The 56,230-nt window shown below is 45.0% G+C and overlaps 1 protein-coding gene across 1 annotated transcript; it reads right to left on the reverse strand.

Annotated features, from left to right (window-relative positions):
* Positions 1-2,525: 2,525 nt before the first annotated feature.
* LOC101608360 (multidrug and toxin extrusion protein 2-like) lies at positions 2,526-49,947 on the reverse strand. Its single transcript, XM_045130583.1, has 17 exons — positions 49,795-49,947; positions 49,588-49,689; positions 42,187-42,255; positions 41,423-41,571; positions 40,450-40,492; positions 29,603-29,647; positions 28,567-28,664; positions 24,538-24,635; positions 16,027-16,140; positions 14,924-14,991; positions 11,755-11,863; positions 10,231-10,306; positions 9,093-9,162; positions 7,582-7,714; positions 6,395-6,489; positions 3,894-3,948; positions 2,526-3,034 (listed from the first exon to the last, which is right to left on the reverse strand). The coding sequence occupies exons 1-17, from the start codon at positions 49,945-49,947 to the stop codon at positions 2,796-2,798; spliced, it is 1,716 nt and encodes a 571-aa protein (XP_044986518.1). The 3' UTR covers positions 2,526-2,795.
* Between the last annotated feature and the right edge of the window lie 6,283 nt (positions 49,948-56,230).

Consider the following 56,230-nt stretch of genomic DNA (forward strand, 5'->3'; position numbering starts at 1 on the left):
GGTTCAGTGGGTAAAAGTGTTTACTTGCAAGCTGGGCGTGGTGGTGCACGCCTTTAATCCTAGCACTTGGGAGGCAGAGGTAGGAGGATCACTGAGAGTTCAAGGCCACCCTGAGACTACAGAGTGAATTCCAGGTCAACCTGAGCTAGAGTGAGACCCTACCTCGAAAAACCAAAACATAAATAAGTAAAATAAAAGTGCTTGCTTGCAAAGCCTGACAGTCTGGGTTCTATTCTCCAGTACCCATGTAAAGCCAGATGCACAAAGTGGCATGTGCACCTGGAGTCGTTTGCTGTGGTTGAAAGCCCTGACATGCCTATTCTCATTTTCTCACTCTCTCTGCAAATAAAAAATTTTAAAAATGACCCACTCTGGTGGATATGTAGTGATTTCTCATTGTGATTTTAACTTGCATTTTCCTAATGACAAATGAGAGTGGCCAGTTTTCATGTTTATTGACATTTTTGCATGTATTTCCATGGCTAGTTTGGTCACAGATTTTGTGAAAGGTGTCGTGAGTTCACAGACCAGAATTGAAACCTCAGATTGTCGCAGATAACTCTCCTAACACCGCATTATTCATTAACAGATGATAGTTATTTGTGTCCTCAGTCTAGCAATAGCCAAAAAAGAACACACACACACACACAGACACACACAATGTTGTACAAAAGAAGGAGAGCAAGAGTGAGAGAGAGCGAATTGGCACCCCAGGGCCTCTAGCCACTGCAACCGAACTCCAGGTGCATGCGCCATATTGTGTCTATGTGCAACCTTGTATCACCTTGTGTATCTGGCTTACATGGGATCTGGAAAGTCAAACACGGGTCCTTAGGCTTCACAGGTAAATGCCATAAGCACTCAGACATCTCTCCAGTCCATAAACATGCATTTCAAATACTAAGCATTTGTTTTATAAAAACTTGTGTGGTGGTTTGATTCCCCCATAAACTTAGGCATTCTGAATGCTAGGTTCCCAGCTGGTGGAGATTTGGGAACTAACGCCTCTTGGAGGGAGTGTATTGTTGGGGGCGGGCTCGTGGGTGTTATAGCCAGTTTCTCTTGCCAGTGTTTGGCACACTCTACTGTCGCTTTTGTCCACCCTCTGCTCATGCTGTCATTTCCCCCTGCCATCATGGAGCTTCCCCTCAAGTCTGTAAGCCAAAATATACCTTTTTTTTTCCCCCATAAGTTGCTCTTGGTTGGTGATTTCTGCCAGCAATGTGAACCTAACTGCAATAACTCACGTGACAATACCTGAGATGAATCAGAACAGGTATTTTATATTCACTCCATGTCAAGATGAAGTACAGTAGCCAAGAGATACAACACACGAGGGGGCTGAGGGTACGGCTCCGCGGGGGAAGCACTTGCTTCACAATGCAAGGACCTAGTTCAGATCGCCAGAGCCCACTTGAAGCTCTTTCAGGAAGGGGATGCGTATCGTACGATGCATTATTGCTGATCTCACTTGTTTCATTTCTCTTTCATTGATATTGTGGGTGGGTGCGTATGCGCATGGGTGTTCGTGCGTGTCACCATGGGCTGGACGGACACTGTAGAGGGTCTCTGTAATCCCAGTACACCCACAGCATGAAGGAAGGCAGAAACAGAATTCCTAGAGGCCTGGAGGCCAGTTTGCATGGTGAACATAGCAGGGGTGAATGAGAGATTTTGTCTCAAGTGAGGTAGAAGGGAACCACTGATCCCCACACACATGCCATGGTGGGTACACGCCCATGCTGACACGTGAATACCCATGCACACACATATACACATGGCATGGTAGGCACATGCCCATGCTGACACGCATGAACACCCATGCGCATACGCACCCACCCACAATATCAATGAAAGAGAAATAAAACAAATGAGATCAGCAATAATGCATCATATGATATGCACCCCTTTCCTGAGAGAGCGATATTCAATGTAAGACTACATAGGAAATTCCAGGTCAGCCTGAGCTAGAGTGAGACCCTACCTCAGAAAAAAAAAAAAGCTGTTTTAATATTTTTTCCAAAATTTATTTTTACTTATTTGAGACATTAAGAGGGGCGGGAGGGAGAGAGAGAAAGAGAGAATGGGCATACCAGGGCTTCTAGCCACTGTAAACGAACTCCTGATGCATGCGCCACCATGTGCATCTGGCTTATGTGGGACCACCTGGAGAATCAGACGTGGGTCTTTAGGCTTTGTAGGCAAGTGCCTTAACCACTAAGCAATCTCTCCAGGCCTGTTTTCATATTTTTTTAAAAGCTGTTTTAATATTTAAAAAACAACTATAGCTCCAGCACTCAGGAGGCAGAGGTAGGAGGATTGCCATAAGTTTGAGGCCATCCTGAGACTCCATAGTGAATACTGGGTCAACCTGGACTAGAGGGAAACCCTACCTCAAAAAAAAAAAAAAAAAAAAACAAAAAACAAAAAAAAACCAACCAAACAAACAAATCTGGGGTGGGTCCCATTGTAGAGCACTTGCCAAGCTCGGTTGAGGAGCTGGTTCCATTTCCAGCATCCCCCACAACTTGATATCCTTTCTTGCTTTCGTTTGCTTGTTTGCTAGCTCTTTCTCCCCTCCCCGCCAATGTTCCAGAGTCGAACATGCCTTGCACATAATAGGCAATAATGCTCCTTGCTTGATCTCCAATACTATGGTGTAGTTTCTCTGGATGACCAAGGACAGACACATCACCTACCATCGAGAGTGAAACCACCGTTCAGTAAGCTCACCTTCCAGGTTCAACACGTCAGATAGCTAGCATCACTGGTTTATAGACTGGTGATAATTCTACCTAGCCACGGTCACTGAAAACTCTTACTAAAATTCCTGCTACAAACACAGCAACGGCAATAGTTAAAGCCATTCCACGATAGAAAACCAGCTGTCTTCCTGTCAAGACCTCTCCAACGGTGGGCACTGCACACTGGCTGTTGCCTTCTAGTGCTATCAATTGGGCAGTCTGGTTCTCTGGTCTGATGAGATCAGGCAAAATCACTCCATCGATCTCTTCTCTTTCCAAGACAGGCAGATCTGTTTGCAGCAAACAACAGAACGGTTACTTGTACATGGAGTCAAGGGGAGCGATATTGTTGTTTACATGAGGATACCTCATTTAATAATTATTTTTAAATTTTTATTTATTTGAGAGAGACAGAAGGAGAGAATGGGCGTGCAAGGGCCTTTAGCCACTGCAAACGAACTCCAGATGCACGTGCCACTTTTGTGCATCTGGCTTACATGGGTCCTGGGGAATTGGACCTGTGTCCTTTGGCTTTGCAGCCCCATACCTTATTTAAAGACGTCCAGCGATCATTGAGTAGTATATAAGAAATGACATTAAAAACATTCATAGGGGCTGAAGAGATGGTTTAGCAGTTATGGTGCTTGCCTGCAAAGCCTAAGACCTCCTGTCCAAATCTCCAGGTCTCACATAAGCCAGATGCACAGTGACACCAGCACACAATGTTGCCCATGTGCACAAGGGGGCGCACACATCTGGAGTTCATTCACAGTGGCTGAAGGCCCTGGTGCACCCACTCTCTCTCTCTCAAAATCAATAAATAAAAATCAAAATATACATACATGCCAGGCATGGTGGCACATGCCTTTAATCTCAGCACTTGGGAGGCAGAGGTAGGAAGATCACCATGAGTTCGAGGCCACCCTGAGACTACAGAGTGCATTCCAGGTCAGCCTGGGCTACAGTGAAGCCCTACCTTGAAAAACCAAAAAAAAAAAAAAAATACATACATACATGAACGTTCATAGGAGAGCGAATTATGTTGTCTGACATGAGAGCAGCAGCTCATAAAGTACACAGCTCTGGCCACGTTCAGTTTCAGACTTCAGGGGGCAGAAATAGGATATAAAAAGAGAATGTCTCCGTTACCTGTCGGGGTAGGTGTGGTCTCTTCGTTGTCTTTTAGCCCAGCTCGAACTTGTGCCTAAAAACAAGGTTACATGAGTCAATGAAGCACAAATCATGTCAAGCTGATGGCTGCTTTTTTTTTTTTTTTTTCTTCGATGTAGGGTATCACTCCTGTCCAGGCTGACCTGGAATTCACTATGTAGTGTCGGGTGGCCTCGAACTCACAGTGATCCTCCTACCTCTGCCTCCCGAGTGCTGGGATGAAAGGCGTGCATCATCACACCCGGATCAAGTTGGTGGCTTTTTATTAAAACTTTAAGTTATAGCTAATTTATACAGAAAAGGTATAATGTCCAGCACAGCCTTCTTGCTCCTAAACATGTCACATGCCAAGAGATGATGATACCAGAAAGCCACTGGCCTTGCCCTCAGTGTTCAAATCACAGCAACAGTGGAAATGCTACTGTGCCTGTCACTGCAGATTTGACACACTTGTCCTTGTGCCATTAGTGTTCCTAAGTATGAACGAAGGGAACAAAGCTTAAAGGTAAATGCTGTCACTATCTACAGTTTCTTTCTTTCTTTCTTCTTTGTTGTTATTTTTTTCGAGGCAGGGTCTCTAGCTCAGGTTGACCTGGAATTCACTATGTAGTCTCAGGGTGGCCTTGAATTCCTGATGATCCTCCTACCTCTGCCTCCCAAGTGCTGGGATTAAAGGCCTACACCACCATGCCTGACTTACAGTTTCATTTAATCCAAGTCAATATTCTATTTTGTTTTTCAATTTTTTTAATGAAAGAGAGAGAGAGAGAGAGAGAATTAGCACACCAGGGCCTCTAGCCACTGAAATCATACTCCAGATGTGTGTACCACCTTGTGCACATGCATGATTTTGTGTGCATGCATCACCTCGTGCATCTGACTTATGTGGGTTCTGGGGAGTCGAACCTGAGTCCTTGGGCTTCTCAGGCAAGCACCTTAACTGCTAAGCTATCTCTCCAACCCCATTTATATACAGTATTCCCTCAGCAAACCAATGTGACCTTAAGTAGGATATAGTGCATCACTATTGGACAAATTCAAAGGGATTCAAAACCTAAAAGATAGTAAGAACTTGAGGTGGCAGCTGGGACTCAAACTCATCCATCAGCTCCTTATTATGAGCCCCTCTTTGGGCTGGAGAGAGGGCTTAGCGGCCTCTTAAGGCCTGTGAAGTCTAAGGACTCATGTTTGACTCTCTACAACCCATGTAAGCCAGATGCACAGAAGTGAAGGAGGAGCAAGGTCGCACATGCCCACTAGGTGGCGCAAGCATCTGGAGTTTGATTTCAGTGGCTGAGGCCCTGGTATGCCAATCCTCTTTCTCTCTTTCTCATTCTCTCTAAAATAAAAATAAAGTTAAAAAAAATTAAAAAATGAGCCTCTCCTTGAAGCCACCTACCCGCTCATGCCAGTTAGTCCTCACCACAGGAAGAAGAGTTACGAGGCTGCACATGCGTACATGGGCCATGACCCTCCATCACAAGTAACCCCCTGCGAATCACAGCTACCAACACATTGCTTCACTACAAGAATGGACACATGCCCATGCTCACACACATGAATACCTATGCACATACTCAGGAGGCAGAGGTCAGAGGATCTTTGTGAGTTCAAGGCCACCCTGAGACTTACATAATGAATTCCAGGTCAGCCTAAGCAAGAATGAAACCCTACCTCAAAAAAAAAAAAAAAAAAAAAAGGACAAAAAGTTTTTTTAAATAAACCTAACAGGGTGTGGCCTTTAATTCCAGCACTTGGGAGGCAGAGGTAAGAGACCATGAGTTCCAGGCCAGCCTGAGACTACAGAGTGAATTCCAGGTCAGCCTGGGCTAGAGTGAGGCCCTACCTTGAAGAACAACAACAAAAATCCTAAAAAGTGCCAGTTGGCATAAATAGGAAGCTGTGTTTCTAACACTACTATGCAAACCCCCAAAATATATGGAAGCAGAAGCTAATTAATTCCTTTCATCTCAATTTTTTAAAAGACCATGTCCTTGGTTAGTAGATAGTAAATCAACTCTAGATTAGGAGAAAAATGTGCTAAACATCTTTTTATCCCCCTTCGGCTTTCCAATACATGTGATATAGTCCATGATTCACTATGACTTATGGTACCAGGGACATTTCATCATTTTCACTGTGAAAGCCTCCTTTACACAAGCCATGGGATCAAATGGAGACATGTGTGTTTTTTTTTTTTTAATTTTGCTTATTTTTATTTATTTACTCGAGAGTGACAGACAAAGAGAGAAAGAGGCAGAGAGAGAGAGAGAGAGAGAGAGAGAGAATGGGCGCTCCAGGGTTTCCAGCCACTGCAAACGAACTCCAGACCCATGTGCCCCTTTGTGCATCTGGCTAATGTGGGTTCTGGGGAAATCGAGCCTCGAACTGGGGTCCTGAGGCTTCACAGGCAAGCGCTTAACCGCTAAGCCACCTCTCGAGCCCGAGACATGTTTTCAACATAGAACACAGACCGTTACCTCCTCTGCAGCTCTACTCCAGTTCATCCGAAGGATGTACACTACGTAGAAGAGGGCTTGAAAGAAGACACACACGATCAGGCCAGACCAGAGGCCTGTGGGCATGAAATGAGTAGCAGAGCTTAGATTCCCTTCAGTTACACTCCCGTGAGCATTAAAGTTCTTCCCTAAAGACGCACGGTCCATGGAGCAACATTTCAATTAAATTAATTCCTCTAAAACTTTTGATTGAAAAAAAATGGGACAAGGCAGACGCAGGTCTACCACTGAGCTATTGCAGAACTGTCACAGCTACAGAAGGAAAGTGAGGGCAAGGTGGGGACCTCAATTTCTTCTAGAGGGAGGAGGGACACGTGATAAGGAAACAAACGTGGACTCACAGCATCCTGTTCTCTTTTCCAGTATTTAACCCAACAATAATTGAGCAGTTGTATGATTTATTATTTAACCTTGGTCTCATCATGAAGGCAGGAGCATGTTGATTTTGTTCAGTACACATTTCTGGTATACTTGTGCACAGAAGATAAGTGCAAATTGTAGGAGAAAATAGTTTTTCCTATGGGGTAACTTTTCAGTCAACTGTTTTATATCTTTTTTTTTTTTTGGTTTTTCGAGGCAGGGTCTCACTCTGGTCCAGGCTGACCTGGAATTAACTCTGTAGTCTCAGGGTGGCCTTGAACTCATGGCAATCCTCCTACCTCTGCCTCCCGAGTGCTGGGATTAAAGGCATGTGCCACCACGCCTGGCTCTGTTTTATATCTTAAATAGCTTATTTTGTTTTATCTTTATTTTTTTGTGTGTGTTTTTAAGGTAGGATTTCACACCAGCCCAGGCTGACCTGGAACTCACTATGTAGTCTCAGGGTGGCCTTGAACTCATAGAGACCCTCCTACCTCTGCCTCTGAGTGCTGGGATTAAAGGTGTGTGTTACTACACCTGGCTGTTTTATTTTATTTTTTATGTTATTTTATTTTATTTCATTTTCCTGAGGTAGGGTTTCACTCTAGCCCAGGCTGACCTGGAATTCACTATGTAGTCACAGGGTAGCCTTGAACTTACAGCGGTCCTTCAACTTCTGCCTCCCAAGTGCTGGGATTAAAGGCATGTGCCACCACGCATGGTTCAAATAGTTTATTTTAATATGACAGTGAGATTTAGGTTGAGTTTCTGAATAATCAAGCACATACCTATTATCCCAAGTTTAGCAGCAAACATCAGAGACACTCCAATGGGAAAACCCAACCCATAATAACCAATGGCATTCAAGATAGCACCAATCTTTTGTTTTCCTGTCCCTCTTAGGACTCCACCACAAGTGCCCTAAAGAGAAAAACAAAAACAAAACAAAAAAACAATAAACCATGCCAACTTTGTAGTTGTGTACCTCTCATCACATCAATTTCAAGTACAATGCTTATGCTTCCCAGATCTGGATGTGGTCAGACCACTTTGTCTCTAAATAGACATAGCACATTGCATTAGAGATGAAGAAAAACATTCTGTTTCTAAAATTATGTCAGCAACAAAAAAATGCATACCAGCTTTGTTAGAAAACTATTAGGGATCCAGGTGTGATGGCTCATGCCTTTAATCCCAGCACTCTGGAGGCAGAGGTAGGAGGATCATGAGTTTGAGGCCATCCTGAGACTACATAGTGCATTCCAGATCAGCCTGGGCTAGAGTGAGACCCTACCTTGAAAGAAAAAACAAAAAAATGAAAGAAAGAAAGAAAGAAAGAAAGACAGAAAGGAAAGAAAACTATTATATTAGGAAGTGAATTCCAGTTCAGCCTGGGCTAGAGAGAGACCCTACCTTGAACAATGACAGAAAGAAAGAAAGGAAGAAAGAAAGAGAGGAGGGAAGGAAGGAAGAAAGGGAACTGTTAGGTAACTTTATTTAAGTTTCTACTCATCTTGACTATTTACAATATTCTGTAAAGTCATATTTGAACAAAAAGATGAAAAGTTTTCAATAATGATATCTCAGCAGAAATGAGTATGAATCTGTGGCTGAAGCAACATTACACAATTCTAAGTTTCTCTTCCACACTATTCTCTCTGCTGCCCACATTCAATTATGGGCACCATGCCAGCAGAGTGAGTTTTAGAAAGTGGGTGAAAAAATCCATAGGAAGAAAAGCAAAATGGCCAATGAACCTAGAAATCACGTCATGAGGAATAATTGTTCAAACTGGGAATAAGCTCCCAGGGGAAGATTCTCTAGTGTAACCAAAGGGTCTTCAAACTCCCATAGGACCAAAGAAGACCAGCCTAAGAAAGGACCTTCTGGTGGTCCAAGTCAGCTCACAGGGGACCCTGGGAGGATGAAAACAGAGGTCGCCTGACTGTTTGGCCAGGACTTCACTCAGGGCATCAGGTACTAGATACAGTCAGAGGAGGTGGGGAGCCTCTAGAGACGACTATTTTCAGGACCTCACATGACAGGCTGCTAGAAGTCAGAGCTTGGTCCTTCTAAGAAAACTTGTTCAAATCAGCGACACAAGCATGCAATGTCAAACATGCGCACAAGGGGGCGCACGTGTCTGGAGTTTGCTCACAGTAGCTGAAAGGCCCTGACGCTCCCATTCTCTCTCTCTCTCCCTCTCTCTCAAAAATAAAAATATAATAAATAAAAATTTAAAAGCCAGAAACATTAAATCTATCCCAAGCATATTCAAGTAAAATCCCTGAATACTTACTGCAAGTGCATCGAACACATGAAAGGGAGTGAAAATAGGCATCACTTGGCTCACAAGGGAAACAATATCTCTATTAGAGGAAAAGAAAGTAGTGACTTCAAAATCACAGGCCTACAATTCAGTACAAACAGCACATATTTTTTGGCAAATTAAGCATATAATAAATTCATACAAATTTAAGTTTTATTGCTCTATAGAACTGCTGGCACTAAAGAGGGTTTTTGTTTGCCCTGGTGGTTTTTTTTTTTTTTTTTTTTTTTTTTTTTTAATAATACTAAGGGCCTTGTGCATGCTGGGCAACATTCTACCACTGAGCTATGTCCTCAGCTTCTCGTTTATGATTTTAAAAATTTTGAGACGGAGTCTCACTGAGTTGCCCAGGCTGGCCTCGAGCTCACTCAGCTTAAGCTGGTCTTGAACATGTGATCTTCCTGCTCAACTTCTTGAGTAACTGGAATTACAAGCTGTGCTATCACACCAGGCAGAGAATAATTTAATTTGATTCAAAAGACACCTTACTACGCCGAAGTAAATATGTTAATACATTGTAATAGATAATACAAGAAAAGTTAGTGTTAGATTGAGGTGGTAATTTTTCCAAATATGCCTCAAACAAAAATAGAGCTGCCATAGCTATCTTATCTTGGCCCGTGAGGTGTCTCTCTGGGGATGAGGATAATCCAATGCTTTCTCTGTATCTGTAAGCAAAACTCCACTAAAGAGCTGGAGAGATAGCTTGGCAGTTAAGACGCTTGCCTGTAAAGCCAAAGGACCCAGGTTCGATTCCCTAGGACCCATGTAAGCCAGACGCACAAGGTGACACATGTGTCTGGAGTCCATTTGCACTGGCTGGAGGCCCTGGTGCACCCATTCTATTTGCCTCTCTCTTTTTTAAAATAAATAAATAAATAAATAAATCCCCATTGAGGTCTGATAGAGTCAATGACCTGGAAACTAGGAGAGTGGAGATGTTTGTCCTGGGCTCTCTTCATTCAAACTCATTTCAGTTTACTATTGTGTTTCTCCTTTCTGGCTGCACTCAAGCTTTCCTGGGACATAGAACGCTGCACTCTTCTCACAACAAGAAGAATGTATGGCAGAAACATAAAAGTAAATGGTTTTCTTGGTGAGGACCTACTTGTCACTGGTGAATACATAGGCGACCACATCCTTCAGAGCTGCCAGCAAAACTCCTACCATGACTGCACAAACACCTGGAAAAGAGGAGCAACGGGAAATGACAGTTCTCCATGGTGACAGATCCCGAGGCTGACTTCTCCTGAAAGATTTGCATCAGTGATTCAAGAAACGTAATAATGTAGCTGGGCTCAGTGGCATGCACCTACGGTCCCGGCTACTCGGGAGGCTAGGACAGGAGGATTTCTCTCTCACTCTCTCTCTTTTAAATATTTATTTATTTATTTTACAGAGAAAGAGGGAGAGAGACAATGGGCATGCCAGGGCTTCCAGTCACTGCAAACAAACTCCAGATGCATGTGCCCCCTTGTACATCTGGCTAACGTGGGTCCTGGGGAATTGAACCTGGGTCCTTTGGCTTTGCAGGCAAACGCCTTAACCACTAAGCCATCCCTCCAGCCCCCAGGAAGATTTCTTTAACCCAGGAGTTCAAGGCCAGCAACATTTCTGAGAATAAATAAATAAATAATTAGTGTTTCTTTCTTTCTTTTCTTTCTTTTTTTTGAAAAGGCCAACTAAGATTTCATTGTTCTGTTTTGGTTTTGGTTTTTCGAAGTAGGGTCTCACTCTATCCCAGGCTGACCTGGAATTCACTATGTAGTCTCAGGGTGGCTTTGAAGTCACAGCGATCCTCCTACCTCTGCCTCCCAAGTGCTAGGATTAAAGGTGCATGCCACCATGCCTGGCTAGGATTTGAATGTTTGATTCCTGTTTCTTAACGAGTCTCAGGAAAAAAAAAAATCCTCAATAACATGTAAATTGCTGTTGTTTAATTCAGGTTAAAGTTTGATTTCTGGTGCAATAGTAACTCCCTGCGGGCAAGTGGATCAGCAGAGTTCTGCTGTCCTGAGTGGGGTTAGCTGCTCACATTAGAAGGGTTTGGCAGGGTGAGTCTGGCCCTCTTTTACCTTTCCTTCTCTTCCACACATGAGTTCACACTACTCCCTTCAAGAGGATGCAGCATCAAGTACATCTTGGAAGCAGGGAACAGCCTTCACCACACAGCCAAACCTGGTGTGCCTTCATCTTGGACTTGGTGAGTGTGAGAAATAACACTTTGTTCTTTATAAATTACCCATCTCAGGTATTGTGTTATAGTAGCACAAAGACATCAGTACATCTTAATCTTTCCTAACTGCTCAGATCTCAAAAGATCAGCACTGCTGAAGGAGACATGGAAAACTGGTCGCTCTCACCATGGTTATAAAGCAAGACTGCATATGATACTAAGTACCTTTGACAAATTATTTCAGGAGTACCAAATATAACACTCTATGGTATTTATCAAGAGGAAATTATAATTAGATTTATTAAATGCAGGAACCTTGAAAGAACATAAGGAATAAAGATTTTAGTAGAGTGCATGTGTGTATGTTTACGTATGACTCAATTTCTGGAGGAATTCCAGCACATCAGTGTTCAATAACCACACTCAATTCAGAAGGAGTGCAGGGAGACTGCTCACCAGCACACAGGAGAACGGTGGTACATGAGCATCGGGCCTGTTCGGCATCCCCTGCTCCAAGAGCGTTGCCCACCCGGACGCTGGCTGCCACGCCAAAGGCAAGGGGTACCTGGAAGTTAGCAATCATAAGTCACAATAAGGTCCAAGTACATGGAAACTTCAGACCCACTTAGATCCGTGTTCTGCAGCTGATCTCAACCACATCCTAGCTGTATTCTAGAACTGATCTAGAACTGATCTCGCTCTGCCCCAGAACTGAGGTTGACTGCGTCCTTGCTGTGTTCTACCACCGATTTCAGCTGCGTCTTAACTGTGTGGATGGAAGCAAATTGCTTGGCTGCCTTGAGACTTGGTTCCTTCACTGCTGAAGAGGAATGGCACAGCCCTGTGAAGCCCCACGTCATGTGTACTAGAGCGCGTTCCCTTTAAGAAGGTGGGTTTGGGCTGAGGGACCCACCCTTGTTGGTTGGACACATGATCGTGACTTAATTTAACCTAGTTACATTCCACAGGCAAGAGTTAAAATACTCAATTACTTATAAAAGTTGAAGGAAATTATAATTAGATTTATTAAATGCAGGAGCTTTGAAAGAACATAAGGAATAAAGATTTTTAGCAGAGTGCATATGTGTATGTTTATGTATGATTCAAGGAAGGAAGGACCTGTGTGAAAAAGCACAGAAAGCCTGACATCCTGTTCAAACTGTAAGGGTGGATGAAATGACTCCATAATTCTTTATTGACAGAATGTGCCTCTTAAGTATCAAATTTGATTTTAATCCTCGATCATGAGAACCTTAAGCCATGTTTCTTTGCTTAAAAAGACCATCAGTCCTGGGGGCTGAGGAGACGCTAAGTGGTTAAGGGCCAGCCAGAGTTTGATTCCCCAGTATATGTAAAGCCAGATGCACGTAGTGGCGCATGCGTCTGGGTTTTTCAGCAGCCCATTTACATATTCTCACCCTCAATCGGGGCTAAGGAGATTGCTCACTGCTAAGTGTTTGCTTTGCAAGCATGAGGGCCTGAGAGAACCTGAGATTGCCTTTCAATCCCTTGGCACCCACATAAACAGTGGACAAGGCCACACATATCTGAAACCCCAGTCAGGCAAGAGACAGAACTGGAGAAGCACTGTGGCTCATTGACTGAAAAACTGGTTAAAAAAAAGTGGCAGTTCTGGGTTGAATAAAAGACTGCATCTCAAGAAGACAGGTGAGGGCTGGGGGGATGGCTTAGCGGTTAAGGCATTTGCCTGCAAAGCCAAAGGACCCAGGTTTGACTCCCCAGGACCCATGTTAGCCAGATGCGCAAGGGGGCACACACATCTGGAGTTTGCAGTGGCTAGAGGCCCTGACGCACCCATTCTCTCTCTCTCTCTCTCTCTTTCTCTGTCAAATAAATAAATAAATAAAAATAAATATTAACAAAAAGAAGACAGGCGTATGAGCAAAGAGAACAATTGCCATTATCCTCTGGCCTTCCTGTGTGTGTGCATAGGGCACCTGTATCTGGACACACACATCACATCACATATTACACCACACATAACCTACAAACAGACACAAAGACCATTAGTCAACCTGCACAGGTATCTCTTGATCCTGGATTACACTGCAACAATGTGTCCTTGGGCTATTTGGGTACATGGGTTGTACAAACAGCTTTGGTTTGGGCTCTCGTGTCTGCTTTTCCATTTATACATTAGCTTTAACTCTTCTTCCTACTGGAAGTATCGTATTGCCAACAGCCTTCTAATATGTTAGCCTTTTTAAACATCAACCTAAGTTGAACTGATAAAACTATATTTTAGAGCTGGGGAAGTAGCTCAGGACTTAAAGGCACTTGCCTGACCTCCCCCCTCTGGCCCGTCCATCCCATGTCCATCCCCCACAACGCAAGGGAGAGCTTGGTTCCTGAATGTTTGGTTTGTTTGTTTTTCAAGGTAGGGTCTTGCTCTAGCCCAGGCTGACCTGGAACTCACTATGTATCTCAGGGTGGCCTTGAACTCACAGTGATTCTCCTACCTCTGCCTCCTGAGTGCTGGGATTAAAGGCGTGCGCCACCATGCCTGGCCCTGCATTATTTTACCTGAGCCCACAGGCCTTGATCCTTCAGCCTCCTACAGCCTCGGCTCAGGATCCATGGTTGGCTGCCGTCTGTGGGCTCTCCTCTCTGACTACTATCACCCCCAGCTTAAACTGCAGAATAGCAACTCCCCGCCCCCCACCCCCCGCCATCTAAGAATGTTCAATCTGGGGCTGGAGAGATAGCTCCAGTTAAGGCAATTGCCTGCAAAGCCAAAGGACCCAGGTTCGATTCCCCAGGATCCATGAAAGCCAGATGCACATGGTGGCAAACACATCTGGAGTTTGTTTGTAGTGTCTGGATGCCCTGGCATGCCCATTCTCTCCCTGTGTGTGTCTTCCTCTCTCTCCCTTTCTCTCTCTTTCTCCCATAATAGAAATAGTTTTAAAAGTTCAATCATGCATCTCAGACCCTCTTGTTTGTTCATATGCTTATCATACACATGAGATTCTCAAAGCTCTTACTCATTGGTTTTCTTTTTTTTATTATTTTTAAAAAAATTTTGTTTATTTTTATTTATTTATTTGAGAGTGACAGAGAGAGGAAGAGGCAGAGAGAGAGAGAATGGGTGCACCAGGGCCTGCTAATGAATTCCAGACGCTAATGAATTCCCCCCCCACCCCCGTGCATCTGGCCAACGTGTGTTCTGGGCTATTGAGCCTCGAACTGGGGTCTTTAGGCTTCACAGGCAAGCGCTTAACCACTAAGCCATTTCTCCAGTCCCTTACTGGTTTTCTTTATCTCTGTCTCCTGACCAGGTCACAGGAAGAAGACAGGAGCCATTCCCTCCCACTTGCCATCAGATCCCAGCACCAACTCCATATTGGTGAAATGAATGTGCCAGGCATCGTGCTACGGTTGGCATGCAGTATCCAATCTTTACGTGAAAAGTAGCCGTGCCCTTCTATTCGTATAGATGAAAAGCGAAGACCGAGAATATTAGATAAGAAACCCACATCACACAACTCCCATTTGCTCTCCCTCCTTCCCTTCCTTTCCCTCTGCTCCCCCCTCTATTGTTAATGCAGTGACAATAGCCCACAGGATTTACACAAGGAAGATAGCAAATTTACTCATTGCTTACCATGTAGGCCACAGAAGCCAGTTCGTAAATTATGGCCTGGGCTCCCAGTTCTGTCACATTAATGAGGCCTGAAATATCAAGTTATAAAGAGCACTCATCACAAAGTGGACTAAAATAAACATTTTCCTTATGAAACTAGAGCACATATGTAAACATGTGTGTGTGTGTGTGTGTGTTTTCAATGCTGGGGAGGGAATCCGGGGCCTCACGCATGCTAGGCAATCACTCTGCTAACTACGCTACATCCTCAGCCTCTGGTACATATTTTCATTGAAGAGAAGCCAAGAACGGCCCAGAAGCAAACTTTGATGGCAGCATTCACCAGGCAGTGAGAACCCCAGATGTCTTTTCCTGGCAAGTTGCTAAGATCTCGGCCGTGAAGGTGGTTAGGACTCGCTCCACACAGCCCAGAAATGGGGACCAGAACATCAGGCTTGAAGCAGAAGCAAGTGGCTCCTGGAGTTAAAGGTTGGTCCTGGTGGGAGGGGAGGCAGGAGGGCAGTAAGAAGTCAGTGTACAGTTACAGGGACAGTGTCCACCCTCTGTTACCCTTCCTGCTGTCTCTTCTCGCCATGCTCTCGCAGTACTAGGATTAAAATGGTCTAGGACTGAAATAATTTCAGCTTACATGGAAGCAGGCCACAGCTAAAACAGCCAAATCAACCTCTCTCCCCCTCCCTCCCTCCCCCCCTCCCCCTCCTCCTCCTCCTCCTCCTCCTCCTTCTTCTCCCTCTCTCTCTCTCTCTCTCTCTCTGTGTGTGTGTGTGTGTGTGTGTGTGTGTGTGTGTGTTATAGCCCCAACAATGAGCTGGAAGCCCAGCAGAGATCAACTGAAGCACCAGGTGGCTAGAGAGCCAGAACACCTAGGTTGGAGACCATTCTCCCACACCACCAGCCTGGGCAAATGCCTTCCCAGCAGCACCATCATTTACAAAATGCAGGAGGAGGCGGTAAAGCAGAAGCCATGACCCGCTGAGCGTATTTATGGTTCATGCCTACATTGCAGACCTCCACTGGACAGTGAGGCAAAACTTCAATTTCTGGGGAGCCTCTGAAAGTGACCGAATCAGCCTGTGCGAACGTTCCCTTGGGTGCCGACAAACCTGCAAGGAAGGTTCCGGTCTCGAAGGTCCACCACTCGATGCACACCATGAACATGCTGGGGATGGCCAGGTGGGTGTAGGAGCCCCATTCCTGGAAGCACTCCCTTGTCCAGCCTGGAGGACAGGTGAGAAAACACATGTGTACCTTGCAACACCTACCGATGCCAGTCACACCACGTCACACAGCCAGAGACAGGAGTGCTTTTCTACAGCAAGACATGCAGGTGTCAAAGTGATCACCACTTAAGAAGGCAGGCACCAAACCTGCTTATGCCATGAAACTGAAGTATACTGATGCTCTGTCACCCACACATGCGAACCCTGGGCAGAGAAACTTCCTTGGCACTCCATGAAAAACATGTAAGGTATTTACTGTAGCAGAAGGTGCTTGTGGGGTGGGGAAGACGTCAAGCAGACAATAAATAGGGAACTAGAGAAGTAAAATATAACAGGTGCATACCATGATGGAAAACAGATTGCTGGAGATATATATGGGTAAAAACATTGGATACAGGGCTGGAGAGATGGCTTAGTGGTTCAGGTGCTTGCCTGCGAAGCCTAAGAACTAGTGTTTGAGTCTCCGGGTCCCACATAGCCAGACGCACAATGAGGCAAGCATGCAATGTCACACATGAGCACAAGGGGGCGCACATGTCTGTAGTTCATTCACAGAGGCTGAAAGGCCCTGGCGTGCCCATTCTCTCTCTCTCAAAAAAATAAAACAATAAAAAACACTGAATACATATGTATATATCTAGGATATGTATGATACACATTCACACACACACACACATGCACGCACGCATGCATGCACACACATTCTTTTGTATTGGGTCCCACCATGTTGCTTGCTTGTGGTTGAACTCCTGGACTAAACTGATCCCCCTGCCTCATCATCTCCAGTAGCTAACAATGTAGTATCCCTGCTCACAGCTTTGGATAGACCTTAAAATACACTGTGTTTCCATGTGACCGAGGTAGAGTCACCATGGGCACAAGTCTCAGGTCACAAGGGATTGTCGAGATTGGATTGGTTGAGGTGGGCGGACCCATTCTAAGTGTGGGTAGAACCATGAAATGCCCTGGGTGCCTGGACTGTACAGAAGCGCTCAGCATTCATCTCTCTCTACGTTCCCCTCTCTGCTGGGGGTCTGCCCCTTCTGTGCTTTCTATACCGTGACAGACGTTACCCCTGCTGAAATAGACCCTTTCCTTCCTTAAGCTGTTGGTTGGGTATTTTGTCTCAGCAGTGAGAAACCAACTAATACCAGCCAGGCGTGGTAGCGCATGCCTTTAATCCCAGCACTGGGGAGGTAGAATAGGAGGATCACCGAGAGTTTGAGGCCACCCTGAGACGACATAGTGAATTCCAGGTCAGCCTGGGCTAGAGTGAGACCCTGCCTCGAAAAAACAAACAAACCAACAAGAAAGAAAGAAACAAATACACCAAGGAATGGGAGAAAATATTTGTAGATCATATATCAGACAAAGCTACCTGGATATCATAGTGCCTAAAATACACAAAATAATTTTTATGACAATGAAACAAACCTAATTTTCAAATGGGCAAATGATTTAGACAAACATTTCTCAAAAACAAACAAACAAACAAACAGGTACACAAATGGACAAGTATGTGAAAAGATGTTCAAGGGCTGGAGGGATGATTTAGCAGTGAAGGCACTTGCCTGCAAAGCCAAAGGACCCAGGTTTGATTCCCCAGGACCCATGCAAGCCAGATGCACAAGATGGCACATGTATCTGGAGTTCATTTGCAGCAGCTGAAGGCCCTGGCATGCCCATTCTCTCTGTATCTGATCCCCCCTCAAATAAACAAATTATAGACCTAGGTAGATAGACAGATAGATGTTCAACATCAATAATCATTAGGAAACCCAAATTAAAATCCCATGGAGAGTCCAGCGCAGTGGCACACACCTGCACTCCCAGCACTGAGGATGCCTCCACAGGAAAATCACAAGTTCAAGGTCAGTCTGGGCTACGTAGTAGGAACTGTCTCCAAAACTAAACATTTCAGCAAAATCCCACAGAGTTATCATCTTGTATCTGTTAGGACATCTATTACCAAACCAAACAAAAACAAAGCAAGGGGCAGGGGAGATGGCTCAGCAGTTAAAGGGTCTTGCTTGCAAAAAGCAAAGTTTTCAGGCTGGGGTTGGATTCCCCAGTACCCAAGGAAAGCCAGAAGCACAAAGTGGTGCATGCATGTGGAGTTTGCTTACAGTGGCTAGAGGCCTCATTTTCTCCCTCCCTCCCTCCCTCCCTCCCTCTCTCTCTTATTGCAAATTAATAATAAATAAAATATTTTTTAAAGTGGTTGAAGTTGTCAACTTGATGTGATGTGTGTTTTTACCACAGTTAAAAACAAAATAGAGCTAGAGATATGGCTTAGCAGTTAAGTTGCTTACCTGTGAAGCCTAAGGACCTAGGTTCGAATCCCCAGTACCCATGTAAGCCAGGTGCACAGGCACATGCATCTGGAGTTCATTTGCAGCCGCTAAAGGCCCTGGCATGCCTCTTATCTTTTTCTCACTCTCAAAAATAAAATAAAATAAGAATAAATAGTAAAAAAAATTTTTTTTTAATACATTTGGGTGTGGTGGGACACACCTTTAATCCTAGCACTTGGGAGGCAGAGGTAGGAGGATCGCTGTGAGTTCAAGGCCAGTCTGAGACTACATAGTGAATTCCAAGTCAGCCTGGACTAGATTGAGACCCTACCTCGAAAAAACAAAACAGCAACAACAACAAAAAGCAAACTTGGCCGGGTGTTGTGGCTCATATCTTTAATCCCAGCACTCAGGAGGCAGAGGTAGGAGGATCACCATGAGTTTGAGGCCACCCTGAGACTACATCATGAGTTTCAGGTCAGCGTGGACTAGAGTGAGACTCTACCTCGAAAACAACAACAACAAAGGAAGCAAAGCTGGCTAAATCAGAAAAGAACAAACTTTCTGTAAGGGTAAGGAACGCTATGAAGGGGAGGTACGATGTATAGGTAGCACATCAGTCACAACAGCTTGAGTCTGCTCTAGAATGGCCATCGCAGCCACAGGCAATGCAAAGTGACCAGAAGAAACTGAGTTCAAATAAAACTTAATTTACACAAATACACTGCCAGATTTGGTCATTGACTTGCCATCCTCTGTGCTAAGTAAAAAATAAGTGATATATATCGAAAAGAATGAAATCCAGCTGGGCGTGGTGGCGCATGCCTTTAATCCCAGGACTCGGAAGGCAGAGGTAGGAGGATCGCTGTGAGTTCGAGGCCACCCTGAGACTACAGAGTAAATTTCAGGTCAGCCTGAGCTAGTGTGAGACCCTAACTCGAAAAAGCAAAAAAAAAAACAAAAAGAAAGAAATCCACATTACAGAGGCTATGCATCGTGGTGCATGCCTTTAATCCCAGCACTTGGAAGGCAGAGGCAGGAGGATGACAGTGAGTTCGAGGCCAACCTGAGACTACATAGTCAATTCCAGGTCAGTCTGAGCTAGAGCGACACCCTACCTCAGGGGAGGAAAAATCCACATTACAGTGCAATTAAGTAACTTTAAATGTATCCACAAGAACTTGCAGCTGGCAGGCAGGCCAGGGTTTCCGAGAAGCCAGCAGGGATGCCTTGAACTGTTTGTTTTTTTTTTTAAATTAATTAATTTATTTATTTGAGAGTGACAGACACAGAGAGAAAGACAGATAGAGGGAGAGAGAGAGAATGGGCACGCCAGGGCTTCCAGCCTCTGCAAACGAACTCCAGACGCGTGCGCCCCCTTGTGCATCTGGCTAACGTGGGACCTGGGGAACCGAGCCTCGAACCGGGGTCCTTAGGCTTCACAGGCAAGCGCTTAGCCGCTAAGCCATCTCTCCAGCCAGACCTTGAACTGTTTTTATCCAAAATTTGCTACTCCGGCTTGTTGTGCCTCAAAGCTGACACTGGTGACTGCCCTTCGGGAACTCTTGGCTGAGGTGGCGTGAATAAAGTTCAGCTGTGCTCTGGTGGACGTTCAGCAACACAGCCGTCCATGTCAGCTCATCATAAATGAGAAACTTAAAGGATGTAAAGGGAGCCAGGCGTGGTGGCGCACGCCTTTAATCCCAGCACTCGGGAGGCAGAGGTAGGAGGATCAACATGAGTTCGAGGCCACGCTGAGACTCCATAGTGAATTCCAGGTCAGCCTGGGCTAGAGTGAGACCCTACCTCAAAAAACCAAATAAATAAATAAATTTTTCCTTTTAAGAAAAGGATGTAAAGGGGCTGGAGAGATGGGTCAGAGGTTAAGGTGCTTGCCTGCCCAGGGGTTCAACTTCCCAGTACCTGTGTAATACAGATCCACAAGGTGGCACATGGGTCTGGAGTTCCTTGGCAGTGGCTAGAGGCCCTGGTGCATCCATTCTCTCCCTGTCTCTAATAAATATTTTTTAAATATGTCATAAATGATGCAAAGTTCCACACTTCTAGCATCAGATGGCAGATCAGAGGAGAGTCAGGCGAACAAAGAACAGACTCTTGTTTCAAAGAGAGAAAGAGTGGAAGTCACAGAGGGGGAATACACCAGCTGAAAAGTACAGGTAAGGAATGGGCAGCACACAGCTCCAACCATTGGCCAGGCGAGGGGCCCAGAAGCCTCATCCCAAAGGTGAGCCAAGTGGCCCTGACCACAGGACAAGCCTACAGGTCTTACAAGCATAGATCCATAGGGGTTGTGGTGAGGCAGTGACTCCTGCATGATGGCTCAGTAGCCAAAAAAGCACATTTGTCACGGGGCCAGGGGAGGGAATGGAGAAGGAGAGAGATGGAAGGAAGAATGGGATGGAAGCCTGTCTAAAAATTAAAAAATTAAAAAATTGAAATTGATATGAATGAGCCATATGGAAACCTACTTATTCTCGAGCTGATAATATATATCTGTTTAAAAAGAGAGAGTTTGTACATTGAGATTCCATCTCACTCCTGTCAGATTGGCCACCATCATGAAAACAAATGATCATAAATGTTGGCGGGGATGTGGAAAAAGAGGAACCCTTCTACACTGCTGGTGGGAATGCAATCTGGTCCAGCCATTGTGGAAATCAGTGTGGAGGTTCCTAAAACAGCTAAAGATTGATCTACCCAGCTGACCCAGCTATAGCACTCCTAGGCATATATCTGAAGGACTCATCTCATTTCCTTAGAAGTACGTGCTCAACCATGTTTATTGCTGCTCAATTTATAATAGCTGGGAAATGGAACCAGCCTAGATGTCCCTCAACTGATGAGTGGATAATAACATGTGGCACATTTATAAAATGGAGTTCTACTCAGTGGTAAAGAAAAATGAAGTTATGAAATTTGTAGAAAAATGGATGGACCTGGAAAGGATTATACTAAGTGAGGTAACCCAGGCCCAGAAAGCCAAGTGCCACATGTTCTCTCTCATATGTGGATCCTAGCTACAGATGATTGGTCTTCTGCGTGAGAAGGAAAATACTTAGTAGCAGAGGCCAGTAAGTTAAAAAGGAGATATAAAGGGAAGAGAAAGGAAGGGAGGAGGGTACTTAATAGGTTGGTATTGTATATATTTAAGTACAATAATTGAGATGGGGAGGTAATATGATGGAGAATGGAATTTCAAAGGGGAAAGTGTCGGGGGCGGGGAGGGAGGGAATTACCATGGGATATTTTTTTATAATCATGGAAAATGTTAATAAAAATTAAAAAATTTTAAAAAATACAAAAAAAAAAAAAAAGAGAGAGAGAGAGTTTGGGGCTGGAGAGATGGCTTAGCGGTTAAGGCATTTGCCTGCAAAGCCAAAGGACCCAGGTTCGATTCCTTGTCCTTGTCTGGAGTTTGTTTGCAGTGGCTAGAGGCCCTAATGTTTTTGCAAATACATAAATACATAAAATGAAACAAAATAAAAAAGGAAATTCTATCATATATGACAACATGGGTGAAACAGGTAGATACTATGTTAAGGGAAATAAGCTGGATAAAGAAAAACAAACACTACATTGTCTTCCTTACAGGTGGAGTCTGAGAAGGACTCATGAAAACAGAGTAGAAAGTGATCACTGTGGGTCAGGTGGTGGGGAAAGGGTGCATGTTGATGAGATGGTACAAACTTTCACTTCATGTACACCACAGGGAACACGGTGAGCAATTGACTTTTTACTTGCAGTCAGTCAAGAGAGAAGAGACCAGCTATGCTTGCTACATGTGCTATGTGAAGTGGTGGACATGTCATTTCACTTTCTCACCGTCATCATTTCACAGTGTGCATAGGTACCAATCATGCTAGCCTAAGTATGGTGGTATGTACCTGCAATCCCACCTAATAGGGAGGCCAAGGCAGGAGGATCACAAGTTAAAGGTTAGCTTGGGCAACTTGGAAACGCCTGTCTCAAAATTAAAGAATTAGGGCTGGAGAGATGGCTTAGCCACCAAGGCACTTGCCTTCAAAGCCAAAGGACCCATATAAGCCAAATGCAGAAGATGACACATGCATCTGGAGTTTGTTTGCAGTGTCTAGAGGCCCTGGCACGCCCATTCTCTCTCTTAAGTAAATAAAAGCAAAATATATTTTTATTTAAAATATTTTTTACTTTATTTTTATTTATTTATTTGAGAGTAATAGACAGAGAGAGAAAGAGGTAGATAGAGAGAGAATGGGTGTGCCAGGTCCTCCAGCCACTGCAAAAGAACACCAGATACATGGGCCCCCTTGCGCATCTGGCTAACATGGGTCCTGGGGAATCAAACTGAGGTCCTTTGCCTTTGTAGGCAAACACCTTAGCCACAAGCCATCCCCCCAGCCCTAAAATATACACATATATTTTAACAGGAAATATTTATTTTAATTTATTTATTACAGTCAGAGAGAGAGAGAGAGAGAGAGAGAGAGAGAGAATGGGTGCTCCAGGGCCTCTAGCCACTGCAAACAAACTCCAGATGCATGCTCCACTATGTGCATCTGGCTTACGTGGGACCTGGAGAATCAAACCTGGGTCCTTAGGGTTCACAGGTATGCATCTTAAATGCTAAGCCATGTCTCCAGCCCTCTAAAATAAATATATTTTTTGGCTTTTCAAGATAGAATCTCACTGTAGCTCAGGCTGACTTGGAATTCACTCTGTAGTCCCAGGCTGGCCTCGAACTCACAGCGATCCTCCTACCTCTGCCTCCTGAGTGCTGGGATTAAAGGTGTGCGCCACCATGCCCAGCTCTAAAATATATTTTTAAAAAATAAAAAATAAAACAATTGGAGACAGGCATGGTGGTGCATGTCTTTAATCCCAGCATTCAGGAGGCAGAAATAGGAGGATCACCATAAGTTCGAGGCCACCCTGAGACTAGATAGTGAATTCTAGGTCAGTCTGGACTAGAGTGAAACCCTACCTTGAAAAACCAACTAAATAAACAAACAGTTGGGAATGTAGCTTAATGGTAAAGCACTTGCCCAGCATGGTTGAGAGTCTATGTGGAATTTCCAATACCGCAAAATTCAAACAAACTACCACCACCAAAACTAGGTATATAAAATGTAAAAATCTGGAAGATAATAGAAACAAAAATAAGACTAATTTATTAAGCTTATGAATGCATTTAAAAATATTCCAAGCAGGGCCAGGCATGGTGGTACACACCTTTAATCCCAGCACTCAGGAGGATCGCAGAGAGTTCGAGGCCTCTCTGAAACTACATAGTGACTTCCAGGTCAGCCTGGGATAGAATGAAACCCTACCTTGAAAAACCAAACAAATACAAAATTGTTCCAAGCAATTTAGTTAAATTATAACTGGTCCTAATCATTTCAGTGAACACAGTCTGTTCTCTTGAGGAAAGACTGTAATCAAACTTCCCTTCAATCGAACAGTATGATTTGCAAAAACCAACTAGGATTTTATATAAATAATTTAAACTAATTATATATTGGCTATAATAGTATTGTAACAATATAATAATTTTATTATGATAATTTAAAATATCTAAAATTCAGCCATAGTAGTCTTTTGTTGATAAAGGGCTAGTTTGGTGTTCATACAAATTCATACATTCACCTAAGAGTGTGTATACACACACACACACACACACACACATATATTATATTTTGGTTTTACGAGGTAGGGTCTGACTCTAGCCCAGGCTGACCTGGAATTCACTATGGAGTCTCAGGGTGGCCTCGATCTCACGGTGATCCTCCTACCTCTGCCTCCCGAGGGCTGGAATTAAAGGCATGCGCCGCCACGCCCGGCAGAGCTTTTATATTTTCAACAACACATATTTTCTATAAGTTCAGATCTCTCAAAAGCTAAAAATAGCTAGGCATGGTGGCACACGCCTTTGATCCCAGCACTCAGGAGGCAGAGGTAGGAGGATTGCCGTGAGTTCGAGGCCACCCTGAGACTACACAAAGAATTCCAGGTCAGCCTTGGCTAGAGCGAGACCCTACGTCAAAAAACCAAAAGATATAAATAAAAAACAGGGAAAACTTCATAAAGCAGAGCAGTGTCATACCTCCCCAGGTGCTGACATGGATTTTCTTCCACCACATGTACAGGAAAAGAAGAGCACACAGGAAGAACTGTGAGGTGGTGTTGGCCCAGGCTGACCCCCTGGAGGAGAAAAACCCACCATTAGCTGAGTATGTCCTAAATACAAACCAACAGACTGGGCTGCCCATGATTACCGAGCTTTTGCACTATGGTAGGAACCAGTTGACTATCTTCCTTTAATGTTTAAACTCTGAATCCATGTATTAAAAAAAACAAACAAACACCTATTTAGGGGCTGGAAAGATGGCTTAATGGTTAAGGTGCTTGCTTGCAAAGTCAAAGGACCCAGGTTTGATTCCTCAGAACCCGTGGAAGCCAGATGCACAAGGCAGAGCATGAGTCTGGAATTTGTTTGCAGTGGCTGGAGGCCCTGACTCACCCATTCTCTCTCTCTCTAAAATAATAACAACAATAATAATATAAACCTATTTTGTTTCCATTGAAATTGAACTTTTGTGGCAGGAGATAATGCCACTTTTCATCAAAGCGAAGGCCAGAGATATAAATTAAAGCTTTGCTGTCATTCTTTATTCAATCAACGCTAAGCAACCCATTAATGAAACTGTTATTTATTTTATTTTTTGAGGTAGGTCGCACTCTAGCCCAGACTGACCTGGAATTCACTCTGTACACTCAGGGTGGCCTTGAACTCACTGTGATCCTCCTACCTCTGCCTCCTGAGTGCTGGGATTAAAGGTGTGCGCCACCACGCCTGGCTCTTTTAGCGATTTTTTCCCTCTTTGTTTCTTTCTTTCAGCAGTTGGCTTTTTTATGTGGGTTCTAGGAATTGAACTCAGGTCCTCTTATAAGGCAAGCACTTTACTGACTGAGCAATCTTCCCAGCTCCAACTAATTAATTCTCAGACATTAACTCCTAGAAGAGGATGTACAACTGATATTATATATTCAAATATCACTGTAGGTCCTAGTAGTTTTATCTCCCAGAATTACAATAAATTTTTTAAAATTTTTATTAGCATTTTCCATGATTGTAAAAAAATATCCCATGTTAATTCCCTCCCCCCCACACTTTCTCCTTTGAAAAATAAATTTGTTTTGTGTTCGAATATAACATTGTGACATCTTCAATGACTGTCAACTTTCCACCACAGATAAAATGACCATAATTCTGGTGCTGGCACACTAAGCCACACTCAGCCAGCTCATCTGCTTTTTCATTTCACTCTCCTGTGACCTTCACATTTTTTTAAAAAAATTGTTTGTTTATTTTTATTTATTTATTTGAGAGCAACAGACAGAGAGAGAGAGAGGCAGGTAGAGAGAGAGAATGAGCGCACCAGGGCCCTGCAGATGAACTCCAGACGCGTGCGGCCCCTTGTGCATCTGGCTAACGTGGAGCCTCAAACGGGGGTTCTTAGGCTTCACAGGCAAGCACTTAACCGCTAAGCCATCTCTCCAACCCGATCTCCACTTTTTATCATTTAATAATCTATTCCTGTATTTTCTCCTCCTCTTATCCTGCCCTAAACTGTCCTGGAAATATTTCATTAGGAAAAGACTAAAAGAGTCTCTGGGCTGGAGATGGTTTAGAGGTTAAGTGTTTGCCTGTGAAGCCTAAAGACCACAGTTCAAGGTTCCATTCCCCAGTACCCAGGTTAGCCAGATGCACAAGTTGGCTCATACATCTGGAGTTCGTTTACAGTGGCTGGAAGCCCTTGTGTGTCCATTCTCTCCTTCTGTCTATCTGCTTCCTTCTGTCTCTCAAATAAATAAATCAATTAAATGGTTTAAAAAATATTTTTTAAAAAGAGTCTCTAACGCGCCTTTCACAAGCGACCACTGAGATGTCTGGTCAAACACTGGTCCTCCCCATCCTCCCCACTTTGCCCTCTGAGCTCCAACCGTGTGCTGGTCGACATCTCAGTGACGCTTGGTCTTGGTCATCATCTTGGACAAACTAAGAGAGGGCTCCAGAGGTGGAGTCCATCTCTGTTGTCTGTGGGTGTTTCCAGAGATGGAAATGGGCTTCATCGGCTGGGAGAAAAGGCCCTCCTCTCTGACTGTGGACTTGGCGTGGATGGAGAGAAGTCAGAGGCAGGAGGAAGGCAGCGAGCCTGTGCGCGATGTCTCTTCTGAGGCTGCCGCTGCCTGATTGACGGTGGACCCCAGCACCTTCAGCTCTCAGTGGGGACACACCAGAACCTCTCCAGGGAACTTTCCGGTCTTCAGCACCACCTTGGGACTGCTGAGGCATCCAGCGGCTTCTACTGATCAGCTACCCCGTTTTCTGCCTCTTCAACACGCAGAAGGCCATTTTCACAGTGCCCAGCCTCTATCGTCAGTCAGTCCAATAACTCCACTTTGACAATGTGTGTGGATGAATATGTATACATATCCATACATTCATATTGCTTATGTGTATACATAGACGTGTGTTATTTTCTATTTGTTATGTTCCTCCTGAGAACCCTAAAAAAATATAGCCTCCTTCAGCTTTGTGATTCAAGGATGTTACAGGAACCAGGGTTTCGTGCGTGCTGTTCTACCACTGAGCTGCACTGCAGCCCACGTGACCCTTCAACGCTGGCTGGCACGATCCATCACCAGCCAGTGCCCACATGAACGTGTGCATGCAAGCCCACCCGCACTATCTGAAATGAGCCTCGTGAAAAGGACCTGACAGCAAGGCCTGGAGAGATGGCTTAGCACATGCCTACGAAGCCTAAGGAGCCAGGTTCAATTCTCCATGTCCCACGTAAGCCAGATGCACATGGTGGCGCATGCATCTGGAGTTCTTTTGCAGTGGCTGGAGGCCCTGGTGTGCCCATTCTTACTCACTCTCTCTCTCTTTCTCTCTGTCTCTAATAAATAAATAAAAGTAAATCTTTAAAAAAGTACCTGACAGCAGTTGATGCATTTCATATTTTCTAGACCATTGCACTCTCTTCTGTTTCATAACAGATTCTGTTGTTTGTTTGTTTTTTTAAGTGCCAGTAACAGGGTTGGAGAGATTGCTTAGTGGTTAAGCGCTTGCCTGTGAAGCCTAAGGACCCCCGTTTGAGGCTCGATTCCCCAGGACCCACGTTAGCCAGATGCACAATGGGGTGCACGCATATGGAGTTCATTTGCAGTGGCTGAAGGCCCTGGCGCGACCATTCTCTCTCTCTCTATCTGCGTCTTTCTCTCTCTGTCACTCTCAAATAAATAAATAAATAAAAATGAATAAAATATTTTAAAGTGGCAGTAAGGATCCACTAATTTTTTCTTGACAAAAGGACAGATCCTTGAAGCACCCCTAAGTTATTCGGGCTCAGTCTATACGTGCTGACATGACCACTTTCCAGCCACGAACATGGAGGCTGGCTCTGGGCAGAGGTGTCCTCTGCTGAGGGTGTGGAGCAGCAGGACATCGTCTGAGGGAAGCCCACACTTCTGCCTGTCTTCATGGGACCCCCCATTTCAAACTTTTGTTGTTGTTGTTTGGAGGTAGGGTCTTACTGTAGCTCAGGCTGACCTGGAATTCACTATGGAGTCTCATGGTGGCCTTGAACTCATGGCGAACCTCCTACCTCTGCCTCCTGAGTGCCAGGATTAAAGGCGTACGCCACCACGCCCACCATCCCAAGCTTTATAAGATAGAATTTGGCTCAGTCACAATTGAGAGTCCCTGAGAGAATCTGTAGGTATTTGCCTGGACAACCCACCTCAGATTCCAGACAGCTTGCTCTGTGGGGTCAACTCCACTTCAACCACGGATTCCAGTTTACACCTTGCTTCCCCCCAAAACTCATCCCTGCCTCTCCAGCTAACCTCCTCCCACCTCTCCCACCAACCTGAGCTGGCTGCTTCCCCTGTGGGCTCCCACAGAGGCCAGCTCTTACCTGTTTTGCGGGGCACAGGCTGCTAAGTACCTGCTTACCTATCCACGTTGTCTCTACGACTGCTTTGCCCTGTGTCCCCAGCCCCCAGGGTAAGAACAGCCAGCACAGAGCACAGTCTTTGTTAAATGAATGCATTGGTCATGACTTACACCACTCCAAGGTCCAGGGCATACAGTAAGAGGGCATTCATGCCCACGTTGATGACATTTGCTGCGATCCCAGTAATAACTTGGGGCATAATGATGCCCTAAAATTTCAAAGAAAATAGGAAAACATTAGCACCTTTAAAAGCTAGTTAATGTGCACAACACCCAGCTAAGTAATGCCTGGTTCATAACAAGTGTAAAGAAAACATTTAGCCTATTCATTTTTATTTATTTGAGAGCGAGAAAGAGGCAGAGAGACAGAGAGATAGAACGGGCATGCCAGGGCCTTCAGCCGCTGCAAGTGTGCCTCCTTGCGCACATGTATGACATTATGCGCGTGTGTCACTGTGTGTCTGGCTTACGTGGGACCTGGGGATTTGAACATGAGTTCTTAGGCTTCGCAGTCAAGCGTCTTAACTGTTAAGCCACCTCTCCAGCTCTAGCCTATTTTCATGATAGCAGCTACTCACTTCTTTTGCTTATGTCATCTACTGCACTTCACTAGTGTTTAAATAAATGGTTTTAGGTGAAATTTTTTCTTTCCTCAACATTCAGAGTTGACTCCAACAGCAGAGCAGCTTCTAGGCTTTGGGGACAAGGACCGTATGTTTAAAAGCCATCAAGCCACTTGCCTATAGATAGCCTGGGAGGGGACATGGACACAGCCTCCACCCACCAACTTCTTGGACCTCTTAACCTTCTCCTTGAACGTCACCCTGCATCTGGTGCAGGAGTACACAGTTGGTCATTTACACTTCCAAGCGTGACTGTAGCAACTTAGGCACCAGTTATCTGCATCAGAAACAGAGGACCAGACCCCAGGCCAAATGCCAAGGCAGCAGCTAGTCCTAAGAAGAGGTGTGAGGGCTGAAGAGAGAAATGAGGAAGACCAAGAGAAATCAGACAGATCAGAGCAGATTCCAGCTCCCACACAACTACAGACGCAGACCTGCAAAGCTACAGGAATGAAGGACTCTTACAGAAACTTCCTTGACAAGATTTACTACACATTTCCAGTAGTAGTATGGAATAAGGATACCTGACTTTGTAAATATCTTGTCTGCAGCTGGAATAGGAATGCTGCCTATAAGATGAAGCAGAAAAACAAGTGTTGGTTTTTGGTTCTGGGGTTCTGCTTTGTTTTGATTTAGCAGGGCTGTGAAACAAACCCAAGGTCTCGCACATGCAGGGGAGCCCCCCCATAAGCTTAAATTCAGGTGTCCCCCATAAACTTAAGTGTTCTGAATGCTAGGGTCCCAGCCGATGGAGATTTGGGAATTAACGCCTCCTGGAGGCAGTGTATTGTTGGGGGTGAGCTTATGGGTGTTATAGCCAGCTTCCCCTTGCCACTGTTCGGCACACTCTCCTGTTACTGTTGTCCACCATATGTTGGCCAGGGGGTGATGTCCACCCTCTGCTCATGCCATCATTTTCCTTGCCATCATGGAGCTCTCCCCCTCCCTGCCCAGCTTGTAAGCCAAAATAAACCCTTTTATTTTTCCCCAAGGCTTCACTTGTTTGGGCAGTTTTTACCAGCAATGTGAATCTAACTGCAACATCAACCCTAAACTGATGTGTGTGTGTGTGTTGTTCATTTGGAGTAAGATATTAGGATCTAGTTATAGTCTTTCTGTCTTGTTTTCTTTTTCGAGGTAGGGTCTCGTTCTAGCACAGGCTGACCTGAAATTCACTGTGTATTCTCAGGCTGGCCTCAAACTCAAGGCAATGATCCTACCTCTGCCTCCCGAGTGTTGGGATTAAAGGTGCGCACCACCACACCCGGCAAAGTTTTATTCTTTCTACATGTCTATATCCAGTTTTCTCAGCACCATTTGTAGAAGAGGTCTTGCTTCAAGAGAGAGGGAGAGAGAGAGAGAGAGAGAGAGAGAGACAGAGAGAGAGAGAGGGAGAGTTTACACCTATGGCAAAGAATAAGCGGCTGAGCTGGGCATGGTGGCGCACGACCTTAATCCCAACACTCGGGAGGCAGAGGTAGGAGGATTGCCATGAGTTCGAGGCAACCCTGAGACTCCGTAGTGAATTCCATGTCAGCCTGGGCTAGAGCGAAACCCTACCTTGAAAAACAAACAACAACAAAAAAAGATTATGTGACTGTAGCTATGTAGGTTGATTTCTAAGTGAGCTCTCTACTCTATTTCACGGGTCTATCCTGTTGTTTTATGTTTGTTTTTGTTTTTTTCAAGGTAGGGTCTCACTCTAACCCAGGCTGACATGAAATTCACTATGTAGTCTCCCAGTGGCCTCAAACTCATGGCGATCCTCCTACCTTTGCCTCCCGAGTGCTAGGATTAAAGGCATGCGCCACAATGTCTGGCCTGTTCTTTTTGTTTTGTTTTGGTTTTGGTTTTTCAAGGTAGGGTCAAGGAATCAAGAGAGGGTGTTAACAGTGAAGATATTCAACAGTGGACAATGCAAGCCTTATAATTGGCCAGCCAGGCCAAATGACCCAATGGGTGCAATAGTGGCACGTCTGTATGGGAGAAACCAACTGCCCTCTAATTGGACTGGAGGCCCGCTCCATGGGAAAGAATATATCCTTGATACTGAAAACTTAAAATAGGGGTAGTCATGAACCCTAGGGGTGTAATGTCTGCTGTTGTCTGGCTAAATGTATATACTATGCTTATCAAACTGCCCAGTAGCACTTCTGTTAATGTTCATACCCTTATATTAATGCTACTCTCACTTTTGGTAGAGAATCTTCTCTTTTCAGATGGCAGTGATCTTGGGATGACTCAGAAGGTATCATGGTAATGGAAAGAAATATCCACAGTGCTCAGTACTTCAATATCTCTATCACACCTTCCAAGGCTCAGGGTCTAATGCCGAAGAGGTGGCAGAAAGAATGTAAGAGCCAAAGGAAGGGTAGGACTCCATACAACATGCTCCCTCCAGACACAAAATGGCCTGGATATCCATGGCCTCACAGTGCCTGACACTACCTACACAAGACCATCATAAGAGGAGGAAAAGATCATGACATCAAAAGTAAAAGACAGACTGATTGAGATGGGGAGGGGGTCTGATGGAGAGAGGAGTTTCAAAGGGGAAGTGGGGGGAGGGAGGGTATTGCCATGGGGTATTTTTTATAATCATGGAAGTTGTTAATAAAAATAAATAAACAAAAAATAAAAGAGAGGGTGGTAAGAGAGGAGATGGGGTAACATTAAAGTACATGTACACACATACACACACACACACACACACACACACACACACACACACACACATATAATGTATCAATGGAAACCATTAATTAATATAATTGTTACATTTTATGAAGATACACTACTGTACAATAGTGGCAAGTCTGTTCTGGGGTAACTGACTTCTTTCTGCTTGGATTTTAGGCCCACTCCAGGCCTGGGGATGCAGCTCAGTGACAGAGACCTTGCCTAGCATGTGCAGGGTCCTGGGTTCAATTTTAAGTACCTAAAAACAATGAGAATAGACCAAAAAGAAGAGACCCATCCCACAGGAGGGAGTCCACATCCAGCACTATAAACCCAGTCAAAATCCTATAATTGCGGGAAGTCACAGACCCTTGTGGAGAAGCCACTGGTATTGTTTTGCTAAATGGACATGATGTGCCTATTAAATTGCTTTCTATTTTTAAAATATTTATTTATTAGAGAGAGAGAGAAGCAGAAGAGAGAGGGAATGGGTGTGCCAGGGCCTCAAGCTGCTGCAAACAAACTCCAGATGCATGCACCACCTTGTGCATCTGGCTTATGGGGGTCCTGGGGAATCGAACCTAGGTCTTTTGGCTTTGAAGGCAAGGGCCTTAACTGCTAAGCCATCTCCCCGGACCTCAAATTGCTTTTTTTAAAATTTATTTATTTATTTATTTTATTTTTTTAAATTTTTATTAACATTTTTCATGATTATAAAATATATCCCATGGTAATTCCCTCCCTCCCCACCCCCACACTTTCCCGTTTGAAATTCCATTCTCCATCATATTACCTCCCCATTACAATCATTGTAATTACATATATACAATATCAACCTATTAAGTATCCTCCTCCCTTCCTTTCTCCACCCTTTATGTCTCCTTTTCAACTTACTGGCCTCTGCTACTAAGTATTTTCATTCTCACGCAGAAGCCCAGTCATCTGTAGCTAGGATCCACATATGAGAGAGAACATGTGACACTTGGCTTTCTGGGCCTGGGTTACCTGACTTAGTATAATACTTTCCAGGTCCATCCATTTTTCTGCAAATTTCATAACTTCATTTTTCCTTACCGCTGAGTAGAACTCCATTGTATAAATGTACCACATCTTCATTATCCACTCATCTGTTGAGGGACATCTAGGCTGGTTCCATTTCCCAGCTATTATAAATTGAGCAGCAATAAACATGGTTGAGCATGTACTTCTAAGGAAATGAGATGAGTCCTTTGGATATATGCCTAGGAGCGCTATAGCTGGGTCATATGGTAAATCAATCTCTAGCTGTTTTAGGAACCTCCACACTGTTTTCCACAATGGCTGGACCAGATTGCATTCCCACCAGCAGTGAAGAAGGGTTCCTTTTTTTCCACATCCCCGCCAACATTTATGATCATTTGTTTTCATGATGGTGGCCAATCTGACAGGAGTGAGATGGAATCTCAATGTAGTTTTAATCTGCATTTCCCTGATGACTAGTGACGTAGAACATTTTTTTAGATGCTTATATGCCATTCGTATTTCTTCCTTTGAGAACTCTCTATTTAGCTCCATAGCCCATTTTTTGATTGGCTTGTTTGATTCCTTATTATTTAACTTTTTGAGTTCTTTGTATATCCTAGATATTAATCCTCCATCAGATATATAGCTGGCGAAGATTTTTTCCCATTCTGTAGGTTGCCTCTTTGCTTTTTTCACTGTGTCCTTTGCGGTGCAAAATCTTTGTAATTTCATTAGGTCCCAGTGGTTAATCTGTGGTTTTATTGCCTGAGCAATTGGGGTTGTATTCAGAAAGTCTTTGCCAAGACCAATATGTTGAAGGGTTTCCCCTACTTTTTCCTCTAGCAGTTTCAAAGTTTCAGGTCTGATGTTAAGGTCTTTAATCCATTTGGACTTAATTCTTGTGCATGGCGAGAGAGAAGAATCTATTTTCATCCTTCTGCAGATATTTATCCAGTTTTCAAAACACCATTTGCTGAAGAGGCTGTCTCTTCTCCAATGAGAATTTTTGGCATTTTTATCGAATATCAGGTGGCTATAGCTACTTGGGCTTACAACTGGGTCCTCTATTCTGTTCCACTGATCTACATGTCTGTTTTTGTGCCAGTACCATGCTGTTTTTGTTACTATGGCTCTGTAGTATAGGTTAAAATCAGGTATGGTGATACCACCAGCCTCTTTTTTGTTGCTCAGTATTATTTTAGATATTCGAGGTTTTTTGTGATTCCAGATGAATTTTTGGATTGTTTTTTCTATTTCCATGAAGAAAGCCTTTGGAATTTTGATAGGGATTGCATTAAATGTGTAGATTGCTTTAGGTAAGATTGCCATTTTCACAATATTGATTCTTCCAATCCAGGAACAAGGGATGTTTCTCCACTTTCTAGTGTCTTCTGCAATTTCTCGCTTGAGTGTTTTAAAGTTCTCATTGTATAGATTCTTTACTTCCTTGGTTAGGTTTATTCCAAGGTACTTTATTTTTTTTGATGCAATTTTGAATGGGAGTGATTCTCTGATTTCATCCTCTGTGTGTTTGTTGTTAGCATATATGAAGGCTACTGATTTCTGTGTATTTATTTTGTATCCTGCTACATTGCTGTAGGTTTTGATCAGCTCTAACAGCTTGCTAGTAGAGTCTCTAGGGTCCTTTATGTATAGAATCATGTCATCTGCAAATAATGATAACTTGATTTCTTCCTTTCCAATTTGTATCCCTTTTATGTGTGTCTCTTGCTTTATTGCTATGGCTAAGACTTCCAAAACTATATTAAATAGAAGTGGGGACAGTGGACACCCTTGTCTTGTTCCTGATTTTAGTGGAAAAGCTTCCAGTTTTTCCCCATTTAGTAATATGTTGGCTGTAGGCTTGTCATAAATAGCCTTTATTATATTGAGATATGTTCCTTCTATTCCCAGTCTCTGTAGGACTTTTATCATGAAGGGATGTTGGATTTTGTCAAATGCTTTCTCTGCATCTAATGAGATGATCATGTGATTTTTGTCCTTCAACCCGTTTATGTAATGTATTACATTTATAGATTTGCGTATGTTGAACCATCCCTGCATCTCTGGGATAAAGCCTACTTGGTCAGGGTGAATGATCTTTTTGATATACTCTTGTATTCTGTTTGCCAATATTTTGTTGAGAATTTTTGCATCTATGTTCATGAGGGAGATTGGTCTGTAATTTTCTTTTTTTGTTCTATCTTTGCCTGGTTTTGGTATCAGGGTGATGCTGGCCTCATAGAAGGAGTTTGGTAGAATTCCTTCTTTTTCTATTTCCTGGAAAAGCTTAAGAAGCAATGGTGTTAGCTCTTCCTTAAAAGTCTGGTAAAATTCAGCAGTGAATCCATCCGGGCCTGGGCTTTTTTTAGTGGGGAGATTATTGATAACTGTTCGGATCTCCATGTTTGTTATAGGTCTATTTAAGTGATTAATCTCATTTTGATTTAATTTAGGTAGGTCATATAGATCAAGGAAATCATCCATTTCTTTCAGATTTTCATACTTTGTGGAGTATATGCTTTTGTAGTATGTCCCTATGATTTTTTGAATTTCTCTGGAATCTGTTGTGATGTTGCCTTGTTCATCTCTGATTTTATTAATTTGTGTCTCTTCTCTCTTTCTTTTGGTCAGATTTGCTAAGGGTTTATCAATCTTGTTTATCCTTTCAAAGAACCAACTCTTTGTTTCATTAATTCTTTGGATTGTTCTTTTTGTTTCTATTTCATTAATTTTTTGCCCTAATCTTTATTATTTCTTCCCGTCTACTAATTTTTGGTTTGCCTTGTTCTTCTTTTTCCAAGGCTTTAAGGCGAAGCATTAGGTCGTTTACTTGCGACCTTTCTAATTTCTTAATATAGGCACTTAAGGCTATAAATTTACCTCTTAGAACTGCCTTCATTGTGTCCCAGAGATTTTGGTATGTTGTGTTCTCATTATCATTTGACTCTATAAATTTTTTGATTTCCTTTTTGATTTCTTCATTGACCCACTCATCATTTAGTAGTGTATTGTTTAGTTTCCATGATTTTGTGTATGCTCTATAGCCTTTCTTGCTACTGATTTGTAGTTTAATTCCATTGTGGTCAGATAGAATGCAAGGAATTATTTCAATTTTCCTGAATTTGTTAAGATTTGCTTTATGTCCTAATATATGGTCTATTTTAGAGAATGTTCCATGTGCTGCTGAAAAGAATGTATATTCTGCAGCCTTTGGATGAAATGTCCTGTATATATCTGTTAGGTCCATTCCTTCTATGACCTCATTTAGTCCAGATGCCTCTCTGTTTATTCTTTCCCTGGATGACCTGTCAATTGATGAGAGTGGGGTGTTAAAGTCACCCACCACCACTGTGTTTGGTGTTATCTGTGACCTTAGTTCTAATAGTGTTTGTTTGACGAATTTGGGAGCCCCCATGTTAGGTGCATATATGTTTAGGATTGTAATGTCCTCCTGTTGGAGTGTGCCCTTAATCAATATAAAGTGACCTTCCTTATCTTTCTTGACTAACGTCGGACTAAAGTCTACCCTGTCTGATATTAGGATAGCAACCCCTGCTTGTTTTCTAGGCCCATTTGCTTGAAACACCATCTTCCAACCTTTCACCCTAAGATAGTGTCTATCCTTTGTAGAAAGGTGAGTTTCTTGGAGACAACAAATTGTAGGATCCTGCTTTTTAACCCAGTCTGCAAATCTATGTCTTTTCGTTGGGGCATTGAGACCGTTGATATTAAGAGATATTATTGAAAGGTGTGTATTTATGTTTGCCATTTTTGTGTGTGTGTGTGTGTGTGTTACTAGTTCTACCTGTGCTCTCTTCTGTTAACTGGTATTTGAGTATAGCTTGTTTTTTCTAGGTTCCTTATATGTGTGCTTTTCCTTTTGTTCAGCATGGAGGATTCTATCAAGTATTTTCTGTAGAGCTGGTTTTGTCTTCAAATACTCCTTTAACCTGCTTTTGTCATGGAATGTCTTTATTTCTCCATCTATTTGAATGGATAACTTTGCAGGATAAAGTAACCTTGGTTGACAGTTGTTATCTTTCAGAACTTGGAATATATCACTCCAAGCCCTTCTGGCTTTAAAAGTTTGTGTTGAATAATCTGCTGTAATCCTGATGGGCTTGCTTTTGTAGGTAACTTGATTTTTCTCTCTAACTGCTTTCAATAATTTTTCTTTGGCTTGTGTGTTTGGAAGTTTGATTATAATATGGCGAGGGGAGGTTCTTTCTGGGTTTTGTCTGGCTGGGGTTCTAAAGGCTTCCTGTATCTGTATTGGCACCTCTTTCCCAAATTGGGGGAAATTTTCCTCTATGATTTTGTTGAAGATGCCTACTATGCCTCTGGAGTGGAGTTCTTCTCCTTCTACTATGCCCTGAATTCTTATATTGGATCTTTTCATAGTGTCCTGAATATCTTGAAATTCCCACTCATACTTTTCTATAAGTTTGTCTTTCTCTTTGTTGGACTGCATTAGGTCTGCCACCTGGTCTTCTAGCTTAGATATTCTGTCCTCTCCCTCATCCATCCTACTGGTGAGATTTTCTACAGAGTTTTTTATTTCATTAACTGTGTTCTTCATTGCTAGTAATTCTGACTGGTTTTTCTTTATTATTTCTATTTCCCTATTTATGTCTTGTATTGCCTTCTTTATTTCATTAAATTGGTGTCCTGCCTCTTCTTTGATTCCTTTGATTTCCTCTTTGATTTCTTCCTTGATTGTTTTCATGTGTTCTTTGACCTCTTGGAACATATTTATAATTATTCTTTTTAACTCTTTCTCAGGCATTTCCTCTAACTCTTTCTCTCTGGAGGACTTTTCTGATGCATTAATACTTTTAGGTGGATTTATATCATCTTGCTTTTTAGTGTTTCTTGTGTTATAATGTATATATTTTTGCATCTTGGATTAAGTTTATGCTTGGATTTTCTAGCTAGCTGTGTATTCTTAGCTGTATCAATTGATTTGATGTAATATATTTTCAGGGTAGGACCTTAAGGTATTAGGTGCGGCTCTTAAGACTCTCAGAGTATCTACAAAGATGTTCTTAGGAGTTGAGATTCCCTGCTATAGGAGTATTCAAGCAGGCTGAGTGGAATAAAATACAGGTAGATTCTAAAATTTAACTAAACACTGTACACATTCAATCAAAAACAGCCCCGAGTATGTATGCAAGAGTAGTTATTATAATGACCAGATCTTCTATCAACAAAGAGGTTTAGATTTCTGGTCTGTTGAGGGATCCAAGTCAGCTTGTGACCAGTGAGACCCTTCCCTGGTGCAATCCCAGTTACCTTGGGTGATTTTGGTCTCAGTCAAGTTGCTGCCTGGGTCGTCGGGCTGCTGTTCTGATTTCTGGAGCTGGGCACTTGCTTTTCCTACGGGGCAAACTGAGCCGCTGCTGCTGCCTCCGCTGCTCCTATAGCTGCCACCACCGGAGCCACCACCACTGCTGAAGCTGCCGCCCGTGACCACCGCCGCTGCTCCCCCCGAAGCCGCTGCTGCGGGATCTGCCGCTGCTGCCGCTCCTGGGTCCGCTGCTGCTGGGGCCGCTGGTACCGGTGCTGGAGCCGCTGAAGTTGCTGCCGAACTCTGCTCCTGCTTGGGTCCCGCTGTCAGCCCAAGTTGGCGTGGCCGGGTCCCGGGCCGCTGCTGTGTTCGCTGGAGCTGGGCTCAGGCGGTGGGGGAGGGGAGGGAGCCGTGGCTTCTCTGGTTGTCTCGCTGCTCCATGTGTTCTACCTCGCGGTCTTCTCCTCCCCTGCTCGCTGCCGCTCTCCCCTCACGTTTCCCGAGTTGCGGAGAGCGCGGTGTGAGGGGAAAATCCCGCACCTGGCTTTTCCTGCGGCTCGAGCTGGTCTGGCGGTTTCCTGCTGCGCCGCGGCTGCGGCGTTTGGCCGAGCTGCCTGAGCCGCTGGAGCCGCTTATCCCGCCTGTGCGGGCTCTGGCTGCTCTATAACTCTTCTACTTTTCCGCTGCCGCCTCAATTTCCTATACACCTCACTTTTTAGTAAAAACGTGTATTTTGCTGAGTTTTTTTGGTCTTTTTCCCCCCTAGGCTGCTTTGGCGTGGTACCTACGCTGCCATCTTAACCGGAAGTCCTCAAATTGCCTTCTTAATAGCTATATTTTTGCCGATAGATTAATGCCGCCCTCAGCTTTGGTCCGAGGAGCGTTCATTCACGGTGGTAACTGCAGAGGCTCATAATTGGTGAAAGTAATGAGAACAAATGACAGCTGAATGCTCATCCCTAAGAAAGACATCTGTGTCACCCCTTCCAAGGCTCAGGGAACATAGCAGAAAAAGGAGCATAAAGAAGGTAAGAGTCCAAGCAAGGGAGGAAGTAGTGGGCAGCAATGCTGCCCAGGCATGGCGTGGCCATTGCACTGGAGCTCACAGCAGCTGCTATGATCTGCACATGTCTGCACAGGAACGTGCTGTCCTGGAGAGGAGGAGGAGCCCACGAGGCCTTGCCCCTCCTCGAAGGTCTACACACAATTAGTGGTCACTAAGAAAGGGAGAGACATTGTCGTCAGTCATGTAGCCACTGCTAAGGTGACAATGCCCCGATTTTAAAAAATAGAAGAAAAGCCCCTGACCCATGCTCTTATAAGCAAACGTTTGTTTAAAAATATTTTTTATTTTGTGTATTTGTTTATTTATTTGAGAGAGAGAGACAGGAAGAGGCAGAGAGAAAGAGAGAATGGGTGCACCAGAGCCTCCAGCCACTGCAAACGGACTCCAGTCACATGCCTCCCCCTTGTGCACCTGGCTGACATGGGGCCTGGGGAATCGAACCAGGGTTCTTAGGCTTCTCAGGCAAATGCCTTAACCGCTAAACCATTTCCCCAGCCCCTAAGCAAACTTTTTAAAAGCCATAGAGGCCGGGCGTGGTGGTGCACACCTTTAATCCCAGCACTTGGGAGGCAAAGGTAGGAGGGTCGCCATGAGTTCAAGGCCACCCTGAGACTACAGAGTTAGTTCCAGGTCAGCCTGGACCAGAGTGAGGCCCTACCTCGAAAAACCAAAAAAATAAAAATAAATAAAAATAAAAAGCCATAGAGAACCGGGCACGATGGCTCACATCTCTAATCCCAGCACTCAGGAGGCAGAGCTAGAAGGATCACTGTGAGTTTGAGGCCACCCTGAGATTGCATAGCGAATTCCAGGTCAGCCTGAGCTAGAGTGAAACTCTACTTCACCCCCTCAAAAAAAAAAAAAAAAACCATAGAAGTACCGGGGGGTGGGGGGCGGGATTAGATGGGAAGAAAGGGATTCACAAGAGTGGGAAGGGATAAAAGAAGATAACGGGAAAGTAGATGTGATCCAAATATATATGAAATGTTATAATAAAACCTGGTATGATGGGCTGGAGAGATGGCATAGTGGTTAAGCACTTGCCTGTGAAGCCTAAGGACCCTGGTTTGAGGCTCAATTCCCCAGGACCCACGTTAGCCAGATGCACAAGGGGGCGCACGCGTCTGGAGTTTGTCTGCAGTGGCTGGAAGCCCTGGCGTACTCATTTTCTCCCTCCCTCCCTCCCTCCCTCCCTCTCTCCCTCCCTCCCTCTCTCCCTCTCTCTCTCTGTTGCTCTCAAATAAATAAATAAAATAAATTTAAAACCTGGTATGAATAATTAGTATATGTTAGTAAGAACATTAAGAGAGATACCCAGTAGCTGGGAAACTTACAGGAAGAGCAGGAATGCAAATCATCACGTAGACTTGGGCTGTCCTGAAACCACAAAACAGTCTTCAGCTGTATTGAAGCGCTCTCCCACTGTCTTCAAATGGAACCCACAAAGTATCTTCTTTACTTACTTACTTACTTACTTAATTTATTTATTTATTGAGGTAGGGTCTCAGTCTGGTCCAGGCTGACTTGGAATTCACTATGGGATTAAAGGCGTGTGCCACCTCGCCTGGCTCTGCAAAGTATCTTCTAAAAATTAAAACTAATGGGTCTGGAGAGATGGCTAAGTGGTTAAAGGCACTTGCTGGCAAGGCCTGCTGGCCTGGGCTTGATTCCCAGTACCCATGTAAAACCAGATGTACCAAGTGGCACATGCATCTGAAATTAATTTGCAGCAGCAAGAGGCCCTGGAGCATCCATACTCACACACACACGCCTACAAATAAATATATTTAAAAAACTTTTTTAAAAATAAAAATAATTTATATGAGAAAAATTGATTGGTTTCATTGGGTATGTGAAGACTTCAGTTAAATGCCTACTTTCAAAAAAATATTTCATTTATTTATGTCTGAGAAAGATGGCTGAGGGGAGAGAATGGACGTGCCAGGGCCTCTAGCCACTGCAAATGAGCTCCAGATGCTTGTGCCATCCTGTGCATCTGGCTTATGTGGGCTCAGAGTGAAACCCTAACCTCAATAAATAAATTAATTAATTAATTAAATTAAAAAGCCCAGCTAACCTAAAGACAACCGTGTATTCTACTCTTGTCAGAAACAGATGGACAAGAATGGACGTGAAAGGGAGATGGGTGAGGGCACGCCATTCCAGCCCTGGGTATCTGTCACCGTGCAGCCCTGGGATTCAGTTACAGCTTCCATTCCCAAGGGCTTGCACCCAGCTCATCAGCTGGGAACATCTGCCCCGATATGACGAGCCACTTACTCCTGTACAGTGGAGTTGATCGCTCACCTGGCAACTTCGGGGTCCTGTCTTAAGAGGACAAGGAGACGTTCCGTGTTGATGAAGACGGCCCAGCAAGGGAGGCAACAGAGCCCCAAGATGAGGATTCCCCTCTGGAGTATGATCCCCACACGTTTCAGGTTTTTGCCTCCAAAGGACTTGGACAAACAAACAGAGAACGGGGTTCCACAGTGAACCTCAGATCAAGTGGGCCACGCACCGTTTTGGATCCTCCCGGGGCCCAAGTTCCCAGCAGCTGGTTGTGTAGGGGAGCTGCCAGGCTGCAAGATGACCAGTTGCCACTGGGACATTCTACACGTGCTGGGCCAGTGAGTCCCTGCTGCTGGCATCTGGGGCTTTTTAACACGAACAACAAGAGGACAGAGACAGGAGCTTAAGAGAGAGGGAAGCTTTGAGAGACAATGATCTTGTTCTAACAAGATGAGGGCTTGCAGCCAGGTGTGTGATGCACGCCTTTAATCCCAGCACTTGGGAAGCAGAGGTAGGAGGATCGCCTTGAGTTCAAGCCCACCCTGAGACAACATAGTGAATTCCAGGTCATCCTGGGCTAGAGTGAAACCCTACCTCGAAAAGAAAGAAAACAAGAAAAGATGAAGGCTTGCAAGACCCCCGAGGACCAGAATACCTCAGTGGCACAAGAAAGAAAACAGTGTTGACAACTCAGGGGTTAAGGATGACATTGTGCTCACCAGACAGTCTCTACTATGAAAGGCAACTGCCCCAAAATGTTTAGTGGGCAACAGGGTCCTCACCTGAGACATCAGTGTGTCACAAGCGGAGGCTAAGCCAGTTCCGACTGAAATCCCAGTAACATTCACAACCTGCAAGAAACAACAGGCCAGGTGTGGCAAACAGCTGAACATTTGTCTCTTTCCCCCTCTCCCAGGAACTCACTCTGCAGCCCAGCCGAGGCTATCTGTGAACTCGCGGTGATCCTCCTACCTCAACTCAGCTTGTCTGGGTTCTGGGATTAAAGGTGTGAACCACCACGCCTGTTGAAGCATCTCTTAATGCAGCAAACACTACAATTTCCGGATTTAAAAGCTAAATTTAATTAGATTCCAAGACCCTGTTGCTGAAGACACCACATGCTTGGGCTGCAGATCACTAAGAAATCAAGCTGGAGCTGAGCTGGAAACCTCCTCCCTGTTGACTAGCTGTCAGGATGCTGGAGAGGGGAGAGGAGGGTAGAAAAGCCATCAATAGTCTTACCCAGGAATAGACCATAAAAGTTTTACGGCTGGCCATCCAGGCCAAATATGCCAGCTGATGCAATGGTGGTATGTCTGTTACGGGGAAAACCAAGTGCTCTCTGATGAATTGAGACTTGCTACATAGGAGGAACTTCATACCTGGTAGTGAAAACCTAATCAAAAGCCTATGGTTGGGGAGGTCATAAGCCCTAGTGGGGAAACTACTATGGTCTGGATAAATGGGTATGTATAAGAAAGAAAGGGCTGGAGGGGTGGCTTAATGGTTAAGGTGTTTGCCTGCAAAGCCAAAGGACCCAGGTTCAATTCCCCAGGACCCACATTAGCCAGATGCACAAGGGGGTGCAATAAATAAAAATAAATAAAGGAAGGAAGGAAAACAAAGCTAAATCCAGGAACCATGGTATGTGCTTGTGTCCCAGCTACTCAGAAGATTGAGGCCCAAGAATCACTTGAGTCTTAAGAGTTGAAGGTCAGCCTCTGTAACATAGTCAGATCTCACCTTAACCCAATTAAAAAATAAAAATAAGCCAGGCATGGTAGCACACGCCTTCAATCCCAGCACTCAGGAGGCAGAGATAGGAGGATCTCCATGAGTTCGAGGCCAGCCTGAGACTACATAGTGAACTCCAGGTTAGCCCAGGCTAGAGTGAGACCCTACCTCAAAGAACCAAAAAGTAAATAAATAAAAATACATAGAAGTTAAGTTTTGGCCAATGTCTAAAAGCTATGTTCCTGATCTGCCAGTGGGATGTGCTCTTAAAAATGCTAGAGATCTATGTAGCTCTGTGGTACAGCATACATTTAGCATGCATAAGGCTCTGGGTTCTGTCTTGTGTGTGTGTGTGTGTGTGTGTGTGTGTGTGTGTGTGTGTGCACAGACTGAGACAGAGTAGGGAATAGCTAAAAATTTTTTAAAATACTATCCAATATTTATTCATTGAGAACATACTACATGCTTGGCACTGTCTTATACTCTTTGTGGACATGGGGTTATGTTTTGTACTATTTTGGGGTAATTTGAGCCACAAAAAGTTTGATGTTACCCAACTAGTGTAACCTGAAGCTGGGAGTCTGGCTATAGACACAGGCTTCAGTCTTCCAGTGAAGAATAGGACTGTGTCTCTCACCCTCTCAGGCCCTCACCCAGTCTCCCCATAACCCAAGACCTAGAGAGAAGTTCATAGGTATGGGCGGGGCCCAAGTGTGCTGGTTTTTTTTTATTATTTATTTAAAAAATTTTTTTTGTTCATTATTTATTTATTTATTTATTTGAGAGCGACAGACATAGAGAGAAAGACTGATAGAGGGAGAGAGAGAGAATGGGTGCGCCAGGGCTTCCAGCCACCCCCTTGTGCATTTGGCTAACGTGGGACCTGGGGAACCGAGCCTTGAACTGGGGTCCATAGGCTTCACAGGCAAGCGCTTAACCGCTAAGCCATCTCTCCAGCCCAAGTGTGCTGTTTTGTAACAGAGCAGGGGAGGGGCAAGTTCAAGGCCAGGAGCCTAAAGACCCTGGTTTTCATCCTGGGTCTCACGTGTGACAGTTGATGTCAACTCCAGGAAAGTTACTCATTAAGACTCTAGCTAGTGTGTTGACTAATATCATTTAAGTGTGTTCTCCAAAAATTTATGAGCTGGAAGCCTGGTCCTCGGTGTGGGTGTATTGGGAAGTGGAAGGACCTTCAGGAGGTGGCATTTAGTGAAGGGTGATTAGGGCATTGAGAGTGCCACCCTTGGAAGGGGCTCTCCTTCTCAGGAGGGTGAGCACTCAGTTGTTGGCTCTTGACTAGCATGCAGGAAGCCCTGGGCTATCTCCTCAGCCGTGCATAAACTGGGCATGGTGGGACAAACCTGCGATCCCAGTACTTGGGAGGTGGGAACAGGAGAATAGGGAGTTGAAGAACATCCTCCACTACATAGGGAGTTTCAGGCCATCTTTGTCTAACTGATACCCTGTGTCAAAAAGATTGGCTCAGAGGGTGTGGTGGTGCACGCCTTTAGTTCCAGAGGTAGGAGGATCGCCATGAGTTCGAGGCCACCCTGAGGCTACATAGTGAATTCCAAGTCAGCTTGGGCCAGAGTGAGACCCTACCTTGAAAAACAAACAAACAAAAAAGATTGGCTCAGCTGTCATGCGATTGCCTCATATTTCTGGTCCTCATTATGCTTCGAGCCAATCTCAAAATACCTTAACCTTCAAAGAAAAGAAAAAGGTGAGGTGTGTCACTTTCTGAAAAGTTTTGCAGCCTGGAGAGATGCCTTAGCTTAAGGTGAAAAGTTTTGCTTGTTTTTTTGTGTTGTCATTTGTTTTACTTTTTCTTTTCTTTTTTTTCAGGGTAGGGTCGCACTCTAGCCCAGGCTGACCTGGAATTCACTATGTAGTCTCAGGCTGGTCTTGAACTCATGGCGACCCTCCTACCTCTGCCTCCCAAGTGCTGGGATTAAAGGTGTGTGTCACCATGTCCAGCTCATTTTGCTTATTTTTTAAAGTCCTGATTGAATGTGTCTGTTGCAGTCCGGTTCGCATTGCTGGTAGAAATCACCCAACCAAGAGTAGCTTCTGGGAAAAAGAGGTTTATTTTGGCTCACAGGCTTGAGGGGAAGCTTCACGATGGCAGGGGAAAACGATGGCATAAGCAGAGGGTGGACATCACCCCCTGGCAAACATAAGATGGACCACAGCAACAGGAGGATGTGCCAAACACTGGCGTGGGGAAACTGGCTATAAAGCCCATAAGCCCACCCCCAACAATACACTCCCTCCAGGAGGTGTTAATTCCCAAATCTCCATCAGCTAGGAACCTAGCATTCAGAACACCTAAGTTTATGGGGGACACCTGAATCAAACCACCACAGTGTCTTTCTGTTCTTGTTTCGTAAACTGACTGCCTTTGGTTGGTTTAGGCTATTACTTTTCTCTCCAGCTCACATTGTTCAAGCTTTTACCTAACTGAGCTGAGTTCATACCTCTCTCTCTGTATGGACTACTTTATAAAAGATGAGACAAAAAATTGCTAGAACTGTAACTTCAGCTGACGCAGGAGGATCTCAAATTAAATGCCAGCCTGGAGTATTTATTTAGCAAGACTCTGCCTTTAAAAAAAAATAGCAAAAAATTTAAAAACTGAATTGTAGGGTGTCATTGTCTTTCCAGCAGTTAGTTGCAATTTACCATCCTATTAAAAACAAATCATGACCTTGAGCCATTTGAGAAGAGCTGACAGTAGCTGTCTCTACTTTGGACCTTATCTGAATAAAGTTCTGCCTGAGGAACACACGAGCCTCCCCACACACCAGCATCAAGCCTCCCAATGTCACTGTAGGTTTTTATCTATTCCTATTAGTTTTGCATTGAGAATGAGTAACTCTGTTCTACCTTCTTCTCATTGAGTGATCTGGGTCATAAACAGAAAAAGAGAAGGAATTGTTCAACATACAGCTATCTTAGTTTAGTGTTTTTGTTTTGTTTTGTTTTGTTTTGAGGTAGGGTCTCACTCTAGCTCAGGTTGACCTGGAATTCATCTGTACTCTCAGGGTGGCCTTGAACTCACAGAGAGCCTCCTACCTCTGCTTCTCGAGTGCTGGGATTAAAGGTGTGTGCCATCATGCCTGGTTAGTTTAGTGTTTTGTTTTTTTTTTTTCACCCAAGATATATCTTGAAATAATTTTAAGAAACAACAAAAGAATAACTCATAACTCTATACAGACACATAACCGTACTGTTTTAAGTCCTCAAGTTAGAGATGGAAAAGCACACGAGGGTGAGATTGAAGGGCAGAAGAAAGAGAAGCAGGAGATGCCAGGTGAAGGCCAGCTTGGAGGGCAGGACACCAGAGTGGCATGTCTCTCTGAGACATTTGTCTGTGCTAGATCTGTACTATGAATCAAATTCCACAAAAATGAAGCTGACGGGCTGGAGAGATGGCTTAGTGGTTAAACGCTGGTTTGTGAAGCCTAAGGACCCTGGTTCGAGACTCGATTACCCAGTACCCACGTAAGCCAGATGCACAAGGTGGTGCATGCATCTAGAGTTCGTTTGCAGTGGCTGGAGGCCCTGGCGCACCCATTCTTTCTCTCTCTGTCTCTGCCCTTTTCTCTCTCTGTCTGTCACTCTCAAATAAATAATTAAAATAAACAAAAAAAAATTTTTTTTAAATGAAGCTGAGCTGGCAGATCACCCAGAGGAACGAAAAGACAGAAAACATCAGCACAAAGTGGCCAGAGCCAAGAGCACAGCCATAGCGTTGGGGTGAGGGCTCTGTTCTCAGGAGGGCAGGATAGGGGCGCTGCCTCCAGAGAGGGAGCAGAAAAGATGAAGGTCGCTCAGGAGAGTGGAGTGGGAAGCAGGAGGAATGTGGGCTTGCAGAAGGATGGAGATTGCAGACATAAAAGTTCAACAGTGGTGGAGGGGTGCTGGAGAGATTGCTTAGCAGTTAAGGTGTTTCCTGTGAAGCCAAAGGCCCCCGGTTCAACTCCCCAGAACCCACATAAGCCAGATGCACAAGGTGATGCATGTGCATAGGTGACACGTACAGACAAGGTGGCACACCAGTCTGGAGCTCATTTGTAGTGGTTGGAGGCCCTGGAGTGCCAATTCACTCTCATTAAAAAAATAAAACCTCAATAGTACACTGCAAGTGAAAGGCCCTGAGTTTAATCCCCACCCATGACAACAGAAAAGAAAAGAAAAGAAAAGAAAAGAAAAGAAAAGAAAAGAAAAGAAAAGAAAAGAAAAGGAGGCAGCTGCCTTAGGGAGTCCAAAGATTCGCTGCATGTGGTTTTGCCTCTGGTCTCCAGCTGGTCCACCTTGGAAATCATCACCTGAGCTCTAAGCACAAGTCAGGGATGGAAACACTGATTTAGGAGGCACCAGTAAATAGGGACCATTAAAGAAAGGAGATGATGGCTGGAGAGATGGCTTAGCAGTTAAGCACTTGCCTGTGAAGCCTAAGGACCCTGGTTCGAGGCTCAATTCCCCAGGACCTATGTTAGCCAGATGCACAAGGGGGCGCACGCATCTGGAGTTCGTTTCCAGTGGCTGGAAGCCCTGGTGTGCCCATTCTCTCTCTCTCTCTCTCTCTCTCTCTCTCTCTCTCTCTGCCTCCTTCTCTCTCTGTCACTCTCAAATAAATAAATAAAAATAAACAAAAAAAATTAAAAAAAGAAAGGAGATGATTAGGGGGAGGTAGCTGTAGACACCTACGTGGCATGTACAAGACCCTGGGTTCAACTCCCAGAATGCATTATTAATTCAATAAAACAAAGGGGAAAAAGGACAGAGAAAGAAAGGTACAACTCTCAAAGAGGCCGCAGGAGAGCTCAGGAGGATGCGCTGAAATGCTGTGGCAGGCTCCTGGGGGAAGCAGGCCACTGGGTCGTCAGGTGAGGCCGAGTCCTCTGGTCACTGCAAAGGGACAGGAGAAGGTCCCTGATGACCATGGTCGTGGAGGGTTCAGTGGAGAAATGAGAGAAGACTGCTGAGGGAGAGGAGAATAAAGGTGAACGCTGGCAAAGGAAGCCACAGGGGTGTGGGGTGCTTTTATGGAAGAGGCGGCGCTTGGTGGGCTAACCACCACACTGAGGGCATGCATGAAGGGCATGGCCTTGCAGGAGAAAGGGATCCAGAGCCTAGTGGAAGGGGGGTGCTGGGAGTGGGCCCAGGGCTCCTGGAAATAGTGAGGTCAAGCCGCAAGCCCAAGGGTGACAGCAGAGCCTGGGAGAGAAGATGGAGCTCTGGGGGAACTGAGATGGCTGACTGGTCACGCAATGTCACCAGTAAGGAACAGCACAGTGCGGGGCTGCTGAGAAAAGACCTTTGTGGCTGGGACGCAGAGCTGGGGAAACAGCAGACCTTGCTCCAGGCCACTGATCATCACCCCGCTCGTGTTCACATCCCACAGGTGACCAGAAGCACGGTGTGACTGCTGCCCACTGCCATGCAAGGGCCAAGCTCATCCTGTCTGGAGGGGACACGGGTCAACCCACATGGAGATATCTGGGCTATCTAGAGCCCAATCTAAACTCAAAGGGGGCAGAAATGACCTGCCAGTATCCCCAATTAGTTCCATGAATTGAATAACAAAGCCCTAAAAAAAAAAGGAGACTGCACGTAGCCAGATCGTCTCTACTATAAGGCTAAAAGGCAAACGACCGTGGCCTCCACCGTCGTACCATCCCTGCCTTCTGGGGAGACCAGAAGGGACATTTTCTGAGACTGGGAAGAAAAGAGCTGCCATCACCAACAAAAGAACCTTTCTCATGTTCTCCAAAATCCTGGATTAGAGGCTGGAGAAGCAGCTGCCTCCAATGCCTTATTAACAAGACCTAGAAAGGCCTCAAGGAGGACAAGGGTGAAATAGTGTGATCTCAATGAATTATGTGGACTAATCGCTTTGTTGGCTTGATTTCATAATAGGCAAAATGCAGTTCTTTTTATTTTATTTTATTGGTTTTTCAAGGTAGGGATTTTCTCTAGCCAGGCTGACCTGAAATTCATCATGTAGTCTCAGGGTGGCCTCGAACTCACAGCGATCCTCCTACCTCTGCCTCCCCAGTGCTGGGATTTAAAGATGCGCCCACCATGCCCTGCCATTCTTTTAATTACAATAGACATGCACAATGCATCTGCTTGGAGCCCTCCGCCAAGATCCCATGCCTCTGCGACGCGGACTGCTCTCTTTGCAACTGCCAGAATCGGGTAAATACACCTGTGGGTCAAGCCCAGACGCGGTAACGGAGATACTAAGATACGACACAATTCAAATTCTTGAGGCTTGGGGGTTAGAGGTGTCGCTCAGCGGCAGGAGCATTTGCCTAAGCACGTATTAGGTCTGGGCTCATCTCCAGCATCACCGAACTAAAACCATCTTCAATGCAGAAAAGAGTTCTGAGGCACGCGCACACACATGCGCGCACACACGCGCGAGCGCACACACCTACCGACACAGCCAGGGTGACAGCGTCCAGCTCCACTTTACCCAGATGTCCGCAGAATATGGAACTGACCATACTGATGAGAAAGATCATCAACTGCGCAAGGAACTGCCAAGGCGAGAAGAGAGAGAAAGAGTCAGGGCCCGGGGCAGGGGAGCCCAGGCCAGGCACCGAGGACCCCCGCTGCCCCCGCTGTCCACTGCCGGCGCTCACCACGGGTCCAGCGAGCGCCGCTAGCTCCAGCGCCTCCTTCCGCACGTCTGGGGGCAACGCGCCCCCCAGGCCCAAGCGCCGCTGGGGCGCAGCGGGGGGCTGCGAGGCGGTGGCCGCGCCCTGGCTGTCCGCCGCGGTCTCCGGGGGATCCATGCGGGGCGCGGGGGACTCCGGCCAGGCCGGAAGACGGGGCGAGCGCGCGGGTATGCTCCACCCCAAACCGTCACCGTCCACGGGGCGGGACGGGGGAAGGGACGGTGAGAGAAGGGGTTGGGAGTGTCCAGCCCAGGCGCGCAAAGATCAGGGGTGGCGAGGGAAAGGATGGAGGGAAGATGTAAGACCCATTGGCTGCGAGTGCGCACGGTGGGCAGGGAGGGTCATTCAGACCTCCTCCATCCCGCCCAGCCTTAGGGACGCCGGAGTCCCCCGCTGGCCAAGGTGATCTCTCCTCCCCAGCCACTTGGGGTTCAGAACCTCCTGGAACCCCGGGGTGGGCGCTGCAGCCTGGGCACCTGCATCTCTTTGAGGCTGTCTGAAGAAACCCCGTATTCCTCCCTACCGTGCCAAGGAAGGAAGGATGGGAAACTTCTGGAAAGGCAGCTTGTCCTGTGAAACAGGACAACGAAGATGGGTGTGAGGGCTTTCCAGCAGAGAGCTGGGCTGGGTGGGCTTGGGGCAGGAGGGGTCGCTGTCCCGGAGTGTCGCATTCAGTGCAGGCTTTTAACCTCCAGGGTAGTTGGAGAACGAGTGTCAATTTATGAACCCAACAAGAAGGAAGATTTAAGGACACACATGACTTAGGGTGGCCTTGACCAAAACCAGCAGTTGGAGAGCTGGGGGTGGGTTGGGGATGGGGGACTGGTTCAGGATGGGATGCTCGTTTATTACCAGCAAGCACTGGGTCTCATCCCTACTCACCAATCAAATAAAGGTGAACAAAAAGCAGGGCTGCAGAGATGGCTTAACAGTTAAGGCACTTGCCTGCAAAGCCAAAGAAACCAGGTTCGATTCCCCAGGACCCACGTAAGCCAGATGCACACACAAGGTGGTGAAAGCGACTGTTGTTCATTTGCAGGGGCTGGAAGCCCTGGCACGCCCATTCTCTGTTTGTCTCTTTGTCTCTCTCATAAATGCATAAAAATAAAATTTAGGGCTGGGGAAATAGCTTACCACGTTAGGCATTTGCTGGCAAAGCCTAAGGACCCTGGTTCAATTCCCCAGGACCCAGGTAAGCCAGATGCACAAGGGGGCACGTGGGTCTGGAGTTCATTTGCAGTGACTAGAGGCCCTGGCGTGCCCATTCTCTCTATCTATCTGCCTCTTCTTCCCTCCTCCCCTCACTCAAATAAATAAAAATTTAAAACCACAAAAAATTGTTCCCCCTCACCCATTGCCTTAGTGTAGCCACTTGGGTCCCAGACCAGAAATGAACAGAAGTCCACACCTGAATAAAAATTAAAAAGGAGAGTATTAAGCCGGCTGGCGACTGTCCCCTCACAGCAAGGAGAGAGCAGCCCCGTCCTACATTTTGAGTTTTTCAAGGCAAAAACCACATTCCTTTAAAATGACCTACCCCTTACTCTTCAGTCATCCCCCACCCCAATTCTCTTTTGTAAGAGAAAGCAAGCACGCTTTACGAAAGCAGAACTTGGGCAGAGTGCGCTCTAGATAAGGGTGAGGCCAGGGCTGGAGAGATGGCTTAGTGGTTAAGCGCTTGCCTGTGAAGCCTAAGAACCCCAGTTCGAGGCTCCGTTCCCCAGGTCCCACGTTAGCCAGATGCACAAGGGGGCGCACACGTCTGGAGTTCGTTAGCAGAGGCTGGAAGCCCTGTCACGCCCATTCTCTCTCTCTCCCTCTATCTGTCTTTCTCTCTGTGTCTGTTGCTCTCAAATAAATAAAAAATTAAAAAAAAAAAAAAGGGGGTGAGGCCAAACACCAGATGAAGCTCATGATGGAGAACCAGGCCACCTTGACCACAGGCTTGTAGCTACTGCTCTGCGTTCATCTTTACTTTCTTATTGCTCCTTGAGAATGTCAACATGGCTTCCCTTAGGTCTGCTCACCAGAGGGTGTTTCATCAGTTTTCTGATTTCGTTCATTAGCTGACCATTCAGGCAAAGACCATAGCCGGGTACTCATTCTAGCCCTAAGTGTAGACCAAGACTTGCTAAATTAGCAATGTGTATTTATCCCTAGGAAGGCTGAAAGAAGTGGGTCACTACTTAAACATTTATCAAAGCTTTGTTCTCTGACTTCACCACTGGAATGTTCTGGCAGAAGGAAGATATGAAAAGCCACTTTGCTATCAGACTATTAAAACAATGGATCCCAGCACTTGGGAAGCAGAGGTAGGAGGATTGCTGTGAGTTCAGGGCCAGCCTGAGACTACATAGCAAATTCCAGTTCAGTCTGGGACATAGTGGGACCCTACCTCGAAAGACAAAACAAACAACCAACAACACAAAAACAATGGATCAGCTGGTGTGTGGTGGCACATGCCTTTAATCCCAGCACTTGGGAGGCAGAGGTATGTGGATCACCATGAGTTCAAGGCCACTCTGGGACTGCATAGTGACTTCCAGGTTAGCCTGGGTTAGAGTGAGACCATACCTCGAAAAAACAAAATGAATCTCAAGAAATTGAAATTTGTCAGGAGTCTCATGCTAGGAGAAGGGAAGTGCCAAGGTCCCGTCTTGTCTCTTGGGCACCCTGGACCACCTTGCAGGAGAGATTGGAGCCCACACAGTCATTGGCAGGACCCACACATTGACCAGGACTGTTTAGTTATGCACACCTTCTTGCCCTCTATCTATACCTAAACTTTGGGCTGGAGAGATGGTTCAGTGGTTAAGGCACTTACTTGCCTGTGAAGCCCAAGAAGCCCAGGTTAAGGACCCCAGTACCCATGTAAGCCAGATGCACAAGGGGGCGCATGTGTCTGGAGTTCGCTGGCAGTGGCTGAAGGCCCTGGTGTGCCCATTCTCTATCTGCCTCTCTATCTCCCTCAAATAAATAAATATAAAAATATTTAAACCTAAACTTCATGACAGACCCAGGGAGTCACTGGACCTCTTTGATCTTGTTCCCAGTGTAGCCACATGAAATGACTTTTCATTTTTTTGTTGTTGTTTGTTTATTTTTATTTAATTGAGAGCAACAGACAGCGAGGGAAAGAGGCATATAGATATAGAGAATGGGTGTGTCAAGGCCTCCAGCCACTGCGAACAAACTCCAGATGCTTGCGCCCCCTTGTGCATCTGGTTTATGTGGGACTGGGGAATTGAGCCTTGAACTGGGGTCCTTAGGCTTCACAGGCAAGCACTTAACCGCTGAAGCCATCTCTCCAGCCCAAAATGACTATTCTTTTTTTTTTTATAGTTTTTTTTAAAATTTTTATTTTTTATTTGAGAGCGACAGACACAGAGAGAAAGACAGAGGGAGAGAGAGAGAATGGGCGTGCCAGGGCTTCCAGCCTCTGCAAACGAACTCCAGACGCGTGCACCCCCTTGTGCATCTGGCTAACGTGGGACCTTGGGAACCGAGCCTTGAACCGGGGTCCATAGGCTTCACAGGCGAGCGCTTAACTGCTAAGCCATCTCTCCAGCCCCCAAAATGACTATTCTTAATCTGCTTTCTCACTATTACTGTTTCTTTGATTGGCTTATACTATGAAGACAGGTAGTCTAACCTAGCTTGTCAGGGCTGCAAGGAGCCAGGCTCTGACTGTAATAACTCAGGTAATAATTTTGGTGAGCCATGACCAGAAGAAAAAACCGTATTTGATGGGCCAGCACTTGCAGCTAGTTGACCACTTGGGAAAAGGATAGGTTCACACAGCTGGAATCACGCCATTTAGGGCGCATTTCTAATCTCCTCATCCCAGAAGAAAGTGGACTTTGGATTGTCAAGAAAGACTATCCCTTGGTAACTTTCCCCCCAGCTGGCATACTCGGGCTTCCTCTTTCTGTTGGTTTAGTGAGTGACCACCATGCGGCGATCATCTTTTGGCAATCTGGGTCGATTCTGTTCTGTTGACCTATTTGAGTTTTTATGCCATGTTGATTTGGAAGCTCTTTTGAGCAACTTTGGAGTTCTAATGAACCCATTTTTTTGTTGTTGTTGTTTATTTGTTTGTTTGTTTGTTTTGAGGTAATATCTCACCCTAGCCCAGGCTGACCTGGAATTCACTCTGTAGTCTCAGGGTGGCCTTGAACTCCTGGCAATCCTCCTACCTCTGCCTCCCGTGTGCTGGGATTAAATGTGTATGCCGCCATGCTCAGCCTCCTCTTCCTTTGAAAAAGAGGTCAAAAAGCCAGGCATGGTGGTGCACTCCTGTAATCATAGCACTCAGGAGGTTAAAGACTGGAGAGATCGTTTACCATTAAAGGTACTTGCTTGCAAAGCCTGACAGCCCAGGTTTAATCCCCCAATTCCCGCATAAATCCAATTGTACAAAAAGTGGCACATGCATCTAGAGAGGGAGGGGGGGAGGAGAAGAAGAAGAAGGAGAAGAAGAAGAAGAAGGAGAAGAAGAAAGAAAAAGAGAGGTTGGATAAAATTCAGGAATCTAAGAGTTAACAATAAAATCTCAGACTGGGACAAAAAAACACAAACTTCTTATCCAGCACTTTACTTCAGTCAGGCCTCTAAAATGTTAACTAATTGAAATGTTGATTTTGAGCTCTCATCTTGGTGGAATGGTTTAGGTCTGACACTTTCAAATGTTAAATCTAGAAATAGGTTAAGGGGGGAAAAACATCTTGTTATAGGTTTTACAAGAAATATCTGATCTTCTAAAGTAAGCCTGTCTCCTAGAAAGAGATTTCACAAATTCCTTCTGGTCAAGTCACCTTGTGAGAGACAGGAGGAGGGGCCACACTTGACCAGGACTGCTTAGTATATACAACTTCTTGCCCTCTATTTTATTGTTTTGGTTTTTCAAATTTTTTAAATTTTTATTTAATGGGGGGAGGAGAAAAAGAGGTAGAGAATAGGCACATCAGGGCCTCCAGCTACTGCAAAGGAACTCCAGATTCATGTGCCACCTTGTCATCTGGCTTATGTGGGTCCTAGGAGGTTGAACCTGGGTCCTTTGGCTTTGCAGACAAGTGCCTGAACTGCTGAGCCATCTCTCCATCTATTTTGTTTTTATTTTTTTCTTGTTTTGAGGCAGGGACTTACTCTAGCCCAGGCTGACCTGGAATTCACTATGTAGTCTGAGAGTGGCCTTGAACTCATAGCCATCCTCCTACCTCTGCCTCCCGAGTGCTGGGAGCAAAGGTGTGTGCCACCACACCCAGCTTCTCACCCTCTTATTTAAAGCCTCATGTCAACATCTTGAAGATGGACTTTCGGTGAGGGTCACTGGACCTCTTTGTGGTCACATTGAATAATTCAATAACTCTCCACCTGATTTCCACTTTTTTTCTTTCTTTCTTTCTTTCTTTTTTTTTTTTTTTTTGAGGTAGGATCTCACTCTAGCTCAGGCTGACCTGGAATTCACTGTGTAGTCTCAGGGTGGTGTTGAACTCATGGTGATCCTCCTACCTCTGCCTCCCGAGCGCTGGGATTAAAGGTATGTGCCACCGCGCCCGGCTTCTACCCTTTCTTTAATTGGCCAATTGAGGTTGGGTGGCTGAGCCTCGCTTTTTAGGGCTAGGGCCCAGGATGTGACATAACAACTCTGGTGACATCACCACCACCAGAATGTCATCCATGTTTGGACTATTACTGTTTCCCCCGCCCCGCCCATGCACCTGCTGTGCCTGGGATCTGGAGCCCAGCTGAAGATTAACAAACCCTTTCTTTGCCCATTGAATCATAATCTACAGCCAAAGAAACATATGTCATAAAGTGTACTTAAGATAAGTCACACAGCATGAATCTTGAAGCAGTTTGTGCGTGGGTTTGCGTCTTAGAAAACAACAGGTGGCAGAGGCAGACATGAATACGTTGGCACACAGCATCCTTGGCGGGTACGGTGGTGGGTGCGTTGCTGCTCCAGCATCTTGCACATATTGTCTTGGACCAGAATATAGTATTTATACCTTAGTTCACTTTTCTTTATTAGGAAAAACAAAAAATACTTTTAGGGCTGGAGTGATGGCTTAGCAGTTAAGGCGTTTGCCTGCGAAGTCTAAGGACCCATGTTCGACTCCCCAAGTCCCACATAAGCCAGACGCACAAAGTGACGCAAGCACACAATATCATATGAATGCTCACTCCTTAAAACCCATGAGCACAGCTAAATTAAGCTAGCTGAAAATGAGCTCCCACTGCTGGGCTGGTGAACTGGAAGGTCAAAATTACAGGTGGCCCCCAACTTACACGTGAGTCAGTGTCCACAGGCTCAGCTTCACAACAGTGCAAAAGTGACGTGCGGTCTGCAGCAACCATTTTGAATTTGGACCTTTGCCCAGGCTAGTGAAGTGGCTGC

The sequence above is a fragment of the Jaculus jaculus genome, chromosome 12, assembly GCF_020740685.1.
Source record: "Jaculus jaculus isolate mJacJac1 chromosome 12, mJacJac1.mat.Y.cur, whole genome shotgun sequence".
In the NCBI taxonomy this organism is placed as follows: Eukaryota; Metazoa; Chordata; class Mammalia; order Rodentia; family Dipodidae; genus Jaculus; species Jaculus jaculus.

What these genes read in the sequence shown, in the direction of transcription:
- LOC101608360 (XM_045130583.1), bottom strand. Translation starts at nt 49,947, where the DNA reads ATGGATCCCCCGGAGACCGCGGCGGACAGCCAGGGCGCGGCCACCGCC. An exon ending in CAAGATATTTACAAAGTCAG is followed by an intron (nt 28,665 to 29,602) that starts GTATCCTTATTC and finishes TTGAAATTTTAG; the next exon opens with GGCATCATTATGCCCCAAGT. An exon ending in GACCACACCTACCCCGACAG is followed by an intron (nt 3,035 to 3,893) that starts GTAACGGAGACA and finishes TGCTGCAAACAG; the next exon opens with ATCTGCCTGTCTTGGAAAGA.